This window comes from Durio zibethinus, chromosome 13 (genome assembly GCF_047325235.1).
Source record: "Durio zibethinus cultivar Kanyao isolate XHJ-2024 chromosome 13, ASM4732523v1, whole genome shotgun sequence".
NCBI lineage: Eukaryota > Viridiplantae > Streptophyta > Magnoliopsida > Malvales > Malvaceae > Durio > Durio zibethinus.
Genome location: NC_143174.1, coordinates 20827011 through 20899099, shown reverse-complemented (window position 1 = coordinate 20899099; position 72089 = coordinate 20827011). Strand labels below are relative to the sequence as shown.

The window sequence follows — 72089 nt, the reverse complement described above, 5'->3', positions numbered from 1 at the left end:
GGGAATTCACATTATGCTGTCTATTTCATGTGTTAGTATTAGCATGGAAACTTTTGTGGGATGTTTTAAATGTTTTGAGGTTCACATTTACTTTAGTAAGTGCTAGATATATATACACCAACCTGTTTAAAAAACTGGTTTGGAAGTAGTTTGATTCAACCTGATATACATGATAAGAGTTTTTTTTCTTAATGATGTCAACCAAGATTGAATGTATTGAGTCATTCGCTTCTCTCTTTGCTTTCCCAACGGCACCTAGCTTGTTCTTGATGATGTAAATCATGATAGAATGTATCTAGTAATTTGTGTCTCTCTCTGCTTTCCTTTTGGCACCTATCTTGTGATTGACACAGCTGAGAAGTAATTTTTGAATGTTACCCTACAGGTTGAAAGTCTTCAGCCTTCAACAATTCAAGGTGATACGGTATACAGAAACACATGGGAAGGGCTTACTACTATTGTCCGGAATCAAGGCTGGAGACAATTGTTTGCAGGCTTGAGCATTAATTATATCTAGGTAGTTTAAAACTCAGCAAAAAATCAACCGACTTGTTAGCATTTGCGGATTTTTGTATTTGTTAGTTTTCACCCCTTCTGTCCTGACTTTTGAGAAACCATAAACATTAGCAACTTGTAAGAAACAGATCAATTGTTTGAGTGCGACCTTTGTTATATAATTGCCAATTTTACTTGGCCTTGGGATGGTTTTCATTTTAATGAAGTGTGTTACGATGTGGTTGTCAGATTGTTCCTTCTGTGGCAGTTGGATTTGCGGCATATGACATGATGAAGGTTTGGCTTCACATACCACCACAACAGAAATCACAGGCAGTATCTTCAAGATAAACAGAGACAGATCTACATCGGGGGCAACTGAAATCCTATATAACTAAGAAAACTTTTACTAACCAAACATTAGTTCATTGTGCCAATTATGTTTATTTTCAGAGTATAATATCAGGAAATAAAAAAGAGATATAGGAGTGACATGAAGGAGTTTACTAATAATAGGACTGGCTCAAGATGCTTGAGCTTGTTATACTTTTTATATTGATTATCATACATGGCTTATCTTTTTCATTCATACAGAAAATTATCAGACATGGCTTTTCAATGATTAACAAAAGAAACGGGGTAGGTTTTGTGACTTGAAGACATTTAGATGGCATTCACTTATTGATTTCTGAGGACTTTTCTTGCATCATAATCACAGTCGCCTATGGATTTGTATGGCACTGAAAGACAATATAAGTATTTCATGCCCACCAGCTAGATGGACATGGAGGAAGGGGCCATTGTCTGGAATTGAGACAAATGCACATTGTATATATGTGGGTTAGACATCGTAACTGTGGTAACTGCTACACAACCTCCTTACAAGTGGATTACTAACTGAAATGTGGGATTGTAAAGGTCAAGTTGGAAACGTCACGTCCTCTATTATTTCCGAAAATTCTCAAGCCAATGAAGTTATATGAATCCATGAGACCAATGTCTTTAAAATATAAGCTTTGAAACAATTAACAATCCTTGATAATAAAACTATGAATACAATGCATATATGATGTATATAATTACTTGACATAAGTAAGTAAATTATCATTTGAACTTAAACTATTTGTGAGAATTGAAAAAAAAAGCCTCATTCGATGCATTTTAAGTAAAATAAAACAAGTACAAATATTACAATTATAGAGCCCCCACCCCCACTTCCTGCAGTTTCTACAACCAAACAGAAAAGGAAAAAATGAAATGAGTAGTTTGTAGTAAAATAAGTAACCTCGTACTAGTACAATTTTATAATTATTTTCTTTGCTTTTTTTTTTTCTTCCATTTAAAACATGTTTCCTCTAACTGTTGCTTCTTCAATCTTTCTCATAAACTTCTTTGAAGGTCCCCTGTTGTCTTTTTTTTTTTTTTTTTTTTATGAATTTGGAGTCAATTGTGCTCAAAAGTGAAATACCTTAGTAGAATTTACCAATTGTAAAATAGGAGAAGAAACATTCTTCCTTCATTGATTTGTTTTAGGAGCATCACCCTTTTTTGCCATGTGGAGTGACCAAAACATATATTTATTATGCTCTTTATAAATTATACTTATCAAAAAAATGAATTTTAGGAATGATATGATAATTTAAAATATAATATAATGATACGATATAAATATAATATGAAAAAAATGATATAAAAATAACAGTTTAAAATTTTAACAATAATTATATATAAATTTAATGATATAAAAAAATATTTCATATTTTTATATTAAGATAAATTGTAATATATAATTTTTATATAAAAAATGAATTAAATATATATAAATTTTAATATTTTACTTAAAGTTTATTTGGTGGCAATAGTAGCTTTTGTTATTTGCCTCCCAAGGTGAGAGTCTTTTGCTTTTTGCCTTCTAGGAGAGTCAAATCCATTCTCTCCATCTAACAGTCTAAAACCACCACTACCAAAGACTGTCATTTCGTTTTTTTTTTTTTTTTTGAGTGAAAAAAAAAAAAGGATACGGCCATAGCCAACCTGTAATACTTCAGGTAAAACAAGTTACCATTATCAAAGTCTTGATTTCAAAAAAAAAAAAAAAAAAACAGTTGTATCAGTTGTTTTAAAGGCAATTTTCCTGCTTGTAGGTTTGGCATAATGATACAGGAGGAGATTGATTTAAACTCCAATATTAGGTTTATAGAACAGAAATCTGTTGTCTTTAAATGCAGTTTTGGATTTACCATTAACATTATTTGTTCCACTACTGCCTCAAACACCTTCCAGTTAAATGCTTTACTTTAATGCTCCTCTGCCTCTGCTTATGCCCCTGCCTCTGCCTCTGCCTCTGCCTCTGTCTCTCATAATTTCCATGGCATCTCCTCTTCACACTTCACGGCTCATATTCATTCAGTAGCAGGCAGCTTTATCAAACAACCAAAGGGTTACGACTGTACCATAAACTTGCTTGCCTTTTACTCCAATTACATTAGCACTATTAATTCCTACTGCTTTTTTAAAAAGAATACCATTGACTTCTTCTAATGCTTTTTATCCATTGACAGAGAATCCCAAGCAAAAAAGTTCAGTTTAGATTACACTAAATTACTAGGATTTTATTGTTAAATTGATTATTATCAAAACTTATCGAATCAATTTAATAAAATTCAATCGATTTCGATCAATCAAATCTGTTTCAATGGATTTATGCTCACCCGACTACTCGGTTTTAAATTAGAAATCTCAGACTATATAATAAGTTACATTGGAAGCAAATCCTCATTGTCAAGAAATTTGAAAATCAGATTTTGTCTTTACAGACAATTTGAATTCCACCTAGCTGTAAAATTTACTTGCTATTTGTGGTATTCTCAATGCTTACTGGCATCAGACCAGACCAATCATCCCCTCAGCCTTTTTTTTTTTTTTTTTTCTGGTGATTCTCTAACCCTATACAGAAAAGAAACGAAAATTTTCACAGCTTTGAATCATCTGAATCATTTTAAACTAAGGTCTTTTATTAAAAAAAAAAAATCATTCGGGGAGTAAAAATTTTTCCAAAGAGAAAAGGTAAGATTGAACAGAGATTTTAACACTATCCATTCAAGTGTCCCAGGCCAATTACTAGAAAAAGCCACACAGCTTAACAAAGAAACCAGATCTTCAGTGCACCGACTAGAGGGATCCTTTGTCAGTTAACTTTTCTTTTTTTGTGACTTTTCGCGTGCTATAACGAAGGGAACGTCCCTTTGCATGTCAAATTTTCCTGAAAGCAGTGGGACCAAATGCAAGCACAGAAAGTCTTATCACATGCAGGAATTCCATTGAGGGGGATCAAGAGATCAATCCTTCTTTGTTCGTTTGGTTTCTTTTGAATTTCAAAATATTAAGCCTCTAACCCAAAACCCAAAATTTCCCCACGTTTCTGTCTCTCTCCTTCTGGTTTCAGGGTTCTTCATTGTTTTCCAAAACTTTGTTTTTTTGGCTCTTTGGGAGCTTTTATTTCAATCTCAAATCTCTCCATTTGGGTTTTTATTATTGTTTTATGTGTTCATTCAATCTGCTTTCTTTTTCTACAAAAAAAAAAAAAAAAAGAGAAAGTTTTCTTCTTTGAGCAATTGTTTTAGTTCTATTTTTTCAAAAAAAAAAAAAGAAAAGAAGAATGTTCATTTTTCTCACTCTTATTGTGTTATTCACTGTTCCCATTACTGCCCCATTTCCTTTGTCTTATCAACTAGCCTCCTTTTGAGTTAAGTTAAGATCAAATTTGTTTCATTTCTCTGTTTTCTTCTTCCCTCCATAAAATTTTTAAAAAAATGCCGTTTTCTTTAGCTCTGACAAAAGATATAGCTTGAACCGTCGATGGGTGCTTCAGGGAAATGGGTGAAATCTCTTATTGGTCTCAAGAAGACTGAAAAAGAAGACCAAGTAAGCTCTGCGCTTTTATGCTTCGTTATACAGTTACTTACTGTTACATACATTTGTGCACTAAAGCTGTTTTTCCTTTCGCTATGCAGAAAAAGGTGAGTGGCAGGGGTCAGGTCGATACGATTTTTTTCGTTAAGAATTTGATTTGATTTGAATTTTTTTAAAATTTTTTTTTATATTTGAATTTAATTCGAATTGATATTGTATAAATTATATTCGATTCAAAATTAATAAAATATTATTTTTTAAAATATAAATATTTAAATATATAATTATATAAATATATATAAATAAAAAATTAAATAATTAATAAAAAATAATTTTTATATAATATTGGGTTCAATTTATCTAAAATTCCAACTCGATTCGATTTCAATTTTTTTTTAATTTTATTGGATCTGATTCGATCCGAAATTCAATTTAAAAAAAAAATTCGTCATATGATATCGAGTCGAATCGAAATTTATCGGAAACGGATTGGATTGCCGACCTTAGTGGCAAGATTAAGAAATTGAGGTTATGGAGTTCTTCAAGGGACTTGGGGACCTCATGGAAGGGGTTTAAAGGAAAGTTTAGAGCAGATTCTGAAGGATCCGATTCTTCACCAAAGACTGATGCTTTCACCGCTGCAATGGCAGGAGTAGTTCGAGCTCCTCCTAAAGATTTCAAGGTTGTAAGGCAAGAATGGGCTGCTATCCGTATCCAAACTGCTTTTTGTGGCTTCTTGGTAAATTTGAATTCCCTTTTACTGCCATTTTTTACTTTCCTCCTTTGATGTCTGAGAAATTGAAAGAAATTCTCTATAGAAGAGGTTCTTCATTGTTTCTCAAATTTCAACAGTTAATATACCAGTGTAGCCATACAAATAGTAAATAAAGATTATATCTAAATCGATTTAGCTTGTGAAAGAAACTAAGCAAGACATGCTGAGACCTAACTCCACATAAACCAAAGCTTTTGATTAGGGCCTAGAATAGTAAGTAATAATTCTATCCTCCAATAACAAATTAGATTTTGAATAGAGGTAGCATGTCTTATTTTTAAAAAACATACTTAATTCTTAATTTGGACTTAGCTCCTTATTTAGAAATTTTAACTTCATTGTATAACAGTAGTATTATTTGATCTAATTAATGTTTTTAAGGTTCATGTAGTTACCCTTGAGTAAATTTATTGTCAAATTTTTATTGATGTATTCATCCTCGGATCTTCAAATTGTTGGTTCACTCAACGGCCTATGTTTTCTGTTATATTCTCCATGTTGATGGTGCTTGTTGCAGAAATATTCTGTTGTTGCTGAACCAGCATACCTATTTACCAGCAATTTTTATGTAGGCAAGAAGGGCTTTGAGGGCTTTAAAAGGCATTGTGAGGCTTCAAGCATTAGTTCGCGGCCGACAGTTGAGGAAGCAGGCTTCTGTGACACTTGGTGCATGCAAGCTCTTGTTCGTGTCCAAGCTCGTGTTAGGGCTCGTCATGTGAGAATGTCCATAGAGGGGCAGGCAGTTCAGAAGATGCTTGATGAACACCGAAGCAAGGATGATATCTTGAAACAAGCAGAGGTACCACTAATCAAAACTTTAGTTGCCACTTCAATTTGTTAATATCATTATTAGCTGTTTGGAAAATTTCCCCCTATGACTGTAAAAATATTTTCAGGATGGGTGGTGTGGTAGCAAAGGAACACTGGAGGATGTTAAAACAAAGCTACAGATGTGGCAGGGAGGAGCCTTCAAGAGAGAAAGAGCACTTGCTTATTCTCTTGCTCAGAAGGTATTGAAATTTTCTAAATTTTGCATCCTTGTTTAAATCGAGGAAAAATATAATTGAAGTTCTTTGCTTTACAGCAATGGAGATCAAACCCTGGTTCAACTACCCAAACAAATAGTTCAGTTCCATATCTCAAAAATCAAGAGTTTAACAAGAATAGTTGGGGATGGAGTTGGCCAGATCGTTGGATGGCAGCCCAGCCATGGGAGACAAGATTGATGTAACAATCACAGGCTGATCCTTCTGAAGCAACTCCACCATCAAAAAGTTGTTCAGAATTCTTCGTGGGAAAGCATACAAGATCTTCCCAACAATGCTTTGTGAATGTCAGAAAGAACAATATCACCACTAGGATTTCTGCAAATCCTGCACATATTGGGCAAGTTTCTCGATCCTCTTCAGGTCCAAGTTCTGAATTTCGATTCGATGAGAGCTCTGCGTCATCTTCAATATGCACTTCTACCACACCAGCTTCCGGAAACACTTTCTTGGCTTCAGATAGAACAGAGGAGAGTGGCAATAGTAGGCCAAACTATATGAACTTGACAGAGTCTACCAAGGCAAAACAAAGAGCTAACAATCATGCCTTCAACAGAATCCAAAGGCAGTCCACGAATGAGTTCCAGTTCAAGAGATCAGCTGCTTTATATAATGGGGATACAAAAAGTAGTGCTGGTTCTGATCCCTCAGTCCATATGTCTTGACCACTATATCGACATACACGATTGGATAAGAGCTCAATGAAACCAGAGAGAGGGGAAATTGCTTGTATAATTAGATGGATTAATTGTATGTTTCTTCAAAAAGTCGACATCTTGTTCATTTTTATTGGAATGTGTACGAAAAGCAAGCTGTCGCAAACACCTTATTGAGTATTTTGATTTGAGGGCAATCCATTCTGTACAATTGTTCATTTTGCTCTTCCTTGAATCACTTTTGCGTTATTATTATGACTGAGGAATATAATTCAGCAACATACAATAATCTTCATGTTCTATTTATGACTGTGAGCTTTACACCATTTTTGAAGTAGAGAACTATATGACATATTCAAGCTCCAAAGGATTTTCCATGCTGGAAGAATGTCGAAATATATATTTCCATATAGGTGTATCAAGGAGAGTTTGATATCCTGGAAGGGAAACTTCTGGGCAATGCATGCCCAAGGCCCGATTCCAAACGGAATGAGTGTTGCGCCTGAAGCAATAATCACAACAATACATAAGCAATAGACAACAATCAATAATCAAATGCGCAGGAAAAATAAAGCACACCAAGATTTACGTGGAAAACCCTCCAGTGTAGAGGGAAAAAATCATAGGCCACCAGAAAAATCTTCACTATCAAATAATAGTTATACAAAGTTCTTCTCTAGCTAAAACTAGAGCTAATCAACAACTAGAGAAACAATTGGAGAAATCTCACCAAATAAGTGACTCAACAAATACACCCTGGATTTGTTCCTAGAGAGCTTCAAACCCGATCTTCACCGTTCAGAATGTATAACTCTGAATCATAAACCTCCTGACAAGGTTCCAACTCAATCGGACCATTGATCGACTTCCGTTTAACCAACTCTCCCTTCTCCTTTTTCTCTCTCTGCTTTTCCTGGCTTTTCTTCTTTCTCTGCTTGGTTGTCGACACACACATAAAACAACCCCACCTCTTTTTTATTAAGTAGCTAGGGCTCTGTGTAAAATAAAAGATCAAGGCCCATGGCCTTTACTTGGTCCAAAACCACTTACATGGGACTGGACCCCATTTTCCTAACAATCTCCCCCTCCAGCCCCATTAGGAGGAGATTCATCACCATAGCAGTTTCATTTGGAACTTACCTTGGCCAGGGAACTCATTCCGGCCAAGTTACTGCAAAGCTCAAGCTTTTTCCTGGGAAGTATCTTAGTCAACATATCTGCCACATTTTTATCAGTATGGACTTTCTTCAATAGCATCTGCTGTTCTTCAATCACTGAACGTAACCAATGATATCTAACATCAATGTGCTTTGTTCTAGCATGGTACATGGTATTCTTACTCAAATCTAAAGCACTCTGGCTATCACAAAATACCACATACTCTTTCTGATTCAACCCTAATTCAAGAAGAAAACGTTTCATCCAAAGCATTTCTTTACATGCTTCAGTTGCTGCAATATACTCAGCCTCTGTAGTTGACAAAGCAACACACTTCTGCAACTTAGACTGCCAAGATACAGCTCCTCCTGCAAAAGTGAACAAATACCCTGAAGTAGATTTCCTACCATCAAGATCGCCTGCCATGTTAGCATCAGTAAACCCTTCTAAAACTGGTTGTGAAACTCCATAAGTCAAGCACATTTTTGAGGTACCCCTCAAATATCTAAAAATCTATTTCACTGCTTCCCAGTGAACCTTCCCTGGATTAGAAAGAAATCTGCTCACTACACCAACTGCATGAGCAATGTCAGGCCTTGTACAAACCATAAGATACATTAAAGAACCGACTACAGAAGAATAAGGAATACTAGACATAGCTAATTGCTCTTCCTTAGACACTGGACAAGATTTCTTACTTAGATGAAAATGGTTGGCAAGTGAACTGCTAACTGATTTAGCATGTTGCATGTTGAATCTATCAAGCACTCGTTCAACATACTTTTCCTGTGACAACAACAGGTTTCCAGCTCTCCTATCTCAGATAATGTCCATACCAAGAATCTGCTTTGCTGGACCTAAATCCTTCATATCAAAGGACTTAGACAATTGTTCTTTCAACCTGCAAACCATACTAGCATCTTGTCCTACAATCAACATATCATCAACATATAATAATAGGATAATGAAGTTACCATTAGGGAATTGTTTAACATACACACAAGAATTCGCTGCTGTTCTTTTATAGCTATGACTCACCATAAAAGAATCAAACTTCTTGTACCACTGTCGTGGAGCTTGTTTCAAGCCATACAAGCTTTTCTTCAATTTGCAAACTAAGTGCTCTTTCCCTTTCACTTCAAAATCCTCAGGCTGATTCATATAAATGTCCTCCTGAAAATCACCATGCAAAAATACAGTTTTAACATCAAGTTGCTCAAGTTCAAGATTCAAACTAGCTGTCAATCCCAGTACCATTCGAATAGAACTCATTTTTACAACTGGAGTAAAAATCTCATCAAAATCGATGCCCGATTTCTGAGAAAAACCTTTTACTACCAATCGAGCTTTGTACCTCACTAGTTTGTCACCATCCTTTTTCAACTTGAACACCCATTTATTCTTTAATGGCCTCTTCCCTGTTGGAAGTTTAACAAGATCATAAGTACCATTCTTTCGCAATGACTCCATCTCTTCTTTCATTGCTTTTAACCAGTGCTCTCTATCCGGAGTAGCTTGCACATCTTGAAAGCTTTCTGGCTCCCCTTCACTGGTAACTAAAATAAAATCTGAATTTGGATACCTGGTAGATGGCCTGCGCTCTCTAATAGATCTCCTAGGCTGAGACTCTACATCACTTGATGCCGAAGGTAGCTCCCCCTGCTCAACACTAATAGCATCTGGCTCATCACCAACTGTAGCTGGCTCATCCATATCCCCAAGTTCTGTTTCTGGCTCATTTTCACCATCTGTGACTCTTTCCTGTGAAATCTCTGTCGGTGTTGAAACATCACACTCAACAGTAACTCGTGTAGTCTTCTCATTTTTCTCAAGGTCTACTATGGTTTCTTTTTCATGAAAGACCACATCTCTGCTTCTGACTGTCTTTCTCTTTACTGGATCCCATACCCTGTAGCCAAATTCCTCATCATCATATCCTACAAACACACACTGTGTAGCTTTACTGTCAAGCTTTGATCTCTGCTCTTTCGGCACATGCATGAATACTTTACACCTAAAAATTTTCAAGTGAGAGTATGAAGCATCTTTTCCTGTTCACACTCTTTCTGGAATGTCAAAGCCCAAAGAAACTGATGGTGACCTGTTAAGTAAATAACAAGCTGTGTTGACTGCTTCACCCCAGAATGGCTTTGGTAATTTTGCCATCCTCAATATACATCTGACTTTTTCCACAATGGTGCGATTCATTCTTTCAGCTATACCATTATGCTGCGGTGTTTCAGGTTCTGTCCTCTCATGCCTGATCCCATGCTTTGAGCAATACTCTTCAAAGCTTTTAGATGTGTATTCCCCACCATTATCAGTTCGAATACACTTCAAGGGTAACCCTGTCATCCTTTCAACCATGGCATGAAATTTTTGAAAATACTGCAGTACCTGACTTTTATATTTCAACATATACACCCAAGTCTTACGTGAAGCATCATCAATAAAAGTAACAAAATATCTGCTACCACCTAATGACTCAACCTCAATGAGACCACATACGTCAGAATAAATTAATTCCAATCTATTTTCTTTTTTCTGAGAATTTTTACGAAAAGAAACTCTATGATGCTTACCAAACAAACAATAATCACATGAATCGAGATACATACCTTTGGTTAAGGGAATAAGAGAGTGCCTTGCCAAAACCTGTAACCCTTTTTCACTCATGTGTGCCAGCCTCCTGTGCCACAAGTTTGCTGAAGCATCATTTTCAACGGTATTTACCTGGTTACCGTTCAATTGCATCCATGTCTTATACATTGTGCAGCATAGTTTTCCCCTTGCAACTACCATAGATCCTTTGAGAAGCTTCCACTGTCCATTCTTTTGTCGGCTTTCATATCCCTCCTTATCAAGGACATTAACAGCAAGCAAGTTCATTCTCATATCTGGAATGTGTCTGACATCCCTCAAAGTCAACATGCAGCCTGTACTAGTTTGTACAACAATATCACCAATCCCAACAATCTGCGACACACTCTTGTTTCCCATCTTGGTACAACCAAAGTCTCCTGCTTTATAAGTTGTAAACAACTCTCTCTTAGGAACACAATGATATGCCGCTCCTGTGTCAACTATCCACTCAATGCCGGGATCACTAACATGATTACAATCATCATGTGTACAAATCAAAGTAACTGAATCACTATCTGAATTCACTGCTGCAACATTGCCATCATCTGAACTCTTACCTTTCTCATCTTTTCGCTCTTGCTTTAAGATTCTACAGTTTCGTTTTATATGACCCGTCTTATCATAATGGAAACACTTCACTTTACCTCTAGACTTGGATCTATGTTTAGACTTATCACGACCTTTTGAGTCCTGACCTCTGTCGATGTTTCTACCCCTGTTCTCTGTGACCAGAGCTTGATTCTCAGGGTCTACATCTTTTCGCCTCGCTTCTTCATTAAGTATACTGTCCTTTACCATTTCCAATGTCACCTTATAATCAGGAGCTGAATTAAGAACAGTCACAACTAGAGTATTCCAGCTGTCTGGCAATGAACCCAAAAGAAATAATGCCTTCATTTCATCATCCATCTTAAGTTCCATAGTAGTCATCCGATTAAATATATCTTGAAAATCACTCAAGTACTCTGTAACAGATCGTCCATCCCTGTACTGTAAAGTTACAATCTTCTTAACAAGCATAACTTTATTCATACCTATTTTTCTCTCATACAATGCTGCCAATTTTTCCCAAACAATGTGAGCATCTGACTCCTGCGCTACATGATGGAACACGCTGATATCAACCCATTTTCTGATTGTAGCCAGCGTCTTTCTACCTAGCTTCTTCCAGCTTTCATCTTTCATATCTGCTGGTTTAGCCGAATCACCCAATACTGGCTCATACAAATCTTTACAGTATAGATGATCCTCCATCATAGGCTTCCAAATTGAATAATTCGATGCTATCAATTTTATCATGGAACCTGTATCACCCTCCATGATCTCAAACAGAATTTACTTCTATCCTGGGATGCTTCTGTATCGATGTCTCAAAATAACCCTCGCTCTGATACCACTTGTTGCGTCTGAAGCAATAATCACAACAATACAGAAGCAATAGACAACAATCAATAATCAAATGCGCAAGAAAAATAAAGTACACCAAGATTTACGTGGAAAACCCTCCAGTGTAGAGGAAAAAAACCACGGGCCACCAGAAAAATCTTCACTATCAAATAATAGTTATACAAAGTTCTTCTCTAGCTAAAACTAGAGCTAATCAACAACTAGAGAAACAATTGGAGAAATCTCACCAAATAAGTGACTCAACAAATACACCTTGGATTTGTTCCTAGAGAGCTTCAAACCCGATCTTCACCGTTAGAATGTATAACTCTGAATCATAAACCTCCTGACAAGGTTCCAACTCAATCGGACCACGGATCGACTTCCGTTTAACCAACTCTCCCTTTTCTTTTTTCTCTCTCTGCTTTTCCTGGCTTTTCTTCTTTTTCTGCTTGGTTGTCGACACACACATAAAACAACCCCACTTCTTTTTTATTAAGTAGCTAGGGCTCTGTGTAAAATAAAAGATCAAGGCCCATGGCCTTTACTTGGTCCAAAACCACTTACATGGGACTGGACCCCATTTTCCTAACAATGAGATCATAAGGATGCCTTTTTTGCTAAGACTCCAAGTGCTAACCAGACCCATGTTCCCTGCTTATCCATACATAACAAAATGAAGTTGGAAAATCACAGACTATCATTGGTCCATGCACAAAATTAAATTACATTGGGTTCTATACGGGAGATGGTAATACCTTCCTAACATAAAAAAGAGAGAGAGAGAGATGGTAATAGCTTAGGTAGAAGGTAAACTCCCATCTCCACTTCTTTTGATGTTCCTCTTGCAACTAATGGAGAAACAATGTAGAACCTCATAGCCTCTTTAATAACCTGAAGTCAAACCAACAAATGCAATTTAAGGAACATAAAAGAACAAATCCAATTGTCAAACATTGCTTAAATATCAAAAAGTGAAGCCTCAGGGACTTGCCTGATCAAGATTCGGAAATTTATATTGAAGATCATAAGCAGTTGGCACTAGGTCATGGGGCCCAAACCCATCAATCTCTGCCAGCAATTTTTTCTCCACCTCTGTATGTCCATCAGCTAAATCTACAATTGAAGATAATGTAAAGGCTATTGTTGCTGACCCAGAAAGAAGATGCTCATAAGTGACTGCAATAATGTAGCCTGGAGTAGACACATTCTCAACCACATTCTCTGATTCCCTTGCACTCAATATTTGAGACAAGAAGTCCTTTGAACCTCATTTTAGTCCTGTTAACTTTCCAGTCCATGGTTCCTGGTATTCTTTTTAAAATCTGCCTGAAAGGCTCCTGTAATACGGGGACAAGTAGACCTATGATATTGAAAAAGAACCTGATAAGTCCATCTTAAGTTGTGTTGTAGAGTAGATATGCTGATTGACGTAGTCAGAGACTTCATTATTTTTACTGCCTTGGTTATTCACAGTCCTGATTCATTCACTCATTGATTATGGTTTGTAGAGGGCAAAGTTAACCCCAAAAGCAGCTTGTCCAATTATATCAGTAGCCAGTTTGAGTAAGAGGTTAGAAAAAGTGACGTCTTTCTTTAAATAAATGGAGATTTTCTGTAGGAGATTCAATATAATTTTGCATGGTTGGAATTAGGCTTGCGAAGTATGATGGTTGTGTTGGGTTTGAAGTGACAAACATAATAATGTAGAAATAATATATCATAATAAATTTATAGTAATAGATAATAATCAATAATTCAAAATGTTAGAAAAATAAAACACACCAAAATTTATGTGAAAAACCATCTAGTGTAGAGAAAAAAAATCACAGACTATCAAAAAATTTTTCACTATCAAATAATAGATATACAAAACTTTTTTCTAGTTAAATTAGAGCAAATCAATAACTAAAGAGACAATTAGAGAAATCTCATCAAATAAGTAACTCAACAAATATACTTTGGATTTGTTCCTAGAAAGCTTCAAATCCGATCTCTACCAATCAGAGTGTAGAACATTGAATCGTAAACCTATTGATAAAATTTTAACTCAATCGGACCACAGATCGATTTCTGTTTAACCAACTCTCATTTATCTCTTTTCTTTTTATCTTTTCTAGCTTTTCTTTTTCTTTGGTTTCGACGCTTGCCTACCAGCCACTCCACTCTTTTAATATGCAGGGCTTTATTTCACATTAAAAGTCAAAAAGCTTTGGGCCTTTTAATTGGTGGATATAATGGGGCTGGACCCTACATTCCTAACAATATCTCCCTCCAGTTTCATTAGGAGAAGATTCATCTTCATAACAGTTTTATTTGAAACTTGCCTCGACCAAGGAACACATTCCGACCAAGTTGCTGTAGAGTTTACACTTTTTTCTAAGAAGTCTCTTAGTCAATATATTTGTTGTATTCTCATTAGTATGGACTTTCTTTAATTGCATTCGCTATTCCTCAATCATCAAATGTATTCAATTATATCTAACATCAATGTGCTTTATTCTAGCATGGTACATAGCATTCTTACTCAAATATAAAGCACTCTTGCTATCACAAAATACCACTTACTTTTTTTGATTCAATCCCAATTCAAGATGAAAAAGTTTCATCCAAAGCATTTCTTTACCTGCTTTGGTTGCTACAATATACTCAACCTTTATAGTTGACAAGGCAATACACTTTTTGTAACTTAGATTGGCAAGATATAGCTCCTTTTACAAAAGTGACCCTCAAGTAGATTTCTTACCATAGGATCGTTTGTCATGTTAGCATTAGTAAACCCTTCTAGAATTAGTTGTAAAACTTCATAACTCAAGCACATTTTTAAAGTGTCTTTCAAATATTTAAAAATTCATTTCACTATTTTTTTAATGAAATTTTTTCGAATTAAAAAGAAATTTACTCACTACACTAACTGCATGAGCAATGTCAGGCTATGTGTAAATTATAAGATACATCTAAAAACTGACTATAAAAGAATAAAGAATACTAGACATAGCTAGTTGCTTTACTTTAGTCATCGGATAAGATTTTTTACTCAGATGAAAATGGTTGACAAGTGGACTACTAACTGATTTAACATGTTGCATATTGAATCTACTAAATACTTGTTCAATATACTTTTCCTATGACAACCATAGCTTTCTAGCTCTCCTATCTTAGATAATATCCATACTGAAAATTTACTTTGCTGGACCTAAAGTTTTCATGTCAAAAGACTTAGACAATTGTTCTTTCAACCTATGAATTGTTCCAGTATCTTGTCCTATAATCAACATATCATCAATGTATAATAGAGAATAATGAAGTTACTATTAAAGAATTTTCTAACATACACATAAGGATCTGCTACCTTTCTTTTATAGCTATGGCTTACCATAAAAGAATCAAATTTTTTGTACCACTATCATAGAGCTTGTTTCAAGCCATACTTATATTTTTTCAGTTTGCAAACTAAATGCTCTTTTTCTTTCGCTTCAAAACCTTCAGGCTGATCCTTATAAATATTTTTTTACAAATAACCATGCAAGAATGCAGTCTTGACATCAAGTTACTCAAGCTCAAGATTCAAACTAGATGTTAATCTCAGTACTACTCAAATGGAACTCATCTTCATAATTGAAGAGAAGATTTTTATCAAAATCGATGTTGGGTTTCTGAGAAAAATCTTTCACCACCAATCAAGCTTTTTACTTTATTAGCTTGTCACTATCTTTTTTTCAGCTTGAACACCTATTTTATTCTTCAATGACCTCCTTCTTTTTAAAAGTTTAACAAGATCATATGTATCATTTTTTTACAATGATTTCATTTATTTTTTCATTGTTTTTAACCAGTGCTCTCTATCCGATGTAGTCTGTACATCTTAGAAGCTCTTTGGCTCTCACTCATTGATAACTAAAATAAAATATGAACTTAGATACTTGACAGATGACCTGTATTCTTTAGTAGATATCCTAGGTTAAGACTCTACACTACCTGATGCCAAAAATAGCTTCCTCTACTCAATACTCTCTGGTGGAAATGACTATTTCCTTACTTAACACTGATTGCATCTAGCTCATCATTAATTACGGTTGGCTTATTTGTATCCCAAAGTTCTGTCTCTTGCTCATTTTCACCATTTGTGATTTTTTTTGATGAAATCTTTGTCAATGTTGAAACATCACACTCAACAATAATAAATATAGTTTTCTCTCTTTTTTCATAAAAGATCACATCTCTACTTGTGATTGTCTTTTTATTTACTAGATCCAATAACTTGTAGTCAAATTCATCATCACTGTGTCTTAAAAATACACATTGTGTGATTTTACTGTCAAGCTTTGACCTTTACTCTTTTAATACATGCATGAATGCTTTACACCTGAAAACTTTCAAATGAGAGTATGAAGCATTTTTTCCTATCCACACTCTTTCTAGAATGTCAAAGCCCAAAAGAACTTATGGTGATTTGTTAAGCAAATAATAAGCTGTGTTGACCACTTCACCTCAAAATGGCTTTAGTAATTTTACCATCGTCAACATACATATGACTTTTTTTATAATGGTGCAATTCATCTTTTTAGCTACATCATTATCTGTTATGTTTCAGGTTTTGTCATCTCATGCCTGATCCCGTGCTTTGAACAATATTCTTTAAAGTCTTTAGATATGTATTCTCCACCATTATTAATTCTAATACACTTCAAAAGTAACTCTATCATCCTTTCCACTATGGCATAAAATTTTTAAAAATATTATAATACCTAACTTTTGTTTTTCAATATATATACCCAAGTCTTATATAAAACATCATGAATAAAAGTAACAAATAACTCAATAACTCAACCTCAATAAAACCATATATGTTAGAATGAATCAATTTCAATCTTTTTTTTAAACATATATAAAAAGAAACTTTACGATGCTTGCCATGCAAAAAATGATTACATGAATCGAGAGATATACCTTTGGTCAAAAAAATAAGAGGTTGCATTACCAAAACCTGTAACCCCATCTCACTCATGTGTACTAGCCTCTTATGCCACATATTTGCTAAAGCATCATCCTCAACAGTATTTATTCGGTTGCTGTTTAATTGTATCCATATCTTGTATATTTTACAGCATAATTTTTCTCTTGTAATTATCATAAATCTTTTGAAAAGCTTTCACTATCCATTTTTTTATTGACTTTTATAACTATTCTTATCAAGGATATTAATAGCAAATAAGTTCATTCTTATATCCAAAATGTGTCTAACATTTCTTAAAGTTAACATGTATCATGTACTAGTTTGTATAACAATATTACCAATCTCAATAATCTATGACACACTTTTATTTTTCATCTTAGTACAACCAAAGTCTCTTGCTTTGTAAGTTATAAACAATTTTCTTTTATGAATACAATGATATGCCATTTTTGGGTCAATTATCCACTCAATGCCAAGGTCACCAACATGATTATAATAACCATGTGTATAAATCAAAGTAACTGAATCACTATCTGAATTCATTGCTGTAAAATTACCATCATATGAACTCTTATCTTTCTTATATTTTCGTATTTTCTTTAAGATTTTGTAGTATCGCTTTATATGACTTAGTTTACCATAATAGAAGCATTTCACTTTTATCTCTGGACTTGGATCTATGTTTAGATTTACTATGACCTTTTGAGTTTTAACCTCTATTGATGTTTCTACCTTTGTTTTCTATGACAAGAGTTTGATTTTCAGGGTCTAAATCTTTTCGCCTTGCTTTTTCATTAAGTATACTATCTTTTATCATCTCTAATGTCACATTGTAATCGTGAGCTGAATTAAAAACAGTCACAACTAGAGTATTTTAACTGTCTGGCAATAAACTCAAAAAAAAAATAACACATTAATTTCATTATCCATCTTAACTCTATAGTAGTCACCCAATTGAATATATCTTAAAAACCACTCAAGTGTTCTGTAATTAATTGTTTATTCCTGTACTGTAAAGTTGTAAGCTTTTTAATAAACATAACTTTATTCATGCCTATTTTTCTCTCATATAATGTTGCTATTTTTTTTCAAATAATGTGAGCATCTGTTTTTTACATTACATGATAGAACACGCTAATATTAATCCATTTTTTTATTGTAGTCAGCATCTTTCTACTTAGTTTCTTTCAGCTTTCGTATCTATTGGCTTAGCTGAATCACCAATACTAGCTCATACAAATCTTTACAGTATAAGTTATCCTCCATCAAAGATTTTTAAATTGAATAACTTGATACTATCAATTTTATCATGAAACTTGTATCAATCTTCATGATCTCAAACAGAATTTGCTTCTATCTTGGGTTGCTTCTGTATCAATTTTTTAAAATAATTAGTACTCTGATACTACTTGTTGGGCTTGAAGTGACAAATATAATAACACAAAAGTAATATATCATAATAAACCGACAGCAACAGACATCAATAATCCAGAACGCAAAAAAGAATAAAGCACACCAACATTTATATGAAAAGCCCTTTATTGTAGAGGAAAAAAATCACGAACCACAAAAAAAATTTTCACTATCAATTAATGGATATACAAAGTTCTCATCTAACTAAAACTAAAGCTAATCAACAATTAGAGAGACAATTAGAGAAATATCACCAAATAGATAACTCAACAAATACACTTTAAATTTATTCTTAGAGAGTTTCAAACCCGATTGTCACCGTTTAGAATGTAGAATATTAAATCGTAAATCTGTTGATAAAATTTTAACTCAATCAGATCACAAATTAACTTTTATTCAACCAATTCTTCCTTTATCTTTTCTAGCTTTTCTTTTCCTTTGGGTTTCAGCCGCATACCCTCGCTTTTTTTTTGCCTAATAACTCCCCACACGCTTTTAATATGTAGGGCTTTATTTCACATTAAAAAAAAAAAAAAAAAGCTTCAGGCCTTTGAATTGATGGATACAATGGAGCTAGACCCATATTCCTAATAGGTTGGTGGATAAATACTATTGCGCTTATCATAGTCGCTCATCTTGCATCCCAGCAATATTCAGGTGTCATCAAGATTAAAACACTTGCAATCTTCATTGATAGCACAGTTACGTTACTTGTGTACTATATAAGAGAGTTCCTTGTGAAAAAGAGACCCTTTGGACCAGTGGGGAGGCTGAAGGGGAAAAGAGAAAAGCTGCAAACTGACCTGAAAATAGAACCATATTGTTTGGCAAGGACTGGAAACACATCAGGGCCGTACTTCGTCATCAACGGTAGATGTCCTACCACCCTTTTCACCCCACAATAGGGCCCATATAGATAGCCCATTACACCTGCTACCATGGCTAACACTGTGAAGATTGTCGACACCATAGAGACTCTAGGGCAGAACCCTTCTGCACCAATTAAACTTTGAAGAGTTTCATAGATTAGATCCATTTCCTTTTTCTTTGTAAGATGGAGTTTATCTCTTACAAAGATGGACGAAGGCGATAGGGGCTCTAGATTATAATAATAAAGTTGGTAATTGAGATGGGGATTTCTCAAAGGCCAAAGCATCTTTTTGGCATTTGGTCTTCGTCAGTATTTGAATGAATATTTGGATAGATACTCTATTGATTTGTTTTGGTCAAATTATGCAATCGCTCATTGTATTCATTCGAAATTTAAGAATTCAATCTTCAAACTAGTATGATAAAAGTTTTTTTACCAGTTGTCCAAACGAAGCATTAGTCTTTACAATATATAATTCATAAAAATTTAAGTCCTCTCATTATATTAATTTGCTAATCTAAATTTAATTGATAACTTTGTCAATTCTCTTTGGTTAAATATGCCGAAATGATCATTAGCTTATGACATGATATATATTAAAGCTAATGTGGCTTTTTGTGGAAGGAAAAAGAAATAAATGAAAACAAGAAAAAGAGAAAAAATATACGTATCAATTATCATCTAAACCTTAAAATCCAACCAAAAAGCCACATAAAATTTTAGTCAACGTCAGATAAATTTTTAGTTTTATATTGGATTGGATATATTGACTAAAAAATGTGATTATTGTGCATGTTATGGTCCCTTGTATTTGTCCTACCAGTTAAACGAGTCCGTTATTTGACAGCAAAATCTAATTGTAGGGCCCTTCTGATGCCCGGCACTGTTACATAAGCTTTGAAGCTTTCCAATGGATCGCCGATTCTCCTGCCGGTGAAACTTAAAAGACAGGATAGACTAATTGGAAGGGACATTCATTTAAATTGAGACTTCGTAATGGTTTTAAAATCATGCATATGTAGTCTAATCAGGTAATAATTAAACAAATTCCATTTTTTCCATTTGGCTCCATTCCATTCTCTCTCACAGGTTCACAACTTGGGTTTTTTCTGGCCTGATTATCCATCTGTTCAGGATGGGATTATTCTGCTTGAGATACTGAGTCGTTGACCGTGAAGCAGACCAATACTTTTGTTGACAACAACTTTCCACACTAGTAATCCTGATATTTGTACACTATGCTTACTTTAAAAAAAAGTTGGTTTGAAAAAATGAATTGAGTTTTAGATCAATTGATATATCATTAAAATTGATATTTATAGGTTATAAATTCAAAAAAACTTATATGGGTAATATATTTTTCGGCTATTAAAGTAATGGTTCAAAGTATATTAAAAATTAAAAAAAAAAGTTGGTTTGAAAAATATTCCTTGTAGCTCATGAGGTTTGCGAATATCCTCTATCCTTGCATGCTTCCTGGCTGCTTAAAATTCCTCCGGCTGTGTTTGTTTTACTTAGTATTGGAGGATGTCGATGGATGCTTTTTGTGCCTTCTTTAATAAATTCATATCTGGACAGAGCCAGATAACATTACTAACCTCTTTTCCCTGCTCAGCTTTCTTGTATTACTAGGTTTTAGATGTGGACAGGTAATGTGTGATAACAAGCTGGAACACCTACCCTTTTTTGTTTCTTTAAATGTCTGACAGGAAGGATTCTGGTACGATAGCCCTATTATTCTCATGCATTTATCTATTCCAAAGACGCTTGAAGCACTCTTTCACGTTGATTCTTGAGAGATTGGATGTAAATATATTTTCAAATGAATGTTAATGAAAGTGTTTATAAAACCTATTTTGGTATTAGAAATAATTTTTCATGGATAAATGAAGAATTACAACCTTTTAAATGAATCATTATGTGCAACTAATAAGATTTTTTTAATTTTCAATAAAAGCATTTGAATGCTCAACTCACGGAATCCTAATAATACAAGCAAATTTTAACGCACAATGTAAAATATTTCAAGACATTTGGCTACTATAGTATGGGAATGCCCAAAACAAATTTTCAAACGTGTTAATTTTAAATTTAATCGTTTGAATACTTTCAAACAATATAAGAATTCTTTTGCTTATTTTTCATTAAAAACTATTTATCAACTTGCAAATATCATTCTTCAACATTTAAATTATAAAATTTATTTTCATAAAATTCATTTAAAACACTTAAAACATATATATATATATATATTTGGGTATATATATATATATATATATATAACAGTTTCTTCGGATGTCAGGCGGAGGGGAGAGAGAAGTGATATACAATATAAGGCGGTGGAGAGTTTATTTTTTTCTCTAGTTTGTAAGAAGTCTGCCATTTTTCCAGACTCGTTGGGGGTTGTGAAATGCCGTGATCACTCCAAATGTTTTGCATGCCTCAGCTCTGGCCACGTAGATTGCATAGATTTTTGAGTGAGGAGCTGAGGAATAAACAAAAGGAGCTTCATTAAGTCAGATTGCATTTCCATGGACGAGGTTGATTATGTCCAATTTTAGAAGAAGGAAAAAGCTTATTTAAATACAGTTACTAGTACTTAGCAGCTGTGAGGAGTGAGGACAAGAAAAAAATGATTCGGGCTTCAAAGAATGTTCCACTCTGCTAATGAACTTCGTCTCATCTCCAAATATATTTTTAATCGAATCCTACGCTAAGAAAACTTGGGCCTAAGGTTCTGTCCTTCGTCTTGGTCTGCAAAGGCCTGTACTCTTTTTCTGTTCTTTCCCCTCAGCTAGCTAGCTTTACAGCAAAGATGAATTGGTGTGGGAATGGACACCAAAATTTTATTAGAAACAATGACAATGTTTATTTACTTTTTTTCTTAAAATAAAGTTTGGTGACAAATGAAGACGATAAAATTATAATGTTCACTAAATTTTATTTAATGAAAATTAGTGGAATGATTAAATTTAAAAGTAACATGTATATCACTTATTCAACTGTGCCATCAAGAGTTCTAAAGAGAATTTTAAAAAAAATGTGTTTAGTTAGAAGTGCGAGTTTGAAAATACAAATTCAAACTAAGTGATATATAAAAAAAAAAATTATGACAAATAAGGTTAAAAAAAAGCTTTTTTCTTATCTAAATTTCTTCATTTTTTTTAATTGATTTTAGATAAGAGGATGATTTGATTTTGTTGTCTATAATAATAGTCTTCTTGATTTTTGGGGGCCCTGGCCCGACATGCTGTTTTTTCCTTTTATCTCTCGCATTTGCCCAAAATAAATAAAAATCCCTTCTCGTTCCATTTTAAAAATATAGTTAGTTCATGATTATCGGAGAACGTGAATTAGAAATGACTTATTCATGGCCTTGATGTAAGTTTCCAAAAACATTGCGTAAGCAAGAGTCGAATGACTTTTTTTTTAAACACTTTTTATGGATAAAATCAAAGTGCATAAAGCCTAACCTATAAGCTACGTAACTACGCCTGTCATCTATCTCATTAAGGTAGTCAATTCAATTATCTTGATCCTCAATATTCAACATGTTCGGCTTTTTTTTTTTTAATTTTTATGATGAACAATCAAGGTCATTTTCTAGACAAGACGATACTGTACGTGTTTCAGATATCTTTAATAAATTTTAAATATTGTACAACTGACACACTCTATTTTTATAAACATATTTTTTTAATTATTTTTTAAAAATAAAATTTTCAAGCAAAGAATAAAGATTATTGGACAAATGGGTGTACCCAACAGTCAATACCCTTAAATTATTGCTCCAATGATCTAACCAATTGTTCAAGCCCCCCACCCCCCTTTTCATTGTCTCATATTTTTGCATGTATGAAACCTAACCAAGAAGGGCCTGGCCACAGACAAAGGTTATTCAATTGACCCCACAGCCCAATTACACCTAATCGGCCATATGTACAGCTCTGATCAGATAGTTGTCCAGGGGGACAAACCCTTCATAGTTCATAGGGGTAAAGAAAGATTCCCCACGCCTTTGCGAAAGGAATACTTAAGAGCCGACAGAGATTCAAATCGTGACATCATCGGGTCCCACTATCTGACCGTGATTGTCATATCAGTTGCGTCACCCATGTGTCGCCCTCAGTGGTCAACGAACTCATTTCGTTAAAAAATTAAGCAAATAAATAAATAAAAACTCCTGAAATTATAAAAAAAAAAAAAAAAAGCCAGCGGCGCCACGAGTGAGAGTGTCGGAGAACAAACACAAGGGGCTGTGCCGGTATCTTGAGCCACCATTCCGGACCCTGTGAAGTGGTGAATGATCCCAATATGGATATGATACGGATCCGGGTCAGCGGTCAGCGGTCACGGGTACGGATTTGCTGACAACATCTCCTAGATCACCGCTTCTCGAAGGTACGGACATGTGGTCACTGACGTGGGGATTGTATTGAATAACGAATCGTGCAAGAAGGGCAACCCATCCCCCCTAGAAAAATCACAACACACTGGTGAAGCGCGTGCATGGAAATTCTTTAAATGCTTAAAAGTAAACTTCACATAGACTCTTTATAGTTTCTGACTTATTCACTCATATATTTTTGTGCAAATGTTTTTTACTTATAATCATGTAATTTACTTTCATTATCGGCGAATTAACGACGTTAAAAATAAAAATAAGAATAATTTTATAATTTTGTTAAAATATATCTAATTTTTAATATCATTATTTTTTTTTTAATAATGAAACTAAATGACCGAATTATAAGTATAAAAAAATTTTAAAATATAAGAAAATTATAAATCATAAAAAATGTATATAAAATTTTTTCATTTTTTAAAAATAGACTTTATGTTAGATCATAATATTTTCTCCACGAATGTCGGAAAAGAGAATTTTTTTTGCCAAGTGTGATGCATATTATTGAAGTTAGGTAATTATGTGAAAATGAAACAAGATAATATTAGCTTATTTTTTGGTCAATATGAAAATAATAATTACTACTACTATTTTCCTTGTGAAAACTAAGCACGCCTAGAAATATGTGTTGTGGGGGAGATATTTGATTTCGAGGTTTTCCCACTTGCTACGACGAATTCTTCTAATTGGCTTAGTTTTTGTGATTTTGTTGCTAAAAGTCTACGATGGATGCACCCAACATATATGTTCATCTCCTATTTTTAAATGAATTGAAAGAGTATATCTTTGAAATGACAACATTAAAGAAATTAGGTAATTCGAGATCAGTTATTTTTTATCGGTAACTTTAATAATTATTTTTTTTATCACATCCAGTGTTGTATCAATTACATATATTGCCAGGCATCATTCTATGAATTAAATGTTCACATGTTATTAATCGATTTCCTTTAAAAAAACCATTCATGACCCTGTATTACATACATTTATTATTTTATAATTATTTTTTAAATAATAATGAATAATTTTTAAGTTATAGTAAAATATTTTAATATTTTCTCTTAAGCATTTTTTTTATTTATAAAATTGATAAATTTATCAGTAATATATATATTATAAATAAAATTTTCAAAAAAATCTTAAATATACCATTAACGTAAGAACATTCATAATATTAACATTTATTCTTTTAGTACAAAAGCATAATAAATTATTAGATTTCAAATTTATTTTTACATTTAGGGTTCATTTTACTCATGGGAGATTAAAAAAATCTACAAATAAATATCTTCTAAGTATCTTTCATGCCTGTTGGTACTGGACTAGACGTAATTATTGAAGTCATTGATTTATTTCACGTAATTAATTCTTTGGCATGATGTTTGTCTCCTAGGTTCATATAAGCTATAAATATCTAGTCAACTTTAGTGGCTATGCATTGATTGAGTGACATAACTATTAAAGGAAGCCACGAAAGAGTTAATAATTATTTTATAATTAGGGAACACATAATTTAATTTAGTCGGTTTATATAATTATTTTTTAAAAATAATATATATTTTTTTATTTTCAAGCAAGGTTCTCTTATTTTTAAGTTAGGATCTCTTATTTACGGTGTAAAAAAAAAAAAAAAAGGTAAAATGGGTCCATGAAAACACTAGTAATATAACAAGGCTATGCTTTGGTAAATGAAGGATAAAAAGTGCAGATGGCCATGGGTAAATTGACATACAAGAAAACAGTATAAATAAAGGTCGGGACTGCCAATGCTGTAAATTGCCGGGTTCTGTGCCATCCAATTAAGCCCTTCCTTTTACTTTCTTCTTCTTCTTCCGAGACACATTAAGGCAGGCTCTCTGAGGAGGTCTGGCAATTGCCTTTAAGATTTTCCGTCCATCAACAATGGCTGATGATGTTGAGCATGACGACAATTTCTTTGATTTGACCCTTATGCATGGTGACCAATAGTGCCACTTCCACAAAACCTAATTCGCGTTTTTAGGCTTTGATCATAAAACGCGGATCCAGGCACGATGGTCGAGACATCTCTCACGATATGTTCAAATCAAGCTTTTCCCAAAGGAGCTTTTGGCCCATGGATTCCAATTCGTATATTCCATCATGAATCTTCGACCTCCGATCAAAGCCAAATATTCTTTAATTTTCTTTCTTTTGGTTGCCCAAAATATCAATCGGAAGTCAAATTGAATGGGTTGCACACGTGATTTTAACTCACAAATGTTCTCATGCTTTTTCGAGTGGATGTAGTAGTGGTCATCTCCTCTCTTTCCAATTGTGACTTCACATTATGGCATGTTGTCATGCCATTGATAAATTGAATATATTAAAAAAATGAAATATTTATTTTCAAATTCAAAATAAAAAATATTAATAATTTTATTTTTATTTTTTATAAATTTTTTTAACACTATAAATATTGCTTAATTTTAAGTATTATCAAAGGTAATTATTTGTGTCGAGCTTCAATCACAGAGTATTTCTAAAGACAAAAATGAAAGGTGATTAGATGCAAAGCAAATAGTATTCTCTGTGTTTGTATTTCGATGCACAAGTAAAAAAAAATGAGATCAGAAGGAAAGTAATAAAGAAAAAATATAGTAGTATGTATTACCTTCATAATGTCTAAAGCTTCATGATAAGTGATAAAAGATCGTTAGGGGACAATAAAGACACTGCTAAGCTAACGTGGTGCTGAGAATGTCAAACCAATCTGACATGTCAGGTTGGCGTAAATGTCAAAATTACTCCTAATTGTCTGTTGAATGCTTTTTACATAGAAAAAAAACTACTATACCCTTTTGACCATTAAATGCCCCTAAAAATATCTCTTCCCATCAAGCAGTCTAAGTATTAGATTACTAAACGTATGATTAGTATGTTTCATGTAGATCATTTAGGTAAAGGAAGATGATGTGAAACGTGATTTTTTGGAGCCGATGTCACAGATGAGATCGATATCGAGAGATAGATAACTTGGAGTCATGGTTTGATCTGGTGAAGGTCTAATTATGTGTGTACATATTAAGTTGAGTGCATCGCTGGCTTAAAGATCATTGAGGTATTAATCGTCTAGAATGATTCGAGGTTAGTAATGAAGTTCATCTGGTTGATGTGAAACTTGTGTTTTATTCCAAGTGTTTGAATTTAGGTATTTACTTTGAACTCTAATAATGAGCTAGGCATTTGATCTTTGATGAAGAGTTGTTTGATCTGACCGATTTGAGCTAGGGTTCATCCAATTTGGTCAGTCTGACCTAGGGTTTGTTTAGTTTGATAGGTCTGACAACATTAAATGAGGAGAAAGGTAGTTTGAGCAAAACAATTTGGATAGAAAAAACAAAATGACGTATGCCCATCTTCAATCTGACGTATGGCATGATCTATGCCATTCATCTAATCTATTATGCGACTATATAAAGGTTGTTAGGGCTCTAGTTTTTTACATTTTACTTTCTTTACTCTTAATTCGATTTGAATTTTTTGACCTTAAAAGCTTTTTGACCTTAAAGTTTTTCTATATTTTTTTCGGTACGTATTTTTAACTATATCTTCTAGCGTAAGTTCTGAAGAAGTCAGAAGTTACAGGGTAGAACTTAGAGGGGTCAGTTTGGGTAAGACGACTATCTGATTCCATTAATCATCGGAGGTCATAATTAGGAGAAGACGTCCTATTCGATTAACATGATGTCTAAGAAAGAGTAACGATAAACCGTAAAAAAAATGCTCAGATAAGGGAAAACCAAATTTAAGCGTAGAAAAACCATGTGCTTAGATAGATTTTGACTTACAGAATCCATCATCTTTTCTTATCTCTCAGGTCGATTTATCTTTTATGGTGACCTTCTTTCATCTTTAGCTATTTTCCTATATGGGGTTTAGTTTTATTATTATTTTTTACTTCTACTCTTCCCTCTATCGATGCTTTCATTGTCACTTTTATTTCACCTTAGTCAATTCTTATCGATATCTTTTTCTCTCCTGAAGGGTTTTCATCTCGTCTTTTTTTTCTCAGAGTTAAGTTACTCTTAGCAACAGTTTCACATCTTGTTATCTCTTCAATCAGTCTATCTTCTATGGTTGATCTTTTTTCATCTTTAGTTGCTCTCCATTTTGAAGTTTGGTATCATCAATTTTTTTTTACTTCTACTTTTCTCCTTATCAATGCTTTTATTGTCATTCTCATTCCACCTCAGTCAATTCTTATCGAGATCTTTTTCTCTCTTGAGAGGCCTTTACCTCATCTTTTTTCCTTGGAGTTGAGTTACTTTCAGCCACAATTTCACCTTGAAATTTTAATCTTCTTCGTGAGTCAGAGTCTTCTGATGGTGAAGATTCTAATGAGCAAAGTTTTGAAAATGAACAAAAGAAAGAAAATACCTAGGTTGAAAAAAGTGACGGAAAGGAAAAGAATCTTACGGAACAAGATGAATTGGTTAGGGTCCTTATATATACTCTCTGAGACTTCGATATGATCTCTAAAGACATGATGAGTGAACTATAAGGCAAGATAAATCTTGAAGACTGTCTTAATATGTGTTCAACTCATCACATCCAAACTCTAGTAATGATTTTTTTTTTTAGATAAGGGTACAATATAATAATGTCAAACTCCTAAGAGTGGATCATTGATAGATTAGAATCATATTAGCTCTATGTATATATTGAGATTCTTTCGTGGTCGGTCTGAGATTTTCATTTCACTCCTTATTTGTTTTAATTTTGTATTCTTGTAATTTAACTATCACCTAACTCACCCTTAACTCTATACGGTACATAGTTATTTTTATCATTCTTTATCAACATTTGCACATCATTCCTTGTCTCCTTCTATTCAAGGAGTTCTTTTCTATTATAATGTACCCCAATAATAGAAGATAGTGTTATGTAATAGCTTAGCCTAATAAGAAACTGTTTGTTAATTATCCGAGCTCAATAAAGAACTAGAAGTTACTTTTTTTTTGCCTTCAAAAATAAAAAAAATAAATAAAAATAGCCAACCCAAGGTCAAGGTCATTATCGAGGTTAAGGATTGGCAAATAAGAAGTTCGCTCGTCACTTTTATGGACTCATTGATGGCTCTCTTTGTCTTAGATCTATCAAATCGAAATAAAATAATAGAGTACACCCATAGGAAAAAACTCATTATTGATGCCTATAGGTTAACTTTCCCTAAAAAAATAAATAAGATAAAGTACTAAGTTAGGTTTAAAATAACCTCTTAGAATTTATTTTAACCTGATTTTATCTAATTGTTAGCTTGATTTTACAGAGATAGCTACCAATGATGACTTTGACTTTGGGCTATACCAACATGCCTCAAGGTCTAAAAAGGGTAAAAAAAATTTAGCTCGAGGTCCCATCTTGTGGGGGGACAAGGTCACTAACCTCTCACTTCACCACTCTCTCATAGCTCGAAAGACAAGTTAGGGTTTATCGAGATCTTTTCTCAACATCAACACCAGTATTAGCACTTTCTCCTGCCAATAAAATAAAGGTAAAAGTTTCCTCTTTTACTCTAAAGAATCTTGAGGCTAGGGTGTTAAAGCCTAACTTAGAGAAGATCTATACAAACTTGGAGTACACTTTCACTAATAACCCAACCACCAACTTGACCATGGTAAATAAGTTTTGTAAAGTCACGGTTCCTCATCTTGGTAAGCACTAACTAACTTCAACTAGGTTTTCTTATTATTTTTTATTTAGCTAAGTCTAAGCTCATTCTACACAGTTCAACAAAAATTTTCACCTTAACCTCTAAAGAACACCGGCCAAACCATTTTACCACACCTACCTCATTATGGCCCATTTGTTTAAAGTCGAGAAAGATATGGTTATCTTGGCTGAAAAGCACAAAAAAAGCTTAGATGCTCTAGGCAATGCCAAATCCATCCTTAGTGTGTCTCACAAAAAAAAAAAAAAAAGGGTTAAGTTAACAAAAAGGAATGATGAGCTGACAACAAAGCTAGAAACCATCCTAGTTGATAAAGCCTCAGTTGAGTCAATAAGAGAGAAGATAAGCTTAAGGTTAACAATATCAAGCCAAGATAGTAAGGTTGAGGTTTGAGTTGGAGGCTAAAGAGAAAAAGAGAGAAGATTTGAGAAAGAAAGCCATGAAGAAGTTTAAGGCCTCCAACAAATACCTTTAAATGAAAGTAGAGTTCTCCTAAAAAAATATACTTGGTGTCATTCAGTTGCTCAAAAATGAAATTTAAATTCTTCACATTCAATCTTGACCTCTCTGATATTGATATCAACAATATCAAATCGAGATCTATTCTAAATTAACTCAAAAAAAAAAAAAAGATAATGATGAGGCTATGGACGCTAAACTCAAGGTCACTTTAGGTATCGACCATAAGATGAAGGAGGCTGATGAGGCTAATGTCATCACTGCTACTCCTACTGATGAAGATGCTACTTTTGTTGCTATTGTTGATGTTGCTAACACATGATTCTTTTGTTTTTAACTTTTTTATTTTTAACTTTTGTAAATTTTTTATTGATGTATGAAATCGATTTTTGTAATAACCTCAAATTTTACTAACCTACCTGACAAACAACTTTTGTACTTGATAGTAAATGAAATATAAATCTTTGTTTAGTTTAGTCCAAGCTTTAGCTCATTTTTTTTATAATTTTTTCTTTATATGCGTAAGTTTAAGCACAATTAATCAAAGAAATTTGAGCTTAATTAATTGAATTGAGGATTTACATAATCACTTAAATTAAAATTAACTTAAAAATTCATCTAAATTTTAGGTTTAATTTTGTTAGATCAATTAGGTGTAAGCTCATTGAGCATAATTTGATTTCTGTATTCAAGTACAATATACAAGTGTAAGCTCGACTTAGATGAAGCTATTGAAAGTAAACTTTTAAATTATTTGTATTTCACATCCTTGAAACATTGTTGCCATTCATATCTTATAGTTTATAGGTCGCATCATGGATGATCTCTTTAACTATATATGGTCATTCTCAGGTCAAGACTAATTTACCACATAAATCATTTATTTTTGAGGTTTCAACTTTTTTAAATATCAAGTCTTTTCTTCAGAGCTTCTAATATTGTTTTCTTCGTAACTTTGACCTATCCATTAGACTGAGGGTCAACAACCAATGTAAACCTGAGGTTAATGTGAAGGTTTGAACACTATTCTTTGAACCTTATATTTTTAAATTATTTGTTGTTGTCCACTATTATGGACTAAGGTAGGCTAAATCTATAAACTATATTCTTTCACATAAATTTTTTAACTTAGGCCTCTGTATTAGTGGCCAAAACTTTAGCTTCAAGCCATTTCATGAAGTAATCTATTGTTGCTAAGATAAATCTCCTTTTAAACTATGGCCAAGGTGAACGGTCTGAGAACATCCATTTTCCACTACATAAAAGGTCATGGGTGATACTAAAGGTAAACTCGATCGAGGAGAGATGTTACATGTGAGCAAACCTCTGATATTTATCACATCTTTTTACTAGTTTGGTCACATCCCTTCTAATAATGGGCCAATAGTTTCGTTGCCTAAGTACTTTATAGGCTAATGGTCGAGGTTTTACGTGGATTTCACATATTCTTTCATGGATTTCTTGTATGACATAATTTGTTTTTTCTTCATCAACACATCTTAGATAAGTCAAACTAAGTGATCTTTTATATAATTTTTTCTTAATCATCGTGTACCGATGAACCTTCCTTATCAATAATTTAGTTTGGATTCTTTCTTTGGGTAGTGTTTTCATGGTTAGATACATCTTGATCGACATCATCTAGGTTTTTTTTCTATTATCTATCCTACAAGCTTCTCTTCAGTGCTTTTATATGTCAGCTCTTTTATTAAGACTTTGGTTTGGACTTTTTATTATTTTTCTCGAAGCCTATTTAGATAAAAAGTCCACCACCAAATTTTTTAACCTTGGTATTTTCTTTGCCTCGACCTTCTTAAAACTAGTCACTAAGGCCAATACTTTATCCAGATATTTTCAAATTTTATCTTCTCAAACTCTGAAATTCCCACTTATTTGTCCAACCACTAGTTGAAAATCGTGATATGTAGTTACATATTGAATATTAAGCTTGGTTGCCAACCTCAAGCCAACTATCAGTGCCTTATATTTCGTCTCATTATTAGATACCCTAAACTTAAATTTTAAAATGTAAGGGTATTGTAATCCTTTCGGGTTGATTAAAATAATGTTGGCCTCTCCGTTATGGTTCGTGGCTAAACCATCAACATAAAGTTTTCAATTTTTGAATTTTGAGGTTTTTTTTTCTTAGGTTATCTTTCAGCTTGTATCGAAGTAAGCTCTATGAAAAAGCCTACTAGCACTGAGATTTTAAGGCCAACTTGAATAGAATATGCAAGCCAAACGAGTTTACTACCTATTTGATTAACCTCTATGACATTTCTAGCTTCTATAAGATCTGTCTCAATGGTTGGTCAATTAATACATAGATCACATGGGCTAGAAAATATAGCTTGAGCTTTCTAATCAAAGTGACAATTGTGTAAACTAACTTTTCTATACTGTTGTAGTTAATTTTTGGCCCTGTTAATACTTTTCTTACAAAATATACTATTTTTTGCTTTCTCTTCTCCTTTCAAACCAAAATCGAGCTGATGGCTTGATCTATGGTTGCCAAATATAGGTACAAAGTTTCACCAAACCTTAGCTTAGATAGAATGGATGAAGATGATAAAAACACTTTAAGTTCTTTAAAAGCTTTTTGACATTCAAAGGTTCACTTGAAATCAAAAATATTTATGAGAAATTTGAAGAATGGTAGACATTATTTTGTCAACCTAGATATGAATCGGCTTAGGATGACTATTCTACCAGTTAATCTCTATACTTATTTCACCAAGGTTGGTGCCTTCATATTTAGGATTGCCTGAAACTTTTCTAAATTTGCCTTTATCCTTTTTTTGATGATCATATAACTGATAAACTTATTCGATGTGATCCCAAAAACACATTTACTTAGGTTAAGCCTTATATTATACTTTTTTAAAGTCTTGAACGACTCTCTAAGGTATTTTAAGTGCTCAGTCAAGCTCTTACTTTTGACTATCATGTCATCCATATATATTTTTATATTACGATCAATTTGGTTTTTAAACAACTTATTTACTAACCTTCGATAGGTTGGCCTTGTATTCTTTAATCCGAAAGACTAGTAATAAAGACTTTTTTTAGTAATGAAGGTCATTTTTTTCTCATCATCTTTTAGTTTTTTGATTTGATTGTAACTAGAATAGGCATCCATAAAACTGAAAAGGCCATGCTCGGTGATATCATCCACCAATTGATTTATGCTAAGAAAAAAAAGTTATCTTTTGGGCATACTTTGTTCAAGTTAGTAAAGTTGATGCACATCTTTCAATTTTCGTTATACTTTTTTACCATGACCATGTTGGTTATCTATTCAAGGTAGTAAACCTTTCTGATAAAACCCGCTTATATTAATTTATTAACCTCTCTTTAATAACCTTTTGTCTTTCTAAGATAAAAGTTCTCTTTTTTGCCAAACTGATTTTACCTCAATGTTAGTATGCAGCCCATGTACCATCACTTAGGTATTAATAGTAGGCATATTGGATGGTGTCTAGGTGAACAAGTCAACATTATTTTTTAAGAGTTGAATTAATTGATCTTTATGTTGAAGTTTAGTTTTGATTTGTATATGTAACTTAGGGATGTTATCCCAAAACGAAGTTGTTACCAGATCTTCAATTGGCTCAGGTTGATTTTCATCAAAGTCAGATCTTTGATCAATTATCTCTTTTTTTTTTTCAATCAGTTTGAGATCAATTCATGTAAAAACAAATTCTGATGTGATAATCAATATATTATGGATAACTTATTGAATATGCATTAGTGAAATTGGTCTATATTTTTTATTTTATACTATACGTTGGTCGACTTACTATTGTTCAACCCAGTTTTAGAGCTCGATTGTGTTTGGAGTTACCTCAAAAAATTTAAAAAACAAAACAAAAGTTTTCTTTTTGTTAGAGCTTAAGAGCTTAAAGCGACTTAAGAGCATGTTTATATCAGGTTGATTTTATGTTTTGTGTTTTGCTTGTGGATTTTTACTTCTTATCAGCTTCTGCTATTTACTTTTCCTCAGAGCTTCTATTCTCGATTGAATTGTCAGTCTACTTTTTAATCTTGCCTTTCATTATTGTGACATAACATTAACATGCCATAAATTGATCTCTTCTAACCTCTTTAACCCTACTAGGTGTTAAAAATTTTATTTTCAGATAGGGAACTGAGCTTATAAATCACATAACATATTGGCTAGGTAGACCCAATATCATGTTATAGGTTGATAGGATGTCCACCACCATAAATTATATAACCAATGTGGTTGTTTTGGTTTTGTCCCCAAAAAAATTAATAGTTTGATTGTTCCTTTCATATGTACCTGTTCATTCTCGAATCCTACTAATGTTATAGTGATCGATTGTAAACAATCTTCACCAATTCCTATCTTCTTTATCATGTTGTAGTACATGACATTGATTGAGCTGTAGTTATTAAACAAGAATCTCTTGACTATATAGTTGCACACTACGATCATGATCACTATGGGATCATCATGTGGGTGTAAGATTTTTTCAAGATTTTTTGAGCTGATAAGATCGATTTATCTTTTTTATCTTCACTGAGGTGCCTACAATTATAACAATGCTTGGATTAAACTTTCTTTTAGCCAAGGTGAAACTACCTCTGATGATCATATTAATCACTCCGACAATCAACCCATAGTTATTAGTTTAACTTTCTCCTTACATCGATTCATCTTCATGATCATCTATTTTTTTTTATTTTTTGGCCTTTTTTCACTACCTTAGGTGAGCTCTTTTCAATATTGTTTGTAGTCCACTCTGGGTTTACCTTGTTTTTGCTATTCTACAAACCTCTTCAACTGACCTCTCATTGTCAAATCTTCAATTTCATTTTTTAAGTTGACACAGTCTTCGATATTATGACTTATGTTTTTATAAAAGGCACATTTTTTGGTTAGATCCCTCATCATGTTTTGTCTTAATGGCTTTGGCCATTTGAAGTCAGGATTCCTCTTAAATTGCATCAAAATTCTTTCTCAAGAGGTATTTAGTATGGTGTAGTTCTTTTTTCTATTAGGGTTTCTAGCCCTATATTGTCTCCCTCTTAGAGAAGGATCATAAAAATTTTTACTTTTTTTATAATCGAGAAAGAGAGATGAACCTCTCTCACCTCGGTTGTTTTTCATTATAGCTTCAATATTTATATATTTTTTAGTTATTAGTAAGGCGTTAGTCAAAGTTTTAGGTGATTCTAGTGACAATGTTAGCTTTTATATGGTATTTGTTATGATTGAGTTCACTTGTTCTGGTGGCTACAGTAGTCGTTTGTTCTCGATTTTTAACTTATAGAGCTTTCACGTTAAAACGCATAATATAACTTTTCAAAGTTTCATTCCAACCTTGGTGGATTGACATCAAACTTAAAGTTATATTTTTCGCTCTTTGACTACTCACAAACCTAGATAAAAAACTCTTTGAATGTCATGATTGACATTGGTTCCAGGTTATTATACCAAGATCGAGCTACACCCTTCAGTGTGGTGGTAAAACCTTTGCACATTAGAGCCTCATCTATCACCTGCATCATCATATTAGTTAAATAAAGTTTTAAATGATTGAAGGGGTCAAAGGTACTATTGTAGGTTTCCAAGGTTGGCATTTTGAACCCTTTGAGAGGTATGACTCTATCAATTTCTTCGGTGAAGGGCAAGGTCTCCAAAAACTTAAGCTCATCATCAAATACCACTACTTTTATTTTTAACTCTTTTTTCATGGCTTACATATGAGCTTTTAGGTCCTTGTTTGGTTGGGGTTCGGGGTTTATTTGTTTGGATTTTTGGGTAGTAAAATGTGTTCAATTATGGTTGGGGTAATAATGAGCTGGGATGTTATGCTTTTCTTCTCTAAAGGCTAAAGAAGCTTTCACCTTTTCGTAGCTCGATTGTCTGATAATGGCATTTCAGTCAAAGGTGATTAGATAAGGCATTTTTGAAACTTGTGGTGGGGTTATGTTTATAACATCTATTTGAGAGCCTATATCTATTTGGTCAAGGCTTAGAATTGTTCCATGGTCGGTTTCCCTTATGGTTGGGCAGGTCGGACAGAATGTTAGCTATGATAGATTTTTGTTCTAGTCGAGACGACCGTCTCTTTTTTTTCTAAGGTTCTTTTTCTTGGCAACATTGCTTTGTGCTCGGCTAATGAATGGAAAAAGACCCCTACTTGATATGCCAAAATATTTATATTGAGCTCTAATTTTAGGGAATTCCTGGAAAGATAGAAGAGAAAGACAGTTAAAGGTAAAGACAATAAGCGTTTTCTACGTTTACACTCTGACTCATAAATCAAAAAGAATGAGGTTGGAATGAAAGTAATAAGGAGAAGATGGAGTGGTGTTGTTACCTTTATGATACTTAGACTTTTTTATTTATAGATAAGTGATAAAGGATCATTACGGAATAATAAGAACACTGCAAAGTTGACATGGTACTAAGAATATTAGACTAATCTGACACGTCAAATCGACATAAATATCAAAATTACCCCTAATTGTTTGTTGAAAGCTTTTAACATGAAAAAAATATTATTATATTTTTTTGACCACTAAATGCCTCCAACAACAATATATAATAAAAAAATTACAATTGTAATTGCCTATAGTAATGAAAAAAATTTTATTCCTTGATAGATATTTGTATTTTTCACTTAATGAAATAAATTCAAATATTTAATTCTCATAATAATTATCAAAATTTAAAAAATCGTAAACATAAAAATTATGAATATCATGTCATTTGAAGGGTTATAATTTTTTTAGTATTTATTTAAGAAGAAATTGAGGGAATGAAAGTTTATAAGAATGAGAATCAAATATGAATATTGTAAGAATTTACTATTTTTTTTTTCAAAGAAGATGAAACATTTGGATTGATTCTTAGATTCAATTCATGTTGAAATGAATAACTGCGGTGGTAAGTGAAATTAAAAAGCAAGGAGGGTTAAGTGGGCCCAAGTAGTGACGCTTATGCAATTCCCTTTGCTTATCTCATCATATATGGCAGACACCATTTTTATCTACCACCATCAACGGTGCTCGTTCAATGTGACTCCTCCCCCTCCCCCCAACACTCCAATTTCATGATGGTGGGGTCCTCCTCCCACAAGCCCACACCAAAACAAAAGCAAACCAGCCCCTCCCATTGCCCTTCCCCCAATCTCCATCACCGTCTCAGCATGCCGAAAATCCACGTGGCCTACTTTCATTGCCTCAACCTTTGAGACCAAAAAGGAATGTTGGCCCCATATCTCAGTCTCTTCTTCTACCCGGAAACCCACAATCTCCGTTCCTAAGGAAAAGTGAAACACAGCTGTCACGTGTCCAACAGAGAATATAGCAAATCTCCTATAATTCTTAAAACATAATATAATTAATTATTATAATTTAATTTTATACAAAATTCATAAAAAATTATATATCTACACTTTAATTAATAAATATTTGTATAATTTTTATTATAATTAATTATAATATTATAATAAAAATTGTAAGTGAAAAAAGTGAAATTTCGTTCGATGATTATATCATACATGGGGTCCACTCGTTCTAATGGGTATTCCCTCCACGTCAGCTCTGTTTCTCCATTGCGTTCGCATTGAGTTCCTTTTAATTTTAATTAATTTATAGTAGCTTGTACTATTTTAAAATTCTCTAATAAATACTAAAAGAAACAAAAATGAAAGTTACTTACATGGTCGAGAGGCGAAGGAATGGCTTATTGGTTACATCACGGTTCAATCTAAGGGTTCCACGTAGACGTGAAGGTGACGTAAGGGGAGGTCATTTACTACGATCACCACCACCCCATGTGACTGCTCCACGCCACTTCTCCGCCAAATATCCGGTAGTTCCAAACTACCGTATTATGTGACGCACCCCATATTGCCCCTTCACTCTGCTTCAGCATGTGTAATACACACTCTCTTATCATTTGCATATTATCCTGACGTGGAACATGCAATATATATATATATATATATATATACTACGTATTATTATTTGTGTTTACAAATTAAATATAAAATATATTTTTTATTTTATTAAATTTAAATTATATAATTTTTAATTATTTTTATTTCATATCATACTATCATATTATATTTAAAATTATTAAATTTTTTTATTTTTTCATATTTTTTATCATCTTAATTCATTCAACTAAAAATGAAAGAAAAAAATTAGTTTAATACTAATTTATCAAAATATTTGAAATTACGATTGAGATAAAACTAAAAAAGAAACACGATGATGGCATATGAGATGTGAATACATCGAGATCATATAATTTGTGATAATATATTATAATTAATTAAAAATTATAATAATATAATATCAAAGTACTATGAAAAATCCATATACAGCTTAAAATAGTAAGTAAAATGTTATAATTGCACAATCTAACAACAAAATATCTAGTGTAAATAGTATTCCTGATCTGGAAATTTTGAGGTATATATCATTTTTATTTTTAAACATCAAAATGTAATTTGTTGATATCTGTTTGTCAATTACTATAACGAGTTAGTCATTTTATCAATTTAACCAATAATTCAAGGTTTGATGTGATTTTGACCATAAAAAAGTGATTGACATGATTAACGTGACAACTGAAAGAAAAAAAGAAGGAAAAGAAAAAATTAAAAATTAAAAAAAAAAATTTTTTTTTAAATTGATTTTTATTTTTTGTTTATCATTTTAAAAATAAGAATTAACGAAAATAAATTTCCTTTTTTATTTTTTAAACATAATATAAAATTTTAGTGTATTTACAAATATTATAATTCAACTAAATAAATTTTCAATTTTCAATTTGTTAAGAAATTTTTTAATTTTAAATATAATATTTATTTTAATATTTTTATCAAATATTATAATTTAAAATAAAAATTTTCAAAATTTTCTTTTTGAATAAGTTTCTTTAATTTTTATAAATAATATAGTTTAATATATTTTATCAAAATTTATAGTTTAAAATAAATAAATTCTAAAATTTTGTAATTTTAAGAAGTTTTTGTTTTTATTTGTTTTTTAATTTTTCAGAATTAATATATTTGTATATTTTATCTAGTTTTATAATTTAAAATAAATATATTTCAAATTTTTATTTTTAAATGGGTTTTTTAAAATTTTTTAAAAATATAATATAGCTTGAATATATTTTATCAAATTTTATAGTTTAAAATAAATGAATTTTATATTTTTGTTAAGTTTTTGTTTTTTAATTTTTAAATATAATTTATTTTTATATTTTATATAGTTTTATAATTTCAAATAAATAAAATCTAGATAATATGTTATAATATAAAATTAAATTTTCTAATTTTCTAATTCAAATTTTTTTTTATATAATTTAAAATTTTAAAATTAAACTTAAATAAAAAAATACAAATAATTTCAACATCGACGTATTGATCATTTATGCAGATACGTGATATCAATTAATTTTTAAGGTAAGATTTAACAATTTTGACAAAAAAATTATTTCGATACAACATTAAAAACTTTAAAACCAACAAATGTCATTTGAAAGCATAAGAACTAGAACAACCTATGAACCTATGATCCAAAATTTAAAGATCACATATGTAATTTACTGTTAAAATATTGTATAACAGATTTTCTTTCTCCTTAAAAAAAAAAAACAAATGGCAATCAAAAACCAAAAGGCTTTAAACCTCATTTTAGTACAAGAAATAACCGCTAAAATCTTATCACAATAATCCAGTCGTTTTTTACAATAAAGATACTTTTGTCACCTTCAAAAATATCCTATCTTCATCACCTACCTTCCTCTTCTATGCTAACATTTCCAATGTGACACATGCCCACATGCATATAAATATAGATGATAAAATGTTAAAATATTTTTTAATTTTAATCATTAAAATTTAATTTATTTTTATTTTAATTATAAAAAATAAACTAAAATAATAATAATAAGTTAACTTTTTTTTTGGGGGGGGGGGTTACACAAGCGCGTGGGTGTCCAAGAAAACCCATGATCCCAGAAAATAAAGAGAAGTTATGTAACACATTACTTTCTGATGTAAGCAACCACAGCCCAAGCCAAGTCGCTTTCTCTTCTCTCTCTGTTTTATACTTAGTATTTAGCTCTTTCATCCCACTTGTTTTTTCCCATTGACATTCACAAAAGGGCCCTTGTTTTTTCTTTGGCAATGCAAAAGCCTAAGAAGTTGCTCAAGTGACGTTGTGCAGCTTGATCTAAACACCGCTACCACCTTCCTCCAACAATATCCCCATGAGTACCACCACCACAACCACCGCCATCAGCGGCGCCGGCCTTTCCATAGACGAGGAGGAGTCAACGGAGACACGGATCAGGAGGCTGATATCGGAGCACCCTGTCATCATCTTTAGCCGATCGTCTTGTTGCATGTGTCACGTCATGAAAAAGCTCTTAGCCACCATCGGGGTTCACCCTACTGTCATCGAACTTGATGACCATGAGATCGCTTCCCTCCCTCTACCGCCGGCTCGCGATAGCCTCTCCTCTCGCAATCCTGCCCCCGCCGTGTTCATTGGTGGAACCTGCGTCGGCGGCCTTGAATCCCTCGTGGCTCTTCACCTTAGTGGCAACCTCGTCCCAAAACTCGTCGAAGTTGGCGCACTCTGGGTATGATACATAGACTATTATATATAATAGCATTAAAAATCATATAATCAAGCTGTCATTTTTAATGCTTTTTTAATCTGGGGTTTTTCTTTTCATTATAATTATTATTGTAACTTCTTTGTAAGTTGAACATAAAATTAGGCAGTCCACTTCCAAAAGAGAAATAATTTCTGCTTTTCTTTTCCCTATTTGCTTTGCTGGTCAAAGAAAGCATATTGAAGATATTAGTAATTAAATCAAATGAATGAGATTGTATGTGTGAAAGTTTCTTTTTCTTTTTCTTTTTTTTTTTGGTTGAATTTGTAAAGTGAGAGTTATGGGGTTTGAGCTTTGGTGTTTCAGGAGCTCTGGTCAGGAGTTTGATCTGAGTTAGGACAATGAGCAATGAGTGAAATTGGGCCCATGGAACTGGGTTCCATACTTCCATTTCCAATTATTGAGCAATCAGAGCCTTTGAAATTTGTTCCTGACAGGGTCTTGACCAAACAGAATGGTTAACTTAATAATGTGATCTGGGGTTTTGGAGGAAGATGATTTTGTGATGCCTTCTTCTTTTTTTTTTTTTCTGACAATGACGAGCCCCGGTCCAAGTGGTCATTGTCGCATAATCTGACAAAGTTCTTCCAATTATCATTAAGAAGAAAAAGAAATAATATCCTGGAATTCTTACACGGCTCTTTTCTGTTTGATTCTCAACATATTTCATTCCACAATTTGTGGTTCAATCTTTTTCTGGGATTATGATATCCAACAATTCCTCTTAATTTGTTTCAACTTTCATGCAAATAATTAGAACTTATAATTTTGTCACGATTTAAAATTATAATAAAAAATATATAAAAATTTGATAAAAATTAAAAAATTTATTTTGTATTTGATATGATTACATGAATTATAAAATAATAATTTTTATATTTTATACGTATTAATCACAAAATAAACATACATGGACGCATGAAAGGTCAAACTACTATAACAATCTTATTCTTTTGTTAGCGTTGAACCGAACCAGCTGGTTGCCTGGAAATTGTGTAAGTTACAGCACTAATAACAAGATAAAGTCTGAAGAGTTTCTTCTTTTTCTACCTCAAAAGCTTATCTTAGATTAAGGATGAATGGCTATTAAAAAAAGGGATTGATGATCACAAGAACACTTGAGAATGAGCTGTGAAACAAGAAACAAAACAAAAACTATTACTTCCTCTCCCAGATACTCAAATAAGTGAATTTATAAACTGTAAGGAAAGAAGTGGGAAGCTGTAATTTGTAGTATACTAGCATGTTGGGTGATCAGGAAAGGATCGAAGGAAGGAGAAGCTGTCAAATAAGATCACCAAAAATTGAAGGCAAAGACAAAGCAATTGTCACCAACCCATCAGAAAGTATTAAAAGATGCGTCATGGCTGCAATTCAATCACTTAACAGCCTCATTTCATCACCAATTTTTTTGGTGGTCTGCAACTCTCAAGTCTTAACCCACTTTAGTTTCTGAAATTTTTTACTTTTTTTATGTGAACTGTTAAGAGTAATGTTAAAATATCTTATTTGCATGTTGAGAAGAAGAATATTTTGTATATAATTATAAAAAAATGAGCAAGTGGGAGTGTCCATATTGGAACCTAACTCTAAATGACAATGCAGTAAAGTGTGTGTAATCATGAGATGGAAGGATCTTAATGTAAATTTTATTTGTTCCAACCTTCAAGTTGGGGAAGTGAGAATTAATAGCTCAAAGGGCGAGCTATACAGTCACCAAAACAAAATCTAATCTTTGGAGATCTTTCCAATTTAAGGAAAACAAGAATGAGTGAGATTGGGTAAAAGCTGAAACACCCACTACAAGTGAAATGGGACCCAAATATATAAATTTTTCCTTTGGGTTTGGAAAAGAAAGCATGGTTCATGACAGGAGCAACCATCAGACAACAGCCCACAACTCACAGCCACAATTCAAGAGTGGGGTGGTCAGTGGTCACCTTGGATCTTTGTTTATTTATTTATCTTATAAATTCTGAATTTTACACATGGCAGCCATTGATGGCGTTGATTTACCCCATTAATTAACCCCATGCCCATCGAGAATCTTTACAGCCTAACGTAAGAAGAATCTCTTTCTGATTCTCTATAATATTAAGCAAATTTATGGCATGAAAAAAGTTAAAAAGAAAGAAATATATATTTTTTTTGTTATATAGTTTAAGTGGAAGTAATGAGAAATGGGCAACTCAAGTACCCCACTGAAAGTTCGGGTTTTAGGTCTAAAAAACGGTCTAAAAGTTGGAAAAGCATCTTTAAGTACTTTATCAGTTCATCACCTTTTATTTTCCTTTGCCTTTTTTTTTCTTGATGGTTGAGTGAAGTCATGGTTTTGATTTGGCTTCATTGTAGGGTTCCCACTTTTCTTGTATGCATGTATGTACTTTTATTGTTCTCCATTGTTTATGGCTCTAAATCCTCTCCAATTAAGACCTCCCCCAGATTGTACCTTGACAAATATAGTTAAATGCCACCACTATACAGCACTGTTGCTTAAAGTCAAGCTTACATCACTTTGGGAAGCAGAGAGAGAAAGATAGAAACCACAACTGGACTACTTAAGTACTAATCCTTGATTAAGAATATTCCCTCGATAAAACAGCATATATATATGATATTGTTATAGACTTGCAGCTGGGACTTAAGTTTAACTCATGAGTTTGCACTAATTAATAACGATATTTATAGTACTAGTTCATTACAACTGTTAACATTAAATTATGATTGTTGTCGCCATCTGCATGCCTAGAAGTTGCTATGATCTATTGCTGAACAGCAAGCACGTTTAGGCTGCACATGTAAGACGAGTGAAGGATAAATTATAGAGAAAAAAAACAGCAGAAATCTTTGACAATTGGTGAGAGAAGTGCTGGTCAGTTAAGGAATTAAACAGACAAGTAACAGGAGAGTGAAACTGAGATCACTGCCACACCAATCATTCGATTGGAATTACCAGTGGCCAACATCAGGAGTTCAAATTTTCGGCAGCTTTTAGTACGTTGAAGTGAAGATTTACCTGTTATATATATGTCCCTCTTATTGTTAGTACTAGTATTTATTGCTGCAATATCTGCCCCTCATCATTTAGAAGGAAACGACTTCCAGAATAAGAGTGGGAATTCTTTTTTGGATGAGATATACTGGAACCAGCAAGTAATAAAACAAGTAAATTCATGTGGTTTTGGCTCCTGGGGCTGGATATCCACAAGAATGCATCAGACACCGGAACGTGGATGTTGATATCAAAGGAACAACTGCACAGAACCCATTTTATCCCCCTTCCCAAAGACAAAACTGTAAAGAAGAGGACACATTTGGTAATGACCTCGAGCACAATATTGAGCAGCAACTTGCTCTTTTATTCATCAAGGAAAATCAAGGTGTGATCAATCGTCAAAGCTTTGCAACGAAATGTGGTAAATGAATGTCATCTAGTAAATACTATGGCATTGAGGGTATCAACCTCGATTGCACTTTACAAGGTTTCCTGTTGTAATCCTGAATATCATTCTACTCTAATCCTTTTGTTCAATAAGAAAACTGTAAAAAATTGCTTCCAACTACAATCCACCCCAATTCATGAACTTCTTGACCTCATCATACAGAACCAAGATGGCTGCAGCACCAGTACTCCTAAAAACATTAGACAGTGCCCCACGGTAAAATGAAGTCACCCCCTCAGTCCTATATATCGTCCTCCAGCAGTCCAGTGTGCTATGGTACATTGCTTGTTCCAAGCCAGATTGCATCATCATCCTCCTCCGAACTGTATCTAGTGGATATGACAACAATCCAGCAGATGTTGTCACGGCCTGGGCCACCACCCAACGCTTCCATAATGCCAATTCAGTTTTGGATTCTTCTGACAAAATTTCATTTATTGTATCAAATCCTCCGAAATAAACACCCCGATGAACAATCATCCCCTGTAGAGAGGCAGGAAGACCCCTGTAAATTCCCCGAATTCCATCTTTTTTATGTATGGTACTCAGGAAATGGTAGATACCTCGAAATTGACGAACATCAGTTCTTCCTATATCTGCAGCAAGGCGTGTGTGAGCGATATCAAGAGGGTAGATTAAGATCAATGTTGTGCAACCAGCTGCAGCTCCGGCAATAAAGTTAGCAGATACTCCAGAGAATACATGACCATCTTGATAATAGCCATTTCTTAATATGTTTCTATACAGATCCTGCATAATGAGATAAAAAAAAATTAAAAAGATTAGCACACAGAGATGTTGTAAGTTTACTCAGAGTTTTATTCAAAAACTCAAGCAAAATGTTTTATTTTTCTAGTTGTTTATTTTTGAGGCACTGGTGTGGTTTTGAAGGCTTTTTTTTTTTTCCTTTTATGTACATAGGAGACTAATTAGGCCTTAAACTACATAAATCCTACCCCTTTCATCCCCAGGATTCAAACCTGAGATCTCCTAGTTTAATTTGAAGACTAAAGTTTTAACACTTGGGAATATCCCCATGGGTACTTTCAAGCTTTGGTTTTTTTTTTGGTCGTAAAAATAAATTGTGATTGAAGACCATTTTGGAGTGCTAAAGGTAAAAAGACATGAAAGAAAGCTTGTTTACCATCAAGTAAAATATTATCTGAATTCAAGGGTGCTGTCACCGTCATCAACTAGTGTCAAGGCATTTATCAAGTGATTCCTATGAACTTTTCACTGATGGCAAATTGGCAATAAGTTAGGCAAATTCATCTCACCTATTCCAAATGCTCTTCAAGGATGTAACGCTATAGTTATTTCTTACAAGAGTGTAATCCACCAATTAGGGCCATCCACCAAGAGTTATTAACACTATAGTTATTAATAACTCTCTTAGCTTTTCTGTCCCTATTATTCCAACATCATGATTATCATTAAGATCAGAATGCCCTGAAGAAATTTCAATAATAAGATCTCTTTTCCTAGAATCTCCTATAAATTTCAATAGAAACACTATTTGTATCATGACCACATTAATTACATTCAAACATAGCTGGCAAAACAAAGAAAGTGCATAGATTATTATCTCAATCTCCCATGCAACAAGAATAACACTACATTGGCTCGAAGAAACATTTTATCATTCATTTCACATGCAAATAATATCTCCTCCCAAAAATAACCCCGAACTTTCAACAACCCATATACAAATAAAATCTCCCAATACTAAAACAACTATGCCAACACATTAATTCACTCTAAATATCCAAAAAAAAATAATAATAATAAAACCACTCATTAAACTTCATAGCAAAAACCAAGACAAAAAAAGAAGAAAAGGGAAGATGAAAATTTTGATAAATTTATTACCTTGAGGGAGAAATTAAGAGCAACGGAAGGGTAATATCTGAGAACACTACTCCCATTGCCTCTCCATAAAGAAAGAACGCCTTCTTCCCTTACCGTACGGACGATACAATCAAGCATCCCTTTGAATTTCCTTCTTCCATCAGCCACAATAGCCAAATTGCTCTCTTGGGTTTGAAGCAACAACTTTGCCCTCTCAATTGGTGCCACGATCGTGTGCACCACACCCCCCATCACCGCTCCCGCCATCAAATCACGTTGGAAGCTCGCCAGCCATTTGTACGGCCCTGACGACTGTTTTAACCGTCCAATGTTTTCTAATTCATCATTTACTTCTCTGCTCATAACTTCAAAGACCCAAAATTGTTTTTCTTTAAATAAAAAAGAAACCCTTTTTCCTTCTAGTGTTAAGAAATGGTGGAAAAATAATTTTCCACTAAAAAGATTGAAGCTGTAACTATTAACGGGATCATATTAATTGCTCTGTTTTTTTTTTTTTTTTTTTTAGAGAAAGAGAGTTTTTGATGCTTTTCTCATGGCTGGCTATCTTTCGAGGGCTTGTTTTGTTTCAGCTTTGCGAATGATCTTTCTGCTTCTATCCGTATCCCCAAAAAAGGAAACTTAACGAAATTTGTCATAGGCGGTTCATTTTCCAATCTGGGTGTTTGATTAATCAGAGGGAACTTATTTTTATATTTCTCGGTTGGTAATTTTGCTTAGGTTTAACATTCTCATTATTATGGCAAGTTTCATTAGCCGTTTAGCTTTTGCCAAGTGTTACCTTTTTTTTTTTTTTTTGTAAAGCATTTGCTAATTGGAAGAGTTTGTGAATTCTCAGTTGTGTTGACTTTTAAACTTAACATAATTATTTTTATAATGGCTCTTAGTTGCATCGAGAAGGGAAGATTTAATTGGACACTTCAAGCTAAAAAAATAGTTTAGCAGATTAGTTATAATTAATTCATTTTCCAAAAAGTAGTTTATCATCAGTAATTTTGTTAATTAATAATGTCATATTTGATATAATTCTTGCATTTATATAATTATGTTTTATGCCAAATTATTATATCATAATTTTTTTAATAAATTAAATAAAAAAATATATTTTTAAAATTTATATATAATTTTATCAAGTTTAATTCGTATTATTTGTATATTATTTTTGTATCATTTTATATCAGTGTAATATTATGAAGTATAGACACGCTAGAGTTTGTGTTTGAAAGTAGAAATAAAGAGATGAATTCAAATATTTAAAAATGTTCAGAACTTTTTTTTTTTTGAAAAAATTATTTAAGATTAGATTCATTACGGAATTTAGTACCAATAATGGTTTAAAAATGAAGAAGAGGTGTGGTGCATGTTGTCATGTTAGAAAGTGAATATATCCAAATTTAAAAAGACAATCTTTGTGCATGGTACACTGGAATAGATGCCGTGTACCATAGTGTGAAAGGGAAAGCTAGTGGTAAGCATGGAATTGCTCGTCTCAAAGATTGAAAATATTCAGGGGATGGAGCCTTCTCGGGGCTGTTATCACGAGAGAATATATGAAAAAATTGGTGCTCCGTTTCAGTATTCTTTTGCTTCTTTTTTTTTTTGGCAATTGATACTCAACAGTAATGATCTATCTGCAATTGTAAATCCCAATGTAGCAGTCAAGAGATGCGAAAGAAGATTGCGGTTTGCTCTTTCAAGTCTTTGGAAGCTAAAATCAATATCCCAAATGGTCCAACACTGCCTCTAAAAGAGGTTTGTTTTTTTTTTTTTTTTCCTACAAAGGAGTTGCGGATCAATCCAACTTGGATCCATTAATGAAGCCTCCTTTAAATTGGACAAATCGAATGAACCTTCTACATCTGCCTTTAGCAATATGAAGGAATCTAGTTACTGATTCTTAAGCATTAATGTCTGAGACTTCAAGTAAAGATCCGCCCTTAAGTTCATTGTTCCGGAATCTGACATTTTTGGCACGCAGCTTCTCAATCTCTTCCATTGCCCACTGAATTAATTGCTTACCAGTTTTACTGAGTAGAATGATTCTAGAAATCGACTAAAACGAAACAACAGTTTTGTTAGTCTTCAAACTAATCCACTTGCAACACCAATGTTCATGATTTTGTAAAAGAATTAATTTTACTTAATAATTACAGTGCTTACTAGCAGGAATGCAAATTTTACATCAGTGTCACTCTATCTATTCTTTGTGAATGCTTAGCACTGTCGAAAAATGTCTTAGAAGCACAAAAATTATCATAATCATATCGTAAATCTGAACCACTGTCCATGAAATCAGTACTGTCAACTGAAAAGTTATCCGTCATGGGCGTGCAATTTCCTAGTATGTAATAATCTTGAGAACATGTTTTGTAAATTTGTTCTGTGAAGACGAGTCAACTCCATAGTTGCCATTAATGGCAACTGGCTAGAAATTAGGACATTCCCACATGCCAGTTCTTGTGGACGAGTGAAGAGGATCTTTACTCCTAGTCCAGGTAACAAAAATTTGACTTTGATACAGAAGTGCCCTTCCATGGCCATTCATCTGGTAATTAAAAACTATTATCATTATTACCATAAATTATTATTTTAATATTTATTTTTCATAAATATAGAAAACTGCATGCGCAGCGCTGGTAACAAGAACTAGTATACAACGAAATTTTCAATATTGTATTACTAGCTGTAATTGCCAAGACATGAACAAGGGGACAGCTTTTTTATTGCTTTTTCCACATCCATAATGCGGAATAAATCAAGCAAGCCTCATAGATAATTTCTCTTCTCTTTTCTATTATGATGCTGTATTCTACAAACCTCCCCTGCAGTTAATCCTGGCTTTATTCATACTCCATACATTCAATCTTGAAATTGTTACACCGAGAGTTCCATTGTTAAATGCAAAAGGTTGGTCTTCTTCGTTCACAGCATGCTTTGGATTAACTCTTATGGTGATACAAGTTCTTCCTTTTCCTCCAAAACTCTCAATTATGGAGTGATCTATCTGCAAAAGGTGAACCAAGAAAAAAAAATGGTAAAAACAAATGAAAGCACCAAACAGGCTTGCACAGAAAAAAAAAGTGGCAAACACAAATCAACCCAGCAAGCTTCTTAATGAAATCATTTCCTGGCGAGGATCAATGTCTGCAAAGGCTCCATAAGTGGTTTTATCTAATTCATCTCTCAAAGAAGACCTGTGAAATATGTTTTAACATTGAATCAAATGAATGTAGATGATTATTGTACTGTTGTGGATAGTTCTGGAAAGAAGGGGGTAGGGATGTCTGTCTTTCTAGGTTAGTGACCAACCTCTTCTGCTCACCGCACATAAGTATTACATATCCCTTGTGGCCTCTAAAAATCCGAAAGAAAATCACAGTTTGTTCCGTCAAGTACTTTGTTGCCAAAGCTAATAAACCAAATGGTCCAAATCTTCCAGTGACAGATGCATCTTCTCTGTCACAGATTAGTTGGGGATCAACCCAACTGCTATTCATGAACTCAGCCTCTTCTAGTTCAGGCAATTCAAACGTTATTTCTATATCGGCCTTCCAACATGGTAAGAAAATTGTCATGATAATGCAATTACTTCAAATATGACTGAATTACAAAAATATAAATGGGAACTGTACATGGGATAATAGAAAGCAAAGTACGCTATATGATGGTGATAATATACGACAACAGAGTACTCACCTGTGAAGCTGTGATGCCTGAAACTTCAAAAATTGATCCACTTTCAAGTTGTTTACCATAAATATAGACTTGATTGTCACGTAGACTATTGGTTTCTTCTACTAGCCACTGCATTAATTGCTTTAAGCCAAATTTGGCTAGGAACTGACTGCAAAGGATTATCCGGAAGCCATTGAGGATCAGTGTGCATCTAATACATCAATGCCATACTCAAATTAAGCTAGTAGTTATATCAATAAATATATAATATATCCCTCAATGTAATCACCTGTAGTCCAGACAATCCTTTCTCTATAGCAACTTCTGTACCATCAGATTCATTTACCCAACCCCGCAATATCTTCCTGCTCTTGTCACTGTCAAAGAATGTCTTTGAGGCATAGAATTTACCATATTCATATCTCAAGTCCAGACTGGTTGCAGCAAAGTCAGCGTCAGGAAGAAAATTTTCCTGTTCAGTAACATAAATCCCCGCTATATATCAGTCATGAGAATTGAAACTTGCTTTCATGACATGCCTAACACTTTGGGTTTTTGACAGAGGTGTCAACCCCATTGGTGCTGTTAATAGACACAGGAAAGAAACCGAAGACTCCCACATCCTAGTTTTTGATAACGAATAAAGAGGATCTTGATATTTAGTCCATTGAACAAAATCCTCACTTTGGTAGAGAATGGCCATGACCTGGTTATTGCTCCTCCTCCCAATGACTACTCTTCAGACTCCAGGTTCCATCTGGACCCCGCCAAGCAGTTGTTGGATCTCTAAAATTATCCCCTTCAACACCATCCGGTGGAGTTATTAGAGGATTTCCGGAGTATTTGACCCATTCTATTAGCAATGGATCCGATAGATTTTTTGGGGTTGCCAGGTTTTGGACCTGGTGATTATTAGCATCTATTCCAGTGTATAAAATGACTGGTTTATTCCCTGGAAGGATTGTAGCAGAACCCGAGCAGAAACTGTTTATGTCAAATGGCTCAGATGGAATAAGTGCATTATCGAGACTGAACCAGTTAACAAGATCATCTGATGCGGAATGTGCCCACATCATACTATCACCAAACAATGCACCATGTGGATTGTATTAGCAGAACAAGTGATAAACTCCCTTGCAGTACCTTGGCCCTGCATTACATGGATCAATATCTTATTGGTCTTATATAAATGGTTAGAAAAAGCTCATTATTTAAGTCTTAACATGCTAGCTCAGATTTATCTACTCTGGTCCTATCTAAGAGATGATGGCTAGGATTGAATATAAAAGTTGCTTCATATGATTTGCTTAAACTAAATACTGTCTATTTTCCATAAGAGAACTGTAAACTACTAGAAATGATAAGGGACTAAAAACACTTCATCTGATCTCAGTTGGTCTTCCAGAAGCAATTAAAATTGTTCATTCCTTATATGTGTGAATCATATAAGGATTTTAAAGCTAACCTGGTTCTTTGATACTACATAAATGCAAATTATTGACTCTTTTCTGGTTTCAAATATTTCTTCCAAATTAAAGGTAGATTGCTGAATTGTCATGCTGTGTCCAAACCGCCATGGGCGAGGAGAAAAGGAAAAGATAACTTGAAAACTAAATGAAGTTGCTTTCTTACGTTTAGAATCTGTGTACACAATTTCACTAATTTATCCCATCATTGCAGCAGTCGGCTGAATCATTTGATACCAAACAAAGATAAAAACAAACAAATCAATGAAAAGGATCAATGAAATCTAAAAAAAAAAAGTTTTAGAATATCTATAGATTAATAAAGAATATGATGTTGTAAGAACAAGATTATTAAAGCTAGCTAGTCATACCGTTCAGCCAGTTTTGAGGAGGTTGGACGTGATAGGCTGCCCTGCAAGGCTGCTTTGCTGGCAGTAGAAACTGTAAGGATTGAAAACTTATATTGTCTGTCAGCTGATCAAGCTGACCACCGTCTTCCACTTTAATTCCATTGCTTAGCTGAATAGAAGATAACCCAACTAACAAAAGTACATATATATATATATATATATATATCCACGTTCTCTCAAAGGGAGGCTGCAATAAACCAATGGCTTTGTCTGGAGATCATAGACTAAGACTGCATTTTGGTTAGGTACTTGAGATAATTGTCAAACATTTATAAGGAATCGTGTCAGGACAATCAAGGAATCATCTGATGATGATGTCTTTATCTATACGAACCTAAGCAGGTTGTAACTTGTTAGACTAATTTGAAGTCCATGAACTGTTTCCATTTGTGGTATCTGAAGAAAATCAAGCTTAATTATCAGATACGATGTTCAATTCCAGAATTACTCTATAATCAAAAGAAAGAGATTATTAATAATTCTTGATTTGCAATATGAAATTGTCAAGTGGATGCCATGTTGATGTGGAAGAGTTATCCGATATCTTCCCCTAAATCTTGAATTCATGATTGCTCTTGCATCATGAATTCATGATTGCTGGATGTCAGCTAGACTATTGTATTTGCGTGTAACAAATTTCTCTTTTCATTAAAATAAAAAAAAAATCTTTAACTACCTTAATTTTGCCAACATCTGATTTATCAACCAGGTACAAACAGATAGTGCGGCCTAAGGCTAGAAGAGCAAAGCCAGATATATAGACAGGAACAGGATCAAGGAACAATGACCTTCTATTTTGCTCCTGCCGTGTAAATATGGTCAACTTGAAATTAAATGGATTGACATGATGAAGATATAAGTAATGGACCACAAAGGGAGCAAGCTGGTTTAGAATATGTTTCCAAATTCATTTATACAAAGGTTTAATGATTAAATCGGCCAACTCAATGTCCCAACAGTAATGCCCTATTAATGTTAAAAAAAACATTCTGACCCTTCCCTCGAAGAAAAGTATGTAAATGGCAAATTGGCATGCCTGAACGCCATTTTTATGTAGCCTTTCTTGATATTGAGTTGTCATTCTTCAATTTAAGATGAGAATAATAATTACCAATCTCTTCCAACTCTAATATAATGTCCCTTCAAATCCACCCCTCCTTCTCCCTCTCTCTTGATGGCTATAAAAATTGTCAACAAAAAAACTGGAAAACCAACAATTATTTGGGCTAAATTTAGAAAAAAAATTTTACTTAAATAATTCTTAAAAAATTTATTATTTAAAATTTTTTAAATTTTTATTATTAAATAATTATCGTTTATTTCATAATTGAATAAAAAATTATTTTAATTTAGTTCACTAGATTATTTTATTAAATCATTTTTTTTTTTTTTGTATTTCAATAATCTAACAATTGAACATTTTCTAATCTAAACAAATAAGTAAAATAAATAACAAAAAAAACAAAATAAAAAAGGGAAAAAAGAAGTACCAAAAGTTTGGGGTTGATACCCGGTTCAAAATAGATCCATATTTACGAACAGGCCTAGTCTTTATTTCCAAATGGGCTTAAACCCACAAGGATCCGGTCCGGCTTACTGAGCGGTTTGGTTTACGGGTATCAAACCGGGTCTGGGCTTGGCACGGGTCCACCCGTTCCTCTTCTTTTTCCTTTATTTCCTTTCTCTGCCAAGCCTTCTTTGTCTCTTCCAGAATCCTTTCTGGACTACCCAGATTTTCGACATCCCACTAATGAGTCAATGTTGCCACCGTGCGTCGCCACCAACGGTTGAAGTCTGTCGTCCCTGGTCTGCAATATTTCCATCAGCAATCTTCGCTCCCTTATTGGTTTCCTTCCTTCTCGCCACTCAAAGAGCCCTTAAAGCCCTCCAACCAACATGGGTCACAACTGCTGTAAGTCACTTCTGGCGCCGCCACCATCGGCCATTGCAGTACTCCATTGTCGTTCCAACCGTTAGCCTCTTCGATCTCCTTCCAAAGCTAGGCTCCAAAAACCCTGAAATTTAGAACCTCTGAAAATCCCAAAGCCTTACTGTTGAACCTTCCTTCTGATACTTCTGATTATGTGTTGGTCCTCTGTATTGATGCTAAAATTTTGTTTCTGACCGTGTATTGTTACTGGTTGAAAAGTTGAGCTTGAATGCTGAATTGTGATTTTTGCTGCTTAGTTGAATGTTTGTTTTTTGTCTCTAGATTCTGCCTCTGTGTTTATTGTGTGACTGTGGTTGTTGGTGGTGGGTTGGATGACTGTGGTGACTATTGATCGTTTGCTCTAGCTGTGGAGAGTTTTGGCGACTATCGGTTTCTTTTAATACTGGGTGGTTGATGGGATGAGGAAGCTTGTGTGAACGTGAAAATGGCAGCGGTGAATTGTTGTGATTGGCTTCTATGGTTTGGGTTCTTTACTGGCAGCGACTCAATAAATGGTATTGGAGAATGAAAAGAGCTGGCAACAGTGTGACGAAAGTTGTGGCTTGGATGAATTGTCTATAGGGTAGGAGGAGGGTTCGGCTGATAGTGGACTATTTAAGAACTGTGAATTTTTTGGGATTTGCTCGATTGTTTTCACTCTGATTTCCTCTGTAATTTTCGTTTGATCACTGTGTTTATTTATAAGAAAGCTGAGGCAATTTCAAGTAAACTCAAACCCAAGTTGAAACTGAGGATTATCATTTATGATTTTCCTAGTTTATCAACAAGCCAGCTAGTGGTTTATCATTCTTTTTTTTTTTATTTTTTTTTAAATAATATGATAAATTAATAGGACAATTGAAATTAAAATTAACGATAAGATAATAATAATAAAAAAAAGAATAGACAAAGGACAATAAATGTAAGAATAAATATAAATAAATAAATAACAATAATAATATAATAAAATAATAAAAAAGATAGATAAGACATATACACACACATAAAAGAAAATTCGAGAAAGGTAATCAGAAACAAAATAAATCAATTATTGGGCTTGAAACAAGTTCGTACCCAATCAATTTGAGCTTTTGTCTTGTAAACATCCTAATTTGGGGTTCAAATTGATCAGACTCAGATTCGGGGTTCAAACTGATCAGACTTAGATTTGTTTCAATCTTGATTGTCTAATTTCCTATTTTTTTTATATCTTATTTGTCTTATTTACGTTTTTTTTTTATATTTTAGTTTTTTATTTATCTAATTTTAAATTTTTATCATAAGTTATGCCAATGAAATTTATAAAGTAATTTAAGCACTAATCAAAAATGATTTCCACAATTATAACTAAAACATGAGTTCTTCAAATATTAAAGGAAAGTTGAAAATAAATCAAATCAGAGAATCAAAATCAGATTTAATTTAAAAAGTTTTAAAGGATTCTAAAAATAAAGAAAAACGAAATAATTTCACAAATTAATTTTAAAGAGAATGAAGAAAAAAATCAATTCAAAGCATAATCAAATCTACAATCATTTTCATGCAATGCAAATCGCTAAAATTCCTAGTAGAAGGCCTTTATAAATACCAATCAACCACATACATAAAAAAAAGGAGGAAACTCACCAGGAAATGGATGAGTAATAATCTATACTCAAATTCTTTGGTTGGAATTGGTGCAAAGCTCTTTAGTTAGAATTAGTGGCTATCTGCCACTACAGATCAAGGAATACTTCTACTTAGGGTGCCTCCATCCATTAAGGCAATTTTCACATTTTATTTATTTATATATTTATTCATTTATATCTTTTTTTTTATGTATGTTTAAAATAAAATTTAAAGATTGTGAGTTTTAAATTATGAATTTTTTATTTCATGGGTTTAGAAATTTTAAATTATGAATTCTACCAAATTATTTAAGAATTTTATAATGAATTTTTTTGAAAAAATAAAAAAAAAATTTCAATCTTACCAAACTATTAGAGGATTTAAATCTTAACTTGAGTTTTACCAAATTATTGGATGACTTAATGAATTTTTTAAAAATAATAATAATAATAATAAATTTTTTTAATCTTATCAAACTATTGGAAGATTTAAATCTTGAATTAAGTCTTATCAAAATATTGGAGGACTTAATGAATTTTTTGTAAAAAAATAATAATAAAATTTTCAGTCCTACAAAACTAGTAGATGACTTAAATATTAAATTAAATCTTACGAAATTATTGAAAGGTTTAATGAATTTTCTTAAAATAAATTTCATACATAATTTTACAATAAAACCTTACTAAACCATTGAGAGATCTGCATTAAAGTAAAACTTACTAAACTATTAGAAGATTTTACTAATTATTTTTTTAAATAAAATTTAAATGAATCCGATTAAAGAATCTTTTCAAAGTAGGATACTAGTTTTTATGAATACTTCTAAAGTGAAGAAATTATCTTAAATTACTACCAAACTATTGGAGTAATATTAAGATTAATTTTTTATAATTAAATTATTTGATAAATTACAAAAATATTTTTAGGCATGAATAACTTGAAATCAAATTGGTACTATTCTTTGGATAAGCATTGTAAGGGTGTTTGTAGACACCATATTTTGTCCGAAGATTTTTTGAAATTTATTGGGCTTCAAATTTTAATTTTTATTGTGTATTGGGCCTTAATTGGAAAAGTAAATTTTGGGCTCAAAGATTAAACCCTAAATTTTATTTGTATTTTAATTTTTTAGTTTAATTTTTATTTTTTTAGTCAAATGAGTTAAAGTCAATTGGTAAAAAAATTTTAAAATAAAAAGGTAAAAATAAAAAAGAAAAAAATATGAGTTTTGTATTGAAAATCTTGGATTCAATTCAACTCATAGATTCTATTTCAGATTTTAACTTTAATGGTTAAATAATTTTGGGTTGAATAATTTTGGAAAGACTTGGTATTCAATCTATTGAAAAATGAAAGATTACACAAAAAAATAAAATTTGGAGAGAAATCTTAAATTCAGTTTAATTAATTTTTTCTAAATCGAAAGGGACATAATCCATATATAAGGACTTTGAATCTAAGATAAAAAAGGAGGCCTTACAGTAATTGATTTCAAGATCACATAGAGGTGATTGAAAAGAGAGAAAATTTGAGTAAAGTTTTGAATCAATAAGGAAAAAGCAATCAAGTAAAAAAAATTTACAAGAAGATTCAATTGGAGTTTTTGGAAGAAAGATTAAAATTTATAGTATGAAGCATCAGTTTTTGAAAGGTGAAAAATTGCTAGAACCTGTAATCCATTAAAGTAATGTTTGCTTTTTTTTTTTTTGTGATTTTTGCATAACTGTTATAATATTTAATTGCTTACTCTTATTTTATATTTATTGCATGATATTTATTTTTGCATGAATTTGCATGACTAATATTATATTTGCATGATAATTTATTTGCCTAATATATTTCTTTGCATGATTAATATATTTATTTGTGTGATTTATTAATATATTTGCATGATTATTAATATGTTTATTTGCATGATTATGTATTTAATTGCATATTTTACATGGTTTATTTATTATTATTTACATGATTGCATGATTTATATATTTAATTACATGATTATGTGTTTAATTGCATGTCTAATTGCATGATTATTAATTTATTTACTTGTGTGATTGCATGATTATATATTTAATTGTATATTTATTTGCATGGTTTATATATTTAATTGCATGTTTATTTGCATGATTTATATTGTTAATTGCAAGATTATATATTTATTTGCGTGATTATTAATTTATTTATTTGTGTGATTGTATAATTATTAATATATTTATTTTCATAGTTATTTATGTATTTATTTATTATTATTGCATGATTTTATATTTATTGCATGATATGATATTATATGTTATTGCATGATTAATATTATATTTGAATGATATTTAATTGTGTGATTATACATAATATATCTGTGTGATTATATTTGATTTCGTGATTATATATTTACATTAATGGTTATTAATATATTTGCATGGTATTTTATATTATTGCATGATAATATATTTGCATGATATTATATATTTACATAATTATTATTATTGCATGATAATTAATATATTTGCATGACGTTCTTACATGAATATTTTAGTAGATCTAGGCAAGATATTATTACATGATATTCAATATGATTTATAGTATTATATTTGCATGATAATTTTTATATGGTATGATTTAATATTTATTACATGATTGCTTGATATTTTGATACAATTTTTGTATCACCATGTTTTGTAAATAAATAAAAGGATTGGAATTGATTTTGGTTTACATGATAAAACCATTTTTGATTAAGGCTTAGGTCAGATAACATATAATTAACTTGGTACCAATTTTGGGCGTAAAAGGGTACTAATATCTTCTCTGTACGTAGTCGACTCTTGAACTTTAATTCTGTTGATGTAGACTAGAACTTATTGTTTTTAGAGACCTTTAGCTTAGGCTTAGGATAACCTTAAAAATGATATACTCACAAAAGTAGTCAATCATACTTAGTAAAGAAAGATTGGTGGCGATTCTATGATTTTTGTGTCCAATGGGTAGGTTTTCCAACCTAAACGTTATGACAGTTTAGCAACTCCACTGGAGATATTAGAAAAGTCAAGCCATTAGTTAGTTATGTGTTATATTAAGCCTTACTTTAATGGTTTTATTATGTAATTATTTGTGATTTTCATATTACTAACCTATTTGTTTTTGTTTTTTTGTTTTGTAGGTTTTAATTTTTTATATGCATGAATTTATTTGATTATTTGGCATGTCCATTTACACACACCACTCTTTCATTCATGCATAAGCTTTATATCCGTTTTATCCTTTATTAGGTGGGCGTAAGTACCTATATTCTCATGAGGTGATAGCCTTTGTATGATCTAATGAAAACTCTCACTCAAATTGAACCATTTTCGTTTGAACCTATAATAGTGGGCGATGATTGGGGTACCCTACTAGCCTATAATGGACGATAATGTAGGAAACAGTTTGGAAGCCTTTAGATTGTTAAGCTTTTGAACCCAGATGTACATGAACCCTAAAGATCCAAACCTAAGTCAAAGTTGTGTCTTTTCTTTAATTAGAAAAAACCTAAATAGGACACATGATGGGACAATTATTATTCTGGTAAATTTATGTTATTCCTTGTATATATTTTTGCATACTAACATTTTATATTCTGTTATTCTTTTTATATATTATATTACGTTAACTAACCTTTTTTTTTCTCTCTACTTTATTATGCATGCATACATCATTGAGTTTATATAAAGAGAGATTACCACAAAACAATCTTAACAAAAAGAATCATAATTAAATCTATGGAGAGCTTATCAAAGTTCCCCATATGCTTAAGAATGAAGTATGAAAAAGCTCAGCTCAAATGAAGTGATCGTTTGCCAGCTAATTATGTAACTACTTTACTTGCCAAATCCATCTCAATCTTAAACGAAATGATCTTAGCGATTTTGTTAGTATTTGGAATAATGGAATGTCACCGCCAAAGAGACTTTCCAAAAAAAGTTTAGGGACCTTGTATTACTTCTTTCAATCCTTATTGATGATTAGTTTATTAGGCCATGGTTCAATTTTGGGACCCATCATATTGTTGCTTTTTGTGTTCAATGAGGTTGAAATTGTGCCAACTATTGAAGAATATGCAACTATCATTCGCTTGGATCTTCTTAATCTTAATAAGGTATATTAAAAAAATAAAAAGATTGGTTACCAAAAAATGCTTGCTCAAATTATGGCCATAGTGTCCATACTATTAATAATTAGGTAAAAAGAAAAGGTGAAAGTGTTAGTATTCCTTCGTCTATTATTCCTGACTTTATATACAAATATTTTGGCACTAAAAGAGGAATAGGTTTAATGGCATTGGCTCTTTATAGGATGATGGTATTTTTAAAAGTAATTGGCTATATTGATGTTACAGTGGTGGATTTCTTTGATCAACTTGATTACTAAATCAACCTTATTCCTACAATTTTGATTGAGACTATTAAATCTTTAAATCATTGTCACCGAAATAGAAATGGCTATTTTACTAGATGTGTTCAATTGTTAACCATTTGAATGAAAAGTCATTGAAATAATGGTGATAAATTTCGCAAGCCATATTTCACTACAAGCACTCCTATCAAAAAATTCTGTGAAAATGAATGGGCTACATAAAAATTTAAGGAAACATGGATTTTATTTTTGTGTAAGCTCATTAGCCAAGATATGGTATGGAAAGCTCTTTAGATGCCTTATAGACTAGTATTATATGGTTGTAAAGATAAGCTTTGGGTTCCTCTTTTAGGCCTTTGAGGTACAGTGAGTTATTCTCCTATCATAATGCAAATATAATATTGGTCTGAATAGTTTATCCCAGTCATTTTTAGACTTAGCAAAATAAAGTTCTCATTGATGCCTCTATGAAGATAGCCAGCCTTGCAAGCTTAGAAGTTACATCAAAAGAAAGATATGAGAATATGCTCAAATGAGGTTACCTTTGAGTACCTCATGTGGCATATTAGGTGAGGTCAAGACATTACATTCCCTAAAGAAATAACTCCAAATGATCCAATAAAACCCCCACCTCTTGATCATTTATTAGTAATGAAAATTGCTAAAAGAAAGCTTCAAGCTGAAAAAGATGAATTGAAGCTTGAAAACAAAAGGTTAAAAAGAGAGTTAGAGGGAATAATGAAAAAAAAAGTTCAACCATTCAGACAAGAAAGGGATGAATTGAAGAATTTTTTTTTATTACCTTAACATCACATAGTCATTCACCAATCATGAGTTAGCCTAACTTTAAAAAAAAAAATGGACAATTGCAAGCAAAGATACAAAAAACAGATGAAGCACTCATCAAAACACAAAAGCATATCCAAATACTCAATGAAGTAGTGGTCGAAATTGAAATACAAATGAATGTTATTAGTGAAAAATGTGAGCAAACAAAGGAGACATGTGAAAAAGCATAACCAGTTGGAGTGCTTACTTGATCAAATCAGTATAACTACTTACAAAAGCCAAATACATGGTAGAAAAAGTTGAAGAATGAAAGACAAAAGTGCTTCTAGTGAGAGCATATGGCCAAGAGCTACTAGTTTTCCTTAATGAAGTGCAAGGTTAATATCAATAAATTAAGGATTTCTTTACATAATAAGTTTTAGACTTTTCATGGATGTAATATTAGATTTAGTTAGAAATGATTTTTAATTCAATAAAGATTTTCTTTGTTAATAATTGTTATATGGTAAATCTTCCTTATTGCATTCATGCATTCATGCATTCATACATAAGCATCTTTTTAAAGTGCATAATAATAAGTCATCTTAATTTTTAAAAATTATGAAAAATCAACATTCAAGGATAGTTCAATCTTCAAACAATCTGGGGCATTACAACACTGGATATCAAGTAAAAATCATGGAAGAGAAAAATACTCTTCGTCTTTAAAAACTAGAAAAAGCATAAGAAGAACTAAAGATGCAATTGGAAATTATTATTGAATTGTTGAAAAACATGAACAAGGGGAATAAAGTAGTGGAAGAGGTAGTGATACAAAATGAGATTGATCTATTATATTCCCCTAGCTTTGATCCATATTTAGTATATGCATCTCAAAAAGCCCAATACCAAATGCCATTCATTGTAAGTTATGCTTATATATAGACTAACATGCTAACAACTGCTGCTCATGCTCTTATTTCCCTTCTTCTTAACATCAAGACATTTGATCCTACACAAGTTTCAAATCTTAATAATCTTAAAAAATAAAAAAAGCCAAAGATAGGCTCTGTCAAAACTAAAAAAAGCTTTGGTTCTCAAAAGATAGATATCATAAAAGAGAGGTTTAGAGCCATTGAAGGAACAAACTTTTATAGGTTAATGGATGCTACTAGATTATGCTTGGTTCTTAATGTTATGATTCTACCAAAGTTTAAAGTGCCTAAGTTCAAAAAGTATGATAAGACCAAATGCCTTATTACACATATTACGATGTATTATTATAAGATGGTTACATACGCTCATAATGAAAAGTTGCTCATCTATGTTTTTTAATATAGTCTTATTGGTTTAGCTGCTAAGTGGTATGTGCAATTAGATAGATCTCATATTCATGGATAGAGACAACTTGTAAAAGCTTTCATTTCATAATACAAATATATTATAGATTTGGCACTAGATCGTATATCTCTACAAAGTATGAAAAAAAGGATACTGAAAGTTTTAAATAATATACCAAAAAATAAAAGGATATTGCTACTCAAGTTTAACCATCACTTATTGAAAAAGAGACCACAATCGTGTTTGTCACTACTCTTAAAGTTCTTTACTATGAAAGAATGATTTGGAAATGCCATTAAAAATTTCAATGAGATGGTAATTTCTGAAGAGATCATTGAAAATATTTTCAAGAATGGAAAACTTAAGTGAAGCAAAAAAAAGGGTTGTGCTAAAAAAAAAAAAAGATGTTTAAGCTATATTTCAAAAGGGGTAACAAATTAGAGGCTTTACCCTATATTCTCTTAACCCGATTTACCAACTTTATTACTTAACCACCAATAATGTCTTACCAAATCCTTATGCTCATCAACTAGTCATACAATTACTAACTTTCGACTAGTTGCTAAACCTAAAAATCGAGTAAAAAGAGAAATAGCTCTTATAGATCCAATTCTTATGATATACATTAAGCTACTTCCTCAACTCATTGAAAATTATTTGGTCACACCAATTTATTCAAAACTTATGAAGCTTTCTATCCCAAGTGGTATGATACTAATACTACTTGTGACTATCATTCTGAAATTGCTGATCATTTCATAAAAAATTACACAGCATTGAAGTATAAAGTGCAAAGTTTGGTAAAAAAATGGATTGGTAAATTTTGATCAAGAAACAGGGACATGTGTCATAAAAAACCCTTTGCTTTACCCCACATAGGCATAATTTTGAATGGGTTTTTATAAATGTCTATCACCTTAGGAACTTTAAGAAATAATGCAAGTTTGGAACATTTGAGTATTTTATGTCAGTCTTTTATTTATCTTTCATCATTTAATAAAGTGACAAATGCATTTTCATTACATTTTTTTATTTGTTCCATTACTTTTATATACACATCTTTTATATTTCACCCACTCTTATGTTCTAAATAATGAATGTTTAGATAATCATGACAATAATTCAGGATTCAATTTTAAAAGCATCATTCATATTAATGGAATTAACAAGTTAAGACTCTTAATCTGTTGGGATCATTGAAGTAAAAGAGGACATGTTTCATGAAATGAAACTGACATGAGATTTTGCTCATTTATAAATAAAAGTGATGTAATGTGTGGTTTTTTATGATGGTTCACTCACAAGTTTACTCTTAGTGAATAAATTTTCTTCATTAAGAGTGTTCATATTTGAAATAAAAAATGATCATATTTTTTCTACCTTTCACATAAAGAGTAAAATTATCCATTTGCTATCCTATGTGACCCTATTGAGTTTTTTTGAAAAAAACCCTAATTGAGGATCACCCTCCACATTAGCAGCAAAGTTTGAAAAAAAGCTTGATCACAGAGAAAAATAAAAAAAATGTGAAGGTTTATAATGACTTCAGGGGCAAAAAGAATCCTCTTTGGTGCTTAGATATTTCCTAAAAAAAAATGAAAAGTGCAAATCAAAAAAATATGAAGAAAAGAAAGAAAAAGGAAAAAGAGAAAATTGATGAAAAATGGGGCAAAAAACCAAGTTGCTCCACATAATAATAAATTATCCTTTGGTTTATAACCTTTCAAATTAATTTTGGACCTACTTTATTCATTTATTTCATAACCCTTCATGTTAGCCTACGTTACGTCCCTTAGGAGTTCATTTTGATCAAATGTAAATGTTTGAAGTGAAAAATCATGAATCGAACTACGACAAATTTGTAATGAGAATGTTAGAAATTTTGATCAAAATGTCACTAATGGATTAAGGAAAAAAGGGAAATAAAAAAAAAAAAGGATGTAAAAGAGATGTGTAAAAAAAAAATGAGAAAAAAGCAAAAACAAAAGTAAAAACAAAAAAAAAAAAAGAAGAAGGAAAATTTTAACTGAAAACTTAAAAGGGCGATTTAAGTAACAAAAAGGAAACTTGAAAAAACAGTCTTGATAAAGATCCCCAAGAAATAGGAATAATGTTTAAATTGATGAAAGACCAAGAATATCAATGGAATGAGCTTTTGAAAAAGAATTCATAATTAATTTATCTAGAATTATCTGAATATTCATTGTCTTCAATTTTGCATACCTTTCTAGCATTTGTCTTGATGATTCATCTTGAAATAATTTCTTTACCTATTTATTCTTTACCAAACTTGTTCTTATAATAAATATCCTTTCTTTGATTTTTCTTATTCTTCACCATTTATTTTTTTTCATGATGAATTAAAGAAATGTGCGGATTACATTTGGCATTAAATTGAAATGATGATGAATGAATAAATGACTATTATAAAGATCTTGGCATTATTTTGAAAAAGTTGGAAGTGACTAAGGTATATTAAAAATGAAATGTGAAAGATGAAATAAGTTTAAAATGATGTTGATCTTTGTGGCTTACAAATGAAAAGAAACATTCCAAATGGTGAAATCAAATGATAAAGCTAATAAAGAGAAATTTTAGGCTATAAATTAATTGATACATTTGCTAGCCAGTTCTAAAGAAGTTGAAAAAAAATGTGATGAAAAGCTGAAAAGAAGATATGAAGAAGAATCTTAAGATCAATTGAAAAAAAAAACTTTGGATTTGGATGATATAATAAATAAGACTACTTGATGATGCATGATAGCTCATGTTGAAAACCACAAGTGTTGATGAGTTAAAAGGAGTAAGAAGATAAATCAAGAGTTTTAAAAATCCTCTGATTTACCACAATTGAAAAGATAAATGAATTGTGTAGCATTCAATGCATTCACCATATACATTACATACATGTATCATACTGAGAATATTGCACTCATTCATGGCATTCATCATGCATATTGGAAAAAAAAATAAAAGTTTAAAGTTTGAAATTAGGTAGGAATTTTGCATTCATGCGTTGTATTCATTGTATTCATTACATATTGCATATATCATTGCATTTATTGCACTCATGCACTTTATGTTTGGAAAAGAAAGATCAAAGTTTAAGTTGTGAAATTAAGATGGAATTTTAAAATATCTTTGGCTTATTTATTCATTGTATGTATACATTGCATTTATTATATTCATCCCATGCATCATGCATATTTGAAAAGAAGAAAAATTAAAGTTTAAACCTTGAAATTGAATTTGAGAATTGTGAAAAATCTTTTCATTCATTGTATGCATTCATTGCATATGTTTAGAAAGTAGGAAGGAAAAACTATATAAAAAAATAATTTTGAGAAGAGGCCTTGGAAGACAATCAATGATAATTCAGATGAGATGCAGAAACTCAATTTAAGGTAAGATTTTTAAAAGTTTCAATGTCTCTATCAGGGAAGAGCTTTTTCGAAGGTAAGAATGATCTCATTTTATTTTTCAAAAGTTTCAAAACTTCAGTTGTAAGGGAGCATTTTATTTTTCAAAGTTTCAAAGCCTCAATTGTGGAGGAGCATTTTATTTACAAAAGTTCTAAAGCCTCAATTGTGGAGAAGTATTTTATTTTTCAAAGTTTCAAAGCCTTAGTTATAGGAGAGCATTTTATTTTCAAAAGTTTTAAGTTGAAGCCTCAGTGGAGGAGTTCTTTATTTTTCAAAGTTTAAGCCTTGGTCTTTTATTCAAGGTCTTTTATTGCAAAGAGAGAAAATTTGGGTAAAGTTTTGAATCAAAAAGGAAAAAGTAATAAAGTAAAAAAATTTACAAGAAGATTCAGTTGGAGTTTTTGAGAGAAAGGTTAAAATTTATAGTAGGAAGCATCGGTCTTTTAAAGGTAAAAAATTGATGGAACCTGTGATCCATTGAAGTAATGTTTGTTTTTTTTTTTTTGTGATTTTTGCATAACTTTTATAATATTTTAATTACTTACTCTTATTTTTATATTTATTGCATGGTATTTATTTTAGCATAAATTTGTACGACTAATATTATATTTGCATGATAATTTATTTGCCTAATATATTTGTTTGCATGATTAATATATTTATTTGTGTGATTTATTAATATATTTGCATGATTATTAATATATTTATTTATATGATTATATTTAATTTGATTGCATAATTATTAATATATTTAATTGCTTGATTCTTAATATATTTATTTGCATGATTATATATTTAATTGCATATTTTGTATGGCTTGTATATTATTATTTACATGATTGCATGATTTATATATTATTATTTGAATGATTATATATTTAATTGCATGATTACATATTTAATTGCATATTTATTTGCATGGTATATATATTTTTATTTGCATAATTATATATTTAATTGCATGTCTAATTGCATGATTATTAATTTATTTATTTGTATGATTGCATGATTATATATTTAATTGTATATTTGCATGGTTTATATATTTAATTGCATTTTTATTTGCATGATTTATATTGTTAATTGCATGATTATATATTTAATTACATGATTATTAATTTATTTATTTGTGTGATTGTATGATTATTAATATATTTATTTGTATAGTTATTTATTTATTATTATTGCATGATATAATATTATATGTTATTGCATGATTAATATTATATTTGAATGATATTTAATTGCATGCTTCTATATTTATTGTGTGCATAATTGCATGATCATACATAATATATCTATGTGATTATATTTGATTTCATCATTATATATTTGCATGAATGGTTATTAATATATTTGCATGGTATTTTATATCATTGCATGATAATATATTTGCATGATATTATATATTTACATGATTGTTATTATTGCATGATAATTAATATATTTGTATAACATTTTTGCATGAATATTTTAACATATTTAGGCATAATATTATTACATGATATTTGATATGATTTATAGTAGTATATTTACATGATAATTTTTGCATGGTATGATTTAATATTTATTGCATGATTACTTGATATTTTGATACAATTTTTGTATCGCCATGTTTTGTAAATAAAAAAAAAGATTGAAATTGTTTTTGGTTTGCATGATAAAATCACATTTGATTAAGGTTTAAGTCAGATAACATATAATTAATTTGGTACCAATTTTGGGCGTAAAGGGGTGCTAATGCCTTCTCTACACGTAACCGACTTTCGAATCTTAGTTTTGCTGATGTAAACCAAAACCTATTATTTTTAAGGACTTTCAACTTAAGCTTATGATAACCTTAAAAAGGATAGACTCACATAGGTGGTCAATCACACCTGGTAAAAAAAGATTGGTGGCGACTCTATAGTTTTTGTGTCTAATGGGTAAGTTTTCCAACCTAGATGTTATGATAGTGTTATAACCTTTTTCATATATAATTGCACTTTCGAATTTAAATCTAATTTTATAAACTAGAATCTACTATTTAAAGATATCTAAGTTAAGCTTGAGACTTCTTTTTAAAATGGGACAGATTTAGTTAGATGATCAATCGCATCTAAACAAAAAAAATTGATAGTGACTCTTAAGTATGTAGCGGTAGGTCTACGAATCTATACGTTATAATAGTTTGGCGACTCTACTAGGAACATCGAGAGTTGGACCAATAAATAATTTCCTGTTATCCAAGCCTAACCTAATAAATTTTAAAAAAAATTTTCCTTTTTTGTCTTTTATTTATTTATTTATTTATTCATTATATATATCTATCATTCATTTATACATACATAATATGAGCTTTACACCTGAGTTTTATCTTTTAAGAGGAAATAAAGCACCTACGCCTTTGTGAGATTTCATGTCTCTATATGGGCTAGTGAAAAACTCCTACTCAAATAAAATCATTTTCACTTGTAGCCTATAATAGGTGAGGATTAGGGTGCCTTACTAGTCTATAGTGGATAATAATGTAATGAATAATTTGAGAATCATTAGACTGTTAAACCTTTGAACTTAGCATGTAAATAAACCCTAAGGGTTTGAATCTAAATTAGAGCCATACCTTCCCCTGTGTTAGAAAATCCTAAATAGGAAAAATGATGGTACATTTATTTTACTTGTAAATTTATATATAGTTCTTTGTATATATTATTTGCATATTAACCATTTGTGTTGTTTTTTGTATTTATTATTTTGTTCTTTGTACATATCATGTTTTCTAACTTTTTTTTATTGAATAAGTATGCATTCATATTATTAAATCTTTTTTATTGCAATCATGCATACATGCATTAATTCATGCATTAATACATACATGCATTAATTCAAGCATTATTCTATTTCATCTTTTCATATATTAAAAGATGTGAATGCTTAATTGTAAATTAAAGAATAATTTATTACATAGTTAAGAATATGAATTTTTGTTTTTACTATGTATTGTATACATACATCCTTATAAACGTCGCTGTATGTACATTATTCCATTTGTTTAGGGCAATCTTTGCCTTTTTTATTTTGTACATAGTTGTGAATATAAATTCTTACTATGTATTGCATACATGTATGTAAATATCTTTGTATGTACATTATTTGTGTAGGAAAATCTTTGCCTTTTTAATTTTGTACATAGTTTTGGATATGAATTTTTGTTTTCATTTATATATTATATACATGTATCAGCATATAGATCTATATAAACACTTTTGTATGTACGCTATTTCATTTGTTTGGGAAAATCTTTACTGTTTCAATTTTGTATATTGTTTTGAATATGAATTCTTGTTGATACTATGTATTGCATATGTGTGTTTGCATATATATTTTTGTATGTATATTATTTCATTTGTTTGGGGCAATCTTTGGTACATAAATATGAATTCTTGTTTTTCATTATAATTTGCATACAGGTATTTGTATATACATATATTTTCATCCATTTGCATTGTTTGACAATAAAAACCTACATGATTTCTTTCCATGATTAAAAAATGCTCTTTATAATGGAAATTTTTGTGAAAATAATTTTAAGAGAATTAGTGATTACTACCAAGAATGAACCTACATAGTTGTTTCATTTACCATTTCATACTCCAATTCAGTTGAACACCACACCACTCAAAGCCTAACTTTTCAAGTCCTATGATCTTAATTTTCACTTGACAAAGAAAGATTTTCACATTAATGATCTTTATTAAAGCTATGAGCAATGAAGTTTGAAAAATCTTGTTTGAAAAATTCTTTGTAAGCCAATACATAAGGCTCTCTTTTAAAGATTTTAGATTTTGGTAATTTAATAAGTGTCAAGACTATTCCAAACACATCATTACCCATGGTTCTTCACAAAACCTAAACCTCCTCGATTTCTTGCTTGGGGTAGAATTACTAAAAAGATCATATCCCCTCAATATCCTTGTTTGACATCTTGATTTATGTAGCATTCATTTTCTCTTTCTTTCATTACCTTAAAATTTTTCTTCACCTACATCTTGGGGTAAACTTGTCGAAAAGCCTAAATTTCTAATTTTTTCAATATTCTTTCTTCTAGATGGAATCAATTTTATCTCTTATTATGGGTTGTGAAAATAAAGATCGTTATATTGTGACTTTATACTTTGAGCTTGAGTTAAAAAAAAAATAAAAAAAAATGAAAAAACAATTGATTGTAACATTATACATATGAAAAATTCAAAAGATTTCAAAATCAAATAAAAAATCTACTCCTAAGAATTGCTTTTTAATAAAGGTATCCATATTTGATATGATATATGGCCATTTTTCATATTCCTTACACAAAAAAAAAATCCATTTGCTAACCCTTTTGAAGCTATTGAATTCTTTTTGAAAAAACCCAATTCAAGGATCACCCTTTACACTAAGGGGCAAATATGAAAAAATATTTATTTGAGAAAACATTAGATCCAAAGTTAAAGACAATGAATGAATGCTTACAGTCAAAAGACAAGCTTTAAAATTTTGAGAAATTTGTCAAGATATGGAAACATGAAGAAAAAAGAAAAGAAAAAAAGATAATAAAAGAAATGAAAGAAAAAAAGATGAAAATGTATGTTTTGTGAAATGGAAAGGACAAATGTCATTGATAAGAAAAATAATCTTTGGTTTGATTACCCTTAAACATATTTTTAGGCCTATTTAACTTTTTTTTCAAAACTCTAAACCCTAGTCCACATTACATCCTTTAAAAAGTTTATTTTGATCAAATGTGGATAGTTAAATTGAAAAGTTTTTCTTTAGGAAATCACAATCACTTTTGGATTTTGGATGAATTTTAAGTTTTCAAATGCATGATGGAATAGAAAAAAAAATGAAATGAAATAAAAAATGAAAGAAGAACATTAAATGAAGCTTGAGGGTAAAAACTCGAAAAGACAATCTAGAACAAGTTTGAAAGCTACTTAAGCAAGTTCATTAGAGAAGGTAATTTTGAAAAAACCCATGAATAATTAAGACTTTTCAAAAATTCAAGAAGATAAACCCCAATATTAAGATTTGTTTTAAAGTTTGAGCCTTTTTTTCTTTTTTAAAAATTTTGAGCCTATCACAGTTGTCTTGACATTTGTTAAAATGCCTTATATCAAAAACCTAAGGGAGGGCCAAAATGAATTGTGCTTTAAAAAAATCATTTTTCAAATTTAAACTTTCATTTGTAAGCCTAAATGAAGAAATATTGATTTTTTTATTTAATGACAAAGTCTTTCTTAATAGTTAAAATCTTGATATGCTAAACCATTTTAGCCTTTTGGAAAGATCAAGATCCTCATAATTGATTTTGGATAGTAATCACTAGCTTTTAAGAGATTTAAATGTCACATGTTGATACATTTTATCATGAAAAAGTGACACATAGGATATTTTTAGGGTAGTTGCTTGCCATTCTTTTGGGAGTTTTTAAAAATTTTTAAATTTAAAATGTTGTATATATGAATTTTGATGGATGAGAGAAAAATATTTTCAAAGTAGTATGAAAAAGTGACTGTCTTAGGGCAACAAAAATGCTTTATTTTTATAATTATTTTTGCACTATTTGGTAAATGTGTGAGTCATTGTTTTGATAATTGCATATGCATAATTGTTTGGATATGCGTGTGCATCATTTAGGGAATTTGTAAGTTGTATAATTGATTGGACCATGCATTTGTATTATTTGGTGAATATTTAAGCCATTGTTTTGAACATTGAATTTGTATCATTATTTGTTTGTACCATGCATTTGTGTTATTTGGTAACTATCTAAATCATTGTTTGAAAATTGCATTTGCATCATGTAGTGAACATTTGAATCATGCTACAACATCTGCATTATTGTGTAGGATATGCATTTGTATTATTTAGTAAGAATCTAGATTATTGTATTTGCATCATTTAGAAGGCATTTGTATGACATTTGTCGTATACAAGATTTTTTATTTTATTAAGAAAAATGTTTGACTTTTGAATCTTTGAACAAGGAAGATCTTTCATGATGAGATTTTTTGGATATGGAAAACTTTTCAAAAATTTAAAGTTATATAGTACATGAGCATTTCGAAAGTGAATCTTCAAAATTTTGGATGTGAAACTCATAAATTTTTTGAATTAGAATATTTGAAATTTTTGTTGTGAAATATTAAAGTTTTTGAATATGAATTTTTAAAATTTTCGATGTCAATCTCTAAGTTTTTCAAAAGAAAATCTTTCATCTTCAGATATAAATCTCTAAAATTTTTCAAATGTGAATCTTCAAAATTTTGGATGTGAAACTCTGAAATTTTTTGGATAAAAATCTTTGAAAATTTGGTTATGAAATATTAACATTTTTTGAATGTAAATCTTTGAAAGTTTATATGTGAATCCCAAAATTTTTCGAATGAGAAATTTTAAAACTTTGGTTGTGAAACCCTGAAAATTTTCAAATGAAAATATTTGAATTTTGGTTGTGAGTCTTAAAACCTTCCATGTGAATCCATAAAATTTTCAAAATATGAAACCTTGAATTCTGGATATGAACCACTAATAAAAATACTTTAAATGCAAATATTTGAATCTAAGAATTTTGGCAATAATGAAGTTCAAATTCTTTCAAATTTGAAAATTCTTGCGAAACTTTGAGTTCTTGAAAATCTAAAAAGCTTGAGAATATTTCATCCTCATGAATATAAAATTCTTATGAATCTGAATTGCTTGGGAATTTAAATTTCTTGCGAATCTTTAAAACCTGAATGTCTTGCAAATTTTTTAATTTCTTATGAACCTGAATCTCTTGTGAATTTTTGAAATTATTGCAAATCTAAAAATCTTGTGAATTTTTCATTCTTGCGAATTTGAAAACCTTGTGAATTCGAAACCTTTATAAAACTTAGAATCTTGCAAATTTGGAATCTTTGTGAAAATAAAATCTTTGTGAATCAAGAACCTTTGAAAATCTTGAGTCATTTATAAACTTTTGGAATATTTACGAAACTTGAAATTCTTGAGAATCTGAAAACCTTTGCGAATCTTAAATCTTTGCAAATTTTAAAATTATTACAAATTTTTTACGAATCTTAAAGTCTTAGAATCTTTTAATCTTTGAAACTTTATGAATATTTGAATTTTTATGATAAACCTTTGAATTTCCAAATTGTAAATCTTCATATTTCAAGTTAAAAGTTAAAAGTTTTTAGTTTTTCTGGACTCGTACAAAATAGACGAA

General features: G+C 31.5%; 3 protein-coding genes and 3 pseudogenes across 6 annotated transcripts in view; 3 read left to right on the top strand and 3 right to left on the bottom strand.

Moving 5' to 3' along the window:
* The window catches only part of LOC111302547 (mitochondrial carrier protein CoAc1-like), a 4152-nt gene extending 2965 nt beyond the window's left edge, over positions 1-1187 (top strand). The window contains exons 5-6 of one of the 2 annotated variants that reach the window (XM_089742478.1): positions 386-517; positions 745-1187. In XM_089742478.1, coding sequence (XP_089598604.1) covers positions 386-517 — 132 coding nt within the window. In that variant the 3' untranslated portion in view covers positions 745-1187. Of the gene's footprint in view, positions 1-385; positions 724-744 lie in introns of those variants that run through there. The other variant, XM_089742477.1, reaches the window with a different exon arrangement.
* Positions 1188-4072: 2885 nt separating this feature from the next.
* LOC111304119 (protein IQ-DOMAIN 6-like) lies at positions 4073-7124 on the top strand (annotated as a pseudogene). The gene is made up of 6 exons (XR_016326564.1): positions 4073-4419; positions 4509-4532; positions 4928-5146; positions 5755-5981; positions 6079-6192; positions 6267-7124. The product of XR_016326564.1 is annotated as a protein IQ-DOMAIN 6-like (transcript).
* Positions 7125-7176: 52 nt separating this feature from the next.
* On the bottom strand, positions 7177-19477 carry LOC111302546 (cytochrome P450 711A1-like; annotated as a pseudogene).
* A 20536-nt stretch (positions 19478-40013) lies between these two features.
* Positions 40014-41178, top strand: LOC111304118 (glutaredoxin-C6-like). The gene is made up of 2 exons (XM_022900634.2): positions 40014-40507; positions 40850-41178. Exons 1-2 carry the CDS (start codon positions 40133-40135, stop codon positions 40868-40870), a joined length of 396 nt encoding a protein of 131 aa, XP_022756369.2. The 5' UTR covers positions 40014-40132; the 3' UTR covers positions 40871-41178.
* A 2682-nt stretch (positions 41179-43860) lies between these two features.
* LOC111302986 (ADP/ATP translocase At5g56450-like) lies at positions 43861-46548 on the bottom strand. The gene is made up of 2 exons (XM_022898933.2): positions 45856-46548; positions 43861-44736 (listed from the first exon to the last, which is right to left on the bottom strand). Exons 1-2 carry the CDS (start codon positions 46195-46197, stop codon positions 44104-44106), a joined length of 975 nt encoding a protein of 324 aa, XP_022754668.1. The 5' UTR covers positions 46198-46548; the 3' UTR covers positions 43861-44103.
* A 1885-nt stretch (positions 46549-48433) lies between these two features.
* Positions 48434-52484, bottom strand: LOC111302545 (beta-fructofuranosidase, insoluble isoenzyme CWINV6-like; annotated as a pseudogene). The gene is made up of 8 exons (XR_016326834.1): positions 52398-52484; positions 52080-52286; positions 51365-51512; positions 49817-50698; positions 49549-49696; positions 49162-49400; positions 48952-49046; positions 48434-48856 (listed from the first exon to the last, which is right to left on the bottom strand). The product of XR_016326834.1 is annotated as a beta-fructofuranosidase, insoluble isoenzyme CWINV6-like (transcript).
* Between the last annotated feature and the right edge of the window lie 19605 nt (positions 52485-72089).

Excerpts from the sequence above, each read along its gene's own strand:
- LOC111302986 (XM_022898933.2), bottom strand. The coding sequence starts at position 46,197 with ATGAGCAGAGAAGTAAATGATGAATTAGAAAACATTGGACGGTTAAAA. Across the intron at positions 44,737-45,855 it reads CTCTTAATTTCTCCCTCAAG|GATCTGTATAGAAACATATT; the intron begins GTAATAAATTTA and ends CTCATTATGCAG.
- LOC111304118 (XM_022900634.2), top strand. The coding sequence starts at position 40,133 with ATGAGTACCACCACCACAACCACCGCCATCAGCGGCGCCGGCCTTTCC. Across the intron at positions 40,508-40,849 it reads TCGAAGTTGGCGCACTCTGG|GAGCTCTGGTCAGGAGTTTG; the intron begins GTATGATACATA and ends TTGGTGTTTCAG.